General features: G+C 44.3%; 1 long non-coding RNA gene across 1 annotated transcript; it reads right to left on the minus strand.

Annotated features, from left to right (window-relative positions):
* Window positions 1-33,222: 33,222 nt before the first annotated feature.
* On the minus strand, window positions 33,223-40,370 carry LOC132250160 (uncharacterized). The gene is made up of 2 exons (XR_009461774.1): window positions 40,290-40,370; window positions 33,223-35,249 (listed from the first exon to the last, which is right to left on the minus strand). It is a non-coding gene; the product is annotated as an uncharacterized LOC132250160 (long non-coding RNA).
* Window positions 40,371-72,089: the final 31,719 nt, after the last annotated feature.

Below are 72,089 nucleotides of genomic sequence, written 5' to 3' on the forward strand. Positions count from 1 at the left end.
TCTTTAGGAACACCAGCTACTCCACCACCATAGTATCCAAGCAGGTGTGGTGGAGTGCCACAACATCCCCAGCAATGCTGAATACCCTCTCGCTTGGAACATTGGTCGGTGGACAGGACAGGTGTCACCAGGCAACCGTGGCTAAATCCTGCCACATCTGCCTGTAGTTTGCCCAGTAGGCCAAGGGGTCACAGTTCAGTGGCTCCACATCCTCAGCAAGATAGGTAGCCACTGAAGCCTCGGCACTACCTACCCGAGGCTGGGGTCTGGTGCATTTGGACCCCAGCATTGAAGCCATGCCCATGGCCCACATTGGCAGTGGCTGGCATGGAGGAGACTAGCTGGTGCTGGTGCCTGTGCTGGCACCAGTGCTGGCACCAGTGCTGGTGCTGGGAGTGCTGGCATGGGAAAGTGGGTCCCCCTCTTCCACATCCCCTCGCCTCTGCACTTCAGCCTCCCTGACTTTGTTCAACAGCACCTGCATCCAGTGATCAAGGGTTTTGGGGTTGCCAGTGCACATGCTCCCCTTCACCCTTGGGTCGCACATGCCCGCCCTCATGTGGACCATATTGAACTGCAAGTTCTTCAGTCATCTCCTGATGCCCTCCTTCAGCCACGTCACCAGTGCCTGCACTTCTGGTGATAGTGGCCTGCCCCAGCCAGGAACATTGATCCTCTGGAACTTCTCCATTTGGTTCTCCAGTTACCTCAATAGGGTGATCACCTGGCTGAGGAGGGCATTGCCAGTGCTAATGGTCTTGGTGGCCTCGAGGAAGGGCTTGATGACCAGCAAGATCTGGGAGATGGTACCCCACTCAGCTCTGTTCAGGGGGGTGCTGATCCCTATCTTCCCAAGCAAGGCTATCTCATGGATGGCCTTCTGTTGCTCCACCAGCCTCTCAAGAATCAGGTATGTGGAGTTCCACTGAGTCTCCACATCCTGTATGATTCTGTGCTGTGGGATGCTCAGCTCTGCCTGTTTCTCCTGACATAACCCAATGATTTTTGGTGCCTTGGCACATTGGAATTTTCCCGCCACATGGAGCTTTCTTTGCACGGTGGATTTCTCAGCTGCAGAGAGAAATCCCCGGTGCAAAAGAGTTCCCGCCACACATATGCAAATTCGTACCCCATTATTGGCTGATTCTAAATTATTCCTACGTGGCAGCTAGCAATTGGCTCACTAGCCATATAAAAGGTTAGAGCAGTTTCCGCCCAAGTTGGAGGACTCCACAAGCATCTCGTGGGGAACTCTGAGCGCGCTGTGGAGCCTAGCAAACTCCGCGTGTGTCTTGGAGGAGGACAGAGAGGCCTGATCAGCTCTTAGCCACTCCCCGTCATAGTGTGCATTTGATGTATCCCCCATGTGAAGCACTCGTGGAGTCGTATATCGACGACTCATCTCGGTTCGGTGTGGTTCGGAAGAGATCTCATTTGTGTTTGTTTGTGTGCAACTGCAACTCAAGCAAGTTTCCTCCCTGCACTGTGACCATCGGCAGTGTAAGTAAAGCTTTCTTTATAAAACCAATACGCTTCTGTGCCTAACTCTACTCCGTCGTGGAAAAACCCCACCTGACGGTCCGGGCTACTGGCCATAGCCTCAGACTGACCCTCGGTCCCGACATCTCCCACAGCATCTTGTGCCCCTTGATGCTGTGGTAGAAGTAACCCACTACCTTCCTGCATTTCAAAATCAGCTGGCTTGTAGCAGTACTGGTGGCGTCGCTGTCACCAGCAGCCCTTTCCCCGTCCAAGGCATCCCTCACTATTAGGTGCAGCCTGTGTGCCACACAGTGGATACTAACAAAATTGGTATCATGGACAGCCTTCACCATATTGGCCCTATTGTCAGTAACCATGAACCCAGGTCCAGATGCTCTCCACCCCAGGATGTTGAGGGAGCTAGCAGGGGTTATTGCAGGGCCCTTGGCACGATTTTACAAGGTCTCGTGGTGCTCAGGCCAGGTGCCAGATGATTGGAAGATAGCCAATGTGGTCCCCATCTTTAAAAAAGGGAGGAGGGAGGACCCAGGCAACTATAGGCCTATCAGTCTTACCTTAATCCTGGGGAAGCTCTTTGAGAAGATCATCAAGGAGCACATCTGTGATGGGCCAGCATTGGGGATGATGTTCAAGGGCAACCAGCACAGTTTCATTAGGGGCAGGTCATGTCAGACCAACCTGATTGCCTTTTATGATCAGGTCACAAAAGCACTGGATGCAGGTGTCACCATGGATGTAGTCTTTCTGGACTTCAGCAAGGCCTTTGACACTATCGACCACCCCGTCCTCATTAAAAAACTAGGCGACTGTGGCATTAATGCTTACACAGCCAGATGGATTGCAAATTGGCTGAAGGTTCATATTCAGAGGGTGGTGGTGGATGGGTCATATTCGACCTGGGGGGAAGTGGGCAGCAGAGTCCCCCAGGGCTCGGTCCTTGGGCCCACACTGTTCAATTTCTTTATCAGTGATTTGGATGACTGGGTGAAAAGCAATCAGTTCAAATTTGCTGATGATACCAACATTTGGGTTGAGGAGGGAAAGACTGCAGAAAGACCTGTATAGGTTGCAGGGGTGGGCTAACAAAAACAGGATGCGTTTCAATACGGACAAGTGCAGGGTGCTGCACTTGGGCAGTAGTAACCGGCAGCACACTTATAAAATGGGAAACTCCCTTCTTGAAAGCACGGAGACAGAAAGGAATCTTGGAGTCATTATTGACTCCAAGATGAACATGGGCCGACAATGCAAGGTCATGGTCGGCAGGACCAACCGGACCCTACCGTGCATCCACAGGTGCATCTCAAGTAGGTCCAAGGAGGTGATCCTCCCCCTCTATGTGACACTGGTCAGGCCACAGCTGGGGTACTGTGTCCAGTTCTGGGCGCCCCACTTCAAGAGGGATGTGGACAACATTGAGAGGGTCCAGAGGAGGGCCATCCGCATGATCTGGGGACAGCAGGGCAGACCCTACAATGAGAGGCTACGGGACCTGAATCTGTTCAGCCTTCACAAGAGAAGGCTGAGGGGGGACCTGGTGACCATCTATAAACTCACTAGGGGGGACCGGAAGGTTTTGGCACTTGTTTCCCCTAGTGCCTCCCAGGATAACAAGGAATAACAGGCACAAGTTGTTGGAGAGTAGGTTTAGATTGGACATCCATAGGAACTACTTCACTGTCAGGGCGGCTAGGATCTGGAACTAACTTCCAAGGGAAGTGATGCTGGCTTCTACCCTGGGGGTCTTTAAGAAGAGGCTTGATGCCTACCTGGCTGGGGTCATTTGAGCCCAGTTTTCTGGGGTCGGCCTTAAAGATCTACAAGGTCCCTTCCAACCTTACTTCTATGATTCTATCATTCTATGAACCCATGGGTGAGCTCGGCCTGACCAGCGGGCCACCCTGCACCATGCGGTTCACAACCCCCATGATCTCCCTTGTTGTGTGGGACTCATCCAGCACCTCGGCTTGCAATAGAGCCCACTGACAGCGTGACTGATTGCACCAGTGCCCCGTGAGGGAGAGGTAGGCATGATCACCACCCTGTCTGCTGCAGGTGTCAGAGGTGAAGTGCAAAGCTACCTGTGGCACTGCCTTGTGCAGCTCCTCCCTCAAGTACTCCCTGCATGCCTCATACAGGGAGGGCACCACCGCCCTGCTAAAGGTGGTGCATGTGGGCACTTTGTAAAATGGGGCCAGAAGTGCTATGAACCACCTGAACCCTGGCCGCTCACCTAGGGAGAAGGGCTGGCTATCCAGAGCAACCATGTCCCTAATGCTCTGGGTGATCTCGCGTGCCTTGGAAATGTGCCCCCCTTTCTCTCCACCTTTCCCCCACTGGTCCAGGATGTCCTGCCTCTGCTTTGGGGGTAAGGAGGCTTTGGAGTGAGTGGGGGGCTTCCCTTTCAGCACACTTGCACTGGTGCTAGGCTGAGCAGCAGGAAGAAGGGAAGTGAATGGTGCCTCCTCAGATGCAGCAGCGTGGCCATGGTGGACAAGTGTCTCATGTCCTTGTCATGGCTCATGTGCCTTTGGCAGTGCTGGCAGATGGCAAACCTGGGATCATCTGCTACCTCAAAATGATCCCACAGTACACTACTCCCCCACTTTTGGGTTAAGGGTGAGGATCCTGCCTTTTCCCCCTTCTCAGCAGGCTGAGGCTGAACAGCAGGAGGAGCTGCCTCAGCTGAGCCACTTGCCTCCACAACCTCAGCCTCCTCCTAGGTGCTGCTTTCCAGAGGAGACCTGTGTCTAGGGGAAACTTGAGGGGTATGGAGCACAAACTCTGATTCCCTCGCAGTCCCCAGAATTGCTTGAGCCATCACACTCAGCATCTCTGGTTCCAGCTCCAGCTGCTTCTCTGGCAGTGGGAGGCTCACGCTGAGAGCTGAAATCGGGGTGGAGGAGGCAGTGATTCCACTGCTGTTGCCCGCTTCTGGAATGAGCAGAGGTGGTGCAGGTACAGGGACATTAGGTGCAGACACTGCTCCCACCACCTGGCTCCCACTGGCAGCACTGATGTCATGGCTGCTTGGGAATAGAATGTGTCTGTGTTTGGGATGGTGGGTGGCTTGCAGCTCTAGCTCTCCCCCTCTCCGTCTCCTGCCAGAAGACCTGGCACCTGCCTTTCCAGCACGCTTCATATTGATCTTTCCTGCGCTACAAATGTTCTGTGTGTGTGTGTGTGTGTGTGTGTGTGAATCATTTTGTATATCTGTCTGTCTTGTTCTTCTGTGAATAAAATTATTTGTGTGTCTTCGTGGGTCTCAATATATTGTCTGTCTTCTGCTGTGAATATTATTTGTGTGTCTTCCTGTGTCTCAATATATTATCTGTGTCTTGTTCTTCTGTAAATATCTGTCTGTCTTCTTCCGCTGTGATTTTTTTCTATATTCTTGGTCTCTGTGTATGTGTGTGCATGCATGTGTGCATGCGTGTGTGCACGCATGCATGCATGCAAGCAATCTGTGCCTCCCTTCACAGTGATAGATAACACTGGCTGGGAAAACACACCGTCCTTTTTGCAAAGTTTCCAAAAAAAGTTTCCAAAAAAATAATTCAAAGAAATAAATTGAACTGTAATACTACTAATAATTGAATAGAATAGCTAAGCTAAACTAAGCTAAGCTAAGCTAAATCCTAACCACTGCTTTATAACAAGAAAAAGGAGTAGGCAGGTATCAATCTCAGAATTCTTCTCTCTCTCAGTCGCTGACAGGGAATGAGCTGCAAAAGGTAGAGAAGGGCTGGAAACAGAGGCTTTTATGCTTTTTTTAGTCCCACCCCACAGACGCTGCCATTGGAAAGGTAGCCAAGGAGAAATCCTTCTCACTGGCTGCCTACAGATGTCAGTTTGTCCCCTCCTTCCTCCCCATCTCTCCATCCCTCCCCCGCTCCCCCTCCCTCTTCTAATTGCCTCAAAATGGCCAAAGTGAGTCCGATGCATCTGAAGTGGATCCAAAGCACTTTGGATGCCCCCGACCCACTCCGGATACCATTGCTGGGACCCCACTTTGATCTGGAAGTGCTGCTTCAGACGCTGAAGCATCCGAAGTGGGTCTGGATCTGAAGTGGGATCCAAAGATTCACACAGCCCTACTTCCCAGTGCCTATATAGATCAGGCACTTCAGAAGGGCTTTTTGGCACATTTATCTAAAACTGATTGAATCACTGAGCTGAAAGTAAAGCACTGATTTGTTTTTTGTTTTTTTTTCACATTTGTAAGCAGCTATGCATTTCTTTTCTGTCTAGTTCCTACCTGACCATTCAGAAGAAGTCTTTGATCTCATAGGTGTCCCAAATAGCAAAACTTTGACATCAATAGCAAACATACTACTTTATACATGAGCACTATTAATTTCTCAACATGTTTCCTTTTCTGAAAGGTTGTTCCATATTTTGTTTTATTTTTTGTTTGCCTGTATTGACCTAGATCAGGGGTGACTAAGATACATCTCTAGAAGCTACAACAATTAATGCTACCACCAATCACCACAATGCCAATCTTTGGGACCTAGGAGAAGCCCTGCAGACGGATGGCATGTGCTAGTGGGCCAGAGAAGTTAGGAACCACTAACTAGATCATAACTTTTTGAATTATGGAATGATTAATAAACCAAATGAATTACATCTATGCATAATAATATGTTTAAAGCACTCTATGCTCTTCTTGAAAATATGAGCCTTTTTAATATTTAAAATGTGCACTATGAAATAAAGTTCTTTATTAATCTAGCTCTTTGAATAGATAAATGATAAACAATTAAAAGACAGGATGCTTCAATTGAGAGAAAGGAAAAGCTGTCTAAAATGACTACAAATGGAAAGTAGGAAAATATACATTAGAGATTATCAAGAGATTGGAAATGCATCTGTCAGGGATAATCCCAGAATAACTATGTCTGAAATACTCTGCAAAGAACAGCAGTTGAAAATCTTGGATTGCTGGGAGATAAAGAGAAGAGCTCTGCAGTCTAGAACAGCAGGTGAATATCGGAGAGGACCATACTCAGCAGCAGGAGAATGAAACAGAGCTCCATAAGTAGCTTAGTTATGAAAGAAATTAAGGCAGCTGGGATAAATTTATGGAGGGGACACAGAAAGAAGAGTTCTGGCTGTCCAGTTAGAAGCTGCGATGTGTAAGATTATGCTTGTGGTCCTCAGGTTGCAGAGAAAAATGGAGGATGTTTGTTTTTTCCATGCTTCTGGGCTTTGCTGGTTGCCATGTGGAGCTAGGAAGGAATTTTTTCTCTTCTTGTGTGACGGGTGTTAGGAGATTTTTTGGCCTGCTTCAGAAGCACTCAGGGTTGGCTGTAGCCACCTCTAAGGATTATAACTGGCGTGTGCCAACGGTTCTGCTGGGAATAAAATGCAAAGGTTCCTGGTTAAAGTGTCTTTCCCATCTATTCAGTGGGCATGTCTACACATGTGCTTTAATGTGCATTAGCCTATTCTAGTATGCATTAAAGTATTACCCCCAAAAAAGTGCTTTCGCTAATGCACGTTAAAATAGGCTAATGCACTTTTTTCTAGTATCTCTCAACAATGGTACTAAATTTAATGTGCATTACAAAAAACACATTAAGCAACATGTAGACATTCCCAGTGTCAGTTTGTCTATCACTTTTGAGATCAGGAAGGATTTTTACTCCATGGTCAGATGGCCTGTAGCCACAATGAAGTTCAACAGCCCTGGATTAGACAGAATTGTTGGAGATGGTTTGGATAAAGATAATTCCGCTTGAAGTAGATGTTTGGACTAAATTGCTTCTGGTTGAAACTTCCAGCCCTACTTTTTTATGATTCTTTGATAGATATTATTGTTACTGCTAGTAGTATGCCTAAGGGCATTGGTCATATACAAAAATTGCCTGGTTTAATCCAAACACAGAACAAAAAGATAATCTCAGTTTGGGACAGAACTGAAGGTGGAGCAGATGCTGAAAGAGGAAAGGCCAGAGACTGAAATGAAGAGAAAGGGGAAAAAAACATGAGATTAAATAGCTAAGGGAGGGCCTGTGCAGAACAAATAGCTTGATTTGGAATTAGGGGTGTAGGTTGTAGCTGTGTTGGTCTAAGGACATAGGCAGACAAATTTCTTTGGGTGAATCTGATATCTTTTATTAGACCAACTTAAATAGCTGGAAAACAATTATTAAGCAAGCTTTCAGGTTCAAAAACCCTTTGTCAGGTTAAGGAAGTTTCAGCAGTTGGTGTGTGCTCTTCCTGGATGGATTTGGAATTTGAATTTGAGACATAAATGGAAAAATAATGCAATGAAGATATTTAGGACCACAATCTGCACCCCTTATTCATGTTGGGTATTATTCATATATATTGGAAAATTATCTTAGTTTAGTTGCACTTGTTTGAACAAAAGGAGGAAGCTTGCATATGTGTTTCAGAATAAACTGTAAGATTAAGATGACATGGATCATGAGTTTTGTTGTGAGATTTAAAAGGAAGAAAATGCTGAAAGCCAAGGGACAGGTATAACCAAGAACATGGATACAACTTATAGTGACAAATGAAAAATAATGAAGGAACTAGGGGATGCTAAGGATAAGAACTTTGCAACAGAGAGGTTATGAGTGATTTCTGAACAACTTGTGGTGCCACAGGTAAAGTGATCTAGAAAATACTCTATGCAGAAGAATGCAGGAGCCCCACAGAACTAAAATTCTATGGAAATGGGGAGGATAACTGGAGATTTAAACTGTGCTCACTATGTGCAGGCAAGGGATGCAAGCGAAAAAGGAAGACAGTTGGAAAGTTGATTTCTTTATTACAACAACAGCTTTTCAAACACTTGATGTTTTAAGTAGTTTTTTTTCAGTAAACTCAGGAGGGGTAAACTAACTATGAAGCTGTATTACAGAAATGTGAACAGTGCTTCACTCCACATGAAAATGAAACCTTTTGAGAGAGAAGTGTTTTAAGTGAAAAAATAAAAAGAAGATAAACACATAGAAGAATATGTGAATGATCCAAGGCTGAAAAGCCAACATTTCTCTCGGAAATAAAAGACCATAATGTAATCAGAATTCAGGGCAACCAACCTATATAAAAACTAAGGGGAGATCCAAAACTAGGCCTTGACAAAGCCATTTAAATAGCATATAAAGGAAGATACAAATGGAGCTTATGAGGATGAATAGTGAGCTTGCAAAATACCACAAAAAAGAAACCTGAAGCAAAAAGGATCTAAGGCCACACACACACACATGCACACAGGCACACACACACACTATATAACACTTCATGAATTGTGGCAAACAGCACAAACCAAGGTAATCCCCAGCATTTGGAAAACAATGCAAGCACTATAATGGATTGCATCCCTTTGCATGAATTTATGATTGCCAACAGAAAGTTCACAGCATGGACAATGTGGTTGATGACAGCATCTGTAGGTCAACAAAATTCCTCCTAGAAGCAGCAGGCAACACTGTAATTGAAAGTCTGACTATCAGTCTGAAAACAAATGAATTACTTATTAGTTTTAAGTTGGAGACAGATGCATAAACCAAAGTATTGCCAAAAACAGAGATTAGAACTAAAGAAATGGCATAGGCAATAAGAAGTAAATGGGTAAAACAAAGTGTTTACAGACATGACATTATCTCTGCTAAGCTAGTATATGAACTGCATGTATGAGTAAATAACACATTGGAAAAATATAATTTGTGATCATACCAGGACAGTGATTCTAAGTTGTTCCGCTTGAAACAAGCAAAGCAAAACACCGTACTATACCTGTTAAAGAGGAAACTTAGAAATTACTTGGGGATTGAAAAATCTAAGACAAGGACCGATGACATTGAAAAAGCTTTTAAGTCATCTATGTAAAAAATAGAAGTCAAGTCAGGTGAACAAGACCATATCAGTGGCACTAGGAAAAAAATGACTCGCTTGAGTAAAGTAGTCATTGGTTGGAAAAACAGGAGCAGCAACAAAAACTACATGCTTCTATATCGATACTCTTACTTCCCCTTCTAGTCTACCTATACAATACTACAGTGATACTGTCATTAAGCAAGTGACATATCAGTTCACTTTCATCAGACAGTATAACTGCTATCATAAACTTTAATTAAGGGCTAGTTGTAGTAATGTATGGGTTTAGTCATATCACAGCGGGTCCCCATTATCCCCAATCCAATGATGTGTTTGAAAACTGTGTAAAAAAAATAAATCACCTACCAAAAAAAAGGGGTGTCAGATTCTGCTCCATATTTAGTACTGTTATATCACAGTATGGCACCAGTGAAGCATGGGATGTCACCTGCTGACATTTTGTTCCACAGAAAACTGAAAGGAAGAATGTGAGCACTATTAGGAATTGATATTAGAGTCACTAGGGACTTGCAGAAATAGAAGTAGAAAACAAAGCACAAATGAAAAACTAACAAAAAACCCAAAACAACTCAGAATGATATTGGCTCCCAGGAACTGCTACCACTTCATGAAAATGATAGTAGGCTTTTCTAAAATGGAATGCAATCCTCGCAATCATCAGAGTTACATGGAGTTGCTCTGTAGATGTACGAAAGTTTCCCCCTGGCAGGCCGCATAGTGAGAAGGAATAGGAAATAGCTTCAAAACCCAGAAAGGAATCAAATAAAGGCCAGAGTGCTTGAGAAGGCCTGAGGAGGGCAGCAGATAAGCGATAGCAGTAGATTGAGATTGGCTGAGTCACAATACATGACACAATTGGAACTAATGAATTTGCCAATGAATTCATCACTGTTTTCTCTGAGGACAGCATAGGACACCTCAGAGTCTAACTAACATTTTAATTTACTTAGGTCCTAGATTGGTTATAAGTGATTGAAATTTAATATTATGTTAATGTATATTAATTGTTGGTATTGCAGTTTTGCCTGGGGATGAAAAGTGTGGGAGCAGTACCTTTAAGAGGTCCTAGATTAAATCAGCTGGAACAAGTTATTTTGGGTTAGGTACAGACATTACACATAAATCAGCTTAAGTGATCATAAACTGGTTTAAACCTGTAACAGAACAAATGTTCAGTGCACATAAATCAGTTTCAAAATGTCTGAAACCATTTTGAAATAAACCTGGTTGAATGTAATATCAGACTTAACTGATTTGGGTCAAACCAGTTTATGCAATGTCTGTCCCAGACCCCTTCCTGATTTAACTTAAACCAGAGTCCTCCAGCACCCCAGATGCTTTGCAGCCCTGGGCAAGTCTCTCTGCTTCAGAGAGTTGGGCTGGCCCCTCTGCTCTGCAGAGCTTTAGCAGAGACTGCAAGACTGCATGCACAGCAGCATCTGTCTGTCTTCCCCAATACCCCCCACAACATGCCCTGCTCAAGCAGGGATTCCCCCCCACAGCACGGACTGTAGCCAGCAGTAGTATGCTAGCTAATGCTGAGAGATGTCTGTGTAGGCAGACAGGACAAAGGCAGAAAGGACAGTTTCCACTTATGGTTTTTTGGAGCTAATCAACAGGTCAGCTGGTAATGTCCCTCTAACCCTTCCATGGAAAAAGCTGTTTAAGAAGAGCTTGAAGTAATGAGAGAGGCTTTTGTTTTCTTGATGGGCTCATAAATGCTCTGTAACTCCCTGCTGTGTAACTAAATGCTGTGTAACTAACTCCCACCGGCTCCCTAGCTAGTCAAGAGCGGCGAGGCAGGGGTACTTCTCCCTAATCAGAGCATCCTGCCAGAGCCTGGCCACACCCCCCCCCCCAAGCTCAGCACTATGGAAGGGAGAGAAGGGCTGCTTTAGTACCCCCTTGCTTCTAGTCTGAGCCACTGGGACCAGCATGTGCCTGCATTTCTTCAGTCCAGAGGGCATGTCTGTATGGTTACAAACTGGTTTAGCCTAGGCAGGTTAGACTACCCTGCAAAGGTTGAATCAATTCAGGATCAGGCTTTTTGAATATCTGTCCCTAGTCTTGTTATACACTATGCTAATTAATTAAAATTCAGGCCACCTACAGGCACTATGTTTCTACCAGGAGAATCCCCATTCTCCTAGTCGAAACTAGAAGCATGCAAGCATTCATTCAATATCTTCTTGGGGAAATATGCCCTCTTCAGGAGACAAATCTTTCAGGTCAATACCTGGAAGATCTCCTTCATGAGAGAAACTCTCTTGCAAGAATGAATGCTTGTACAGTCCCTGGGTAGGGGAGGAGAGCAGCAGGACAATACTTCCTGCCTCTTCCTTAGACCAGGGCTTTGCCTCACTGCTCTTTCCACTTTCTTCCTAGAGACTGGTTGCAGAGAAGAGGAGGCTTTTCCCTATGGGTGTAAACAGGGGTTTGTGAGACTGGTTTAGGGTTAGGATGCTTATTTGAATCATTCCAGAAGACACAGTTTGATTTTAGGCTGCTTACTTGAATCAGCTCCAGTCAACTTGGAGGGGGTGGGGAGATACTGGTAGGATTGAGGGGGACTGGTGGGTCATTGGCTGGGGGGATGCTAAGTCCAATGGGGGTTGTCCAATTGGGGGAGGTAGTCATGGAGGGCTAAAAATAGCTTGGTCAGTGTTGTGGGGGTTGGAACAGCAGAGTCCTGAGGCTGTGGTGAGTGTTTGAGCTTTCCTAGCTCCGTGACTGTGCTGTGAACCCATGTAGGCATCCATTAGTCTGGGTTAACCCATTTTAGATCAGTTGCTTTAATTAAAATGCTGCCCCCTTCCCCCTTGAAGCACATGTAAAAATGCCCATAATGTTTATGGGGAGGGTTAAGTAGCTACTTAATATTCTGTAATGAAACAATTAGTAACCTTGATAGCATTCCCAACAACTCATCACACATGCTATTCTGAGAACTTGAATGCCTTGCTAAAAAAAAAATCTTCTAAATATGCCTTAATAATTCTCAATATAACTTAAAAAACTGTAATGGCATGAACCCCAATTCACGTGTATAACTTACATATACATTAGTGGAATTGTAACTCAAGTTTAGAATTTGACAAAAAAGACAAAGGTGTTAATGTATTTTCAACTCTATTTATTTTTGGAAAGCTTTGAAATATTACAGTGCTTTGTAAATATATTTTGTCTTTAATTATTATAATATGTAAATTTGCAAATTTTAATAAAAAAATGAATGGAACAACTGTCTTTACAAGAATGGCAGTTGATTGAAGGGATAAATATCTTATGCAAATCCCTTTTTTGGAAGCCTTTTGAAAAGAAGGGAGGGTAGGAAAAGGAACTATTTTTGATATGTTGTTGCCTAAAGATCCTTATATAATTCCAGTTGCAAATGCATAGAAATTGTTATATTGAGTGAAAAAAGAGTGTTTCCTCTCCTGTTGTATGAACCTGCTAACCTCTAAAGGCATGTGTGCTGACCTATGTCTACAAATGTCTCTGATTTTCTCTGGAAAGCCACATCTATTATTTTGACCTCCATTGATGTCAAACTGTAAAACAAATTATACATACGTTTTGATATGTATTTTGTTTAGAGAGAGACATTATTGAACTTTTTAAAAAGAGAATAAGAAAATGAACGTGACTTAAAGTCTTGCTCACAATTGAGAGAAGTGATGAATTCTAATGGGAAAATCTGCTTTGCCCTTCAGCTTGGCTGTTGGCTCTGCATTAACAGGCAGACAGCAGTATTGCCATTCTTAGTCATTCACTGAGGTATTATGAATATGCAAAATAACAGGAGCTTTTTATGTCTATGGTTTTCTTTTTTAGATGTTTGAAGGAATAATTGAAGCCAATCAACTGCTGATAGCGTGCATATAGATGACTCTGGCTAACAGAAAAAAAATGATTTAATAATTTTTCTCAGCCCAAATATCAGCCCGAAAGGTTGATTTCAGTCAGGTTTTTGAAAACAAGACCTCTTTTTTTGTTCAATTATATTGACTGATTTACAGAGTGGTATGTCATATTAATGTTGATTTTCAACTTATGATTATGGTAACATATTTCAGAGCCATCTATTCAAACAAGTATTCTGGTAATTATTTTTCACTCATTTTTAGGAAGGTTGCCTTCTGTTCACTGCTGAACTGCCCTTTGGCTAAAACACTGGCATCAATTTTAAAGCAGGCCCTAAAATATACATTCAGATCCTCTTTGCCTTACACATTCTGACAGTCCCACTAAAATCAAATAAGGTTAACTGGATTTGACCCACAATCAATCCTGAACACTCCCCTTTTTTTTAATTACAGCAATAACATTTTCTTAAATAATCAGTAAAGAGAGATCCTGTGGCTTTGAAACTGAGGAAGAGGTTTCCATGGCCTTTTTCTAGCCCCTTCTTATTGTTGTTAGAGCAACAATATTTATCAAGAAGAGGAAAGTAGATAATAAATAATTACTCATTGACAAGAGTTCTAGGCTATTTTAGATGTCAATATCAGGGTCAGGTAATTATAACTAATGGCATAGTTATTATAATTAATGGCATAATTTATAACATCTGAAACTGCTTAAATCTGGTATCCAATAATTCTGGCAAATTACATCTTGCTTTGGGATTTATTGTTTTAATTTAATCATTTTAATTTAGTCCTCAAACTATGTATCAAAAACTCTGATAGCTGCAAGCAAGCAGGACATGAAGTATATCAACTGGTATGACAGAAGTCTGACTCAACAATATCAATTCTCCTAATGCTGGTCTAATGCCACTTTATTTTCGAAAGAAAAGGCAAATCTGTGCAAAGCTGTGAGAAACTTTTGCATTTCAATAAAGTGTTTAATCAGTAAAATAGGTTGGAATCATCCATTGCCTTTAATTTTATCACAAACATTTGATACTACACTTCTTTTAAAAATATGAATAAACTAGCAAAATGCCTGCCACGAATGATGGGGGCGGGGGTGAGGGGGGGAGGGGATGGAGACCCGCATCTAGCCTGCACCCTACCCCTGCCATTCTGAGTTTAACTTCACTTCCCCCTGCTCCTGCTGCTGCTCTAGGTCTTGTCCAGCTCACCCTCAGCTGCTGCTCCAGGTCCTGCCCCACTCATCCCCCCGCCACTGCTGCTCTGGGTTCTGCCCTGCTCCCCACCCTGCTGCCACCGTTCTGGGTCAGTCCTTGCTCCCACTGCTGCTCTGGGTCCAGCCCCGTTCCCCACTCCCTGATACTCTGCATGTGGGAGTGTGTGGCACATGGCTGTGTGGAGGGGGTGGCGCATGACTATGTGGAGTGGGGAGCACTTGCTGGTTGCATGGTGCGGGCAGTGTCCCCAGGGTGAGGTGCAGGGCATGTTGGGGTTGTGGTGCATGGCCACATGAGGGGGGGGGTGGTTCACACTGTGGCATGGGGAGCAGCCATGGCAGGGGGAGCACCCACCTGCAGTGGCCACTTGGCATGGGGAGTCCTGGGATTTGGGGCAGGGTGCATGGGAGGTGTGGAGCACAACTGCAGAGCATGGTGTGGGGGGTGGCCATAGTGTGGTGCCACAGGGAAAGCCCACCGGCTACAGCCCATGTAGGTGTGACACAGGGTACATGGGGAGGTGTGGTGTGTGTTGGGGTGTGGCCTGTGGGGACATGCCATGCAGGCATGTAGAGGGGGGTGGTGCATGGCCACAGTGCGTGGCACAGGGAGCATCCATGGTGTGGGGAGTGACCAAAGGCTGTGCCCATGTGGCACAGGGAGCAGCCCTGGGGTGTGGTGCAGAATGTGTGGTGGACCATGGTGCATGGCTGCACCAGGGGGTGTGGCGTGCAACCACAGGGCATTGTGCAAGACGCATCCATGGCACAGAGGTATGGAGAATGCCCATTGACTGTGGCTTCATGGCACAGACAGCAGCCCCGGGGTGTGTCGTGGGGTGTGTGGGGAGCATGGTGAATGGCCATGGGGCATGGTGTGGGCAGTGACCATGGCATGGGGAGCACCCACAGGATGTGCCCACATGGTGTGGGGAGCAACCCCAGGGTGTGGTGTGGGGCATGCAGGGGGGGCGTGTGTCAAGCAGGCATGCAGGGGGATGGCGCATAGCAGCAGGGTGTGGCACAGGGAGTGGCCCAGTGGAGGGAGGTGGGGCAAAGCCTGGGGACTGCACTCTGCCCTCCTCCACCAGGCTGGGTTCCCAGAGGCTTGCAACCTGGTGAAGTGAGGTGGGCCACAGACCGGGAGCTGCTTTCCACCTGCCTCCATCAGGCTCAGTTCCCAGCATCTTGCCCTGAGCGACTCCACCCCAGGGAGTACAGCCTGGCAGCAGGAGGCGGGGAGAGCCAGGGCTGCACTCCCTGCCAAGCTGAGCCACATGGGGCTGCACAGAGCCACTTGGAGTACATCCTGGGTTCTCCCCTGCCTCCCACCACCTGGCTGCTGCTTCAAAACTCAAAATATTTCAAAACTTGTGAAATGTTTCAACTGGCCTTGTTTCAATTCGAGACTGCTTTGAAGTCCTCTGTTTCATTTTGATTTCGCTGTTTTGAGCTCAAAATGAGTCGAAAGAGCATCGAAACGAAACAGCCAGCAAAATTTCTTAAAGCCCTACTGGTCATTTCTTTATGCCTGTGAAACAGTACAAATGGTTTAATCAGCATTTCTTTTTTTGTAATAATTTTTTTAAAAGTCTGATGAGATTGTTTGTGAGATAATGTATTCAATAGCATAATTAAACTTATGCTCTCATTCCCCTGAGGTGTTTTCATCTCATGAAAAAACAAGGTTATTTTTGTCGTTGTTTAGTTTTACTTCAATATGTGTTCTGATATGTGGACAAATTGAAAGAAGGAAATGAATGTGTTTTTACTATAGTTTTGACATGTCCATGCACTAGTGAGAAATACTCACTGTAGCTTTACTGTCTGCCTAAAATTTGGGTTGAGTTATACAACCAGATTCTGCTTTCTTTACAATAGAACATCTTTGGTTTTAGTGGACTTGGTCCAATATAAGAAATGGACAAATCTGACTCAGGGCAAAAGCATATTGTTGGTTTATTTACATTAATTAACTATATGATTAAATTTAGAAACTGCAGGAGATTCTTTTAAGCTACCAAATTACTCGTGCAGCTACAGAAGCAATTTGAAAACAAAGAATGAGAGTAGTCAACTGCTCGAAGCATTACATGTTGATGAAATTTTTCAAGCAGAAAAGTGAAATTCATGTTCCAGGAAATTGTCTCTGTGTGTTAATAGTCCTATTTTGTCCAGGGAGAACTTTTTGATTCATAAAATAAAAATATAGAAAATATAGAACAATGAAATAGTATAAGAACACAGAACTACTGAAGCCAGGAATCTTTTTGACTTGTTTTGTTTATATTTGATTCTATTATACCATAGTGTCTGCATCCAAGTTGGACTGAATTCATCTGATCTTGGAAGCATAGGCAACCTTAGTCATGACTAGTACTTGGATAGGAAACCAGCTGGGAATTCTTCATGCTGAAGTCACAAGCCAAGAAGTCTTGGTCAAACATTTTGCAAATAAAAGACTATAAAAATGAAACTTCATTTGGCTCCATCACCATGCCAAGCTGCCAGATGGAATTTTTTTTTTTTAAAGGAGCTCTTTGTCTTCCCTTCATCCAGAGCTATTCATAGTTTATTTATATGTATATTTTAAGGAGTATATTTAATCTAGTCTATATCTAGACAGGTGGTTTTTTTTCTGCAGTTGTTTAAAAAAAATTAATTAAATGGAATATATGAAATGTTTAAACTAATTTGGTCTATGGGCCAAATTCAGCCCTCAGGGAAATCCCTAGGAACAACTGTCTACCTGGTACAACAGGAAACTGACACAACAGGACACAGGAAAAGAAATAATGTTTGTATTCTTCTATGTTCTTGTCAAGTTTATTCCTTTGATCTACTGACTGAAATTGCAGGTTCCAGTGGGCAGAGCCCATTCTTTGGAAGTTCAGTTCAATGGAAAATTTTTCACAACCTTAATTTTGCCAAAGGCCTAGAAACAGTCAGCACCATACAAAGAATGGGAAAAGACATATCAGGAGTGCAAGAAGATCAGCCTGGCCAAATTCTGTTATCTTGTTTCCTTATTTGTATTGCAGGAGCGTGAACCAAGATCATGTCCTCCCTGTGTAAGGAGGTCTACATGCAGATAAAAATATTTCCTTCCCTGAATAGCTCACAGTCTGAATTTATGAAGGGTATTGACAAAGTCAAACAACAGATTAGTTGTACAGCCAAAAACAGAATCCATGTTTCCTGAGTCCATTCTACAGGAAATTCAGTTTATGTCCTGGGAGCCTCTACTGGTAGCGTTGGCTCCCTACCAGTTGTCCACCCTACCAGAATCTCCAGACTAATGGATAGCAATACAACTGCCTATTGTGTTCCTGAAATAAATGTCTTCTCCATTTCTGCTACTCACAGAGGTGCAAGGGGGGAGATCTGCACCCCTTTTATTGGCAAAAGTGTTAGTGTGACTCTAAATCATGATTTTAGTCCAAATAAAATCCTAGTTATGTATCTGCCAGAAGTATTTTATTTGTTACTTCATTTTTATTTAATTACTACTTTTTCATAATACCTATTTATTACAAATGCAACTATACAAACAAATCCTATAGAATTCACTGAATATACTATACCTGTGCTTATGGCAGGGCTGGTTATCTTGCAATGTCTACTGGGTAGAAATTCACATGAATGCTATTGGTAGTGAACATGCAGCCTAAAGTCAAAGTAGATGGGAGTCCAACTATAATCAAGTGGTACTTTGCTCCAGGCAGTGCTAATTTATTTGTTGGCCTTCTGTTTAAGAGTTATTTGCAATTTGTTGGTCTTCTGTTTACAAATGAAGAGAATCACTTGTAATAATAATGGCTTATAATGTTATGACAATGTAATGTAATGCTTGTTGGTTTATTTACATAACATGTACTGGTTCTGTTGACATTGTCATTATTGGTTGAAGATGATGTGTTGATGAAAAAATCAGGTTTGATGAAGATGGTTGCCAGATTACTCATGTGGGCAAAATCATCCCAGGATTTCAGGGATGGTGGTTGTTAATTCTTCTTTTTCTCTTATCAAAGGCAAAGTAAGTGGCAGCTGATATCAACACATGTTCAGGCAATTATGTTTTGGTTAGCTCCCAGGCAGACCTTCAACATTTGCTGATACAATTGTCAATACCAGCCCTTTTGAGTGACAGAAATGATTGCATTGGCTTTCAGATATAATTGGACATTTACAGAGATGAATGCATCCATCTGTGACCATAGTTATTTTGTTTTAGCATATTCTTATGTTTTCAGTGTAATTTGCAGATTAAGAATATGTCAGGGGCCACAGTATAAGCATTACTGCCATGTTTTCTGGGCTGGGAGGGATTGTGCTGCATTCCTCCTAGACCAGGAGTGGACAATTATTTTGGCTGGAGGACTGTTTAATGAGTTTTGGTGAGCTATTGAGGGCAGAAAGGGTAGCCCTGCCCCTTGACAGGTGCCCCACCCTCTTCTCACCATTTTGGGATTAGAATTTACACCCCTCCCCCTGACCTTTGGCACTGGAAGTCCTTCCCTTTCCCTCTGAAGTACTCCTTTTGGGAGTGGGGGTGCCATCTTGGAACCAGACAAAAAAACAAGAAATCATATACTAAAAATGTAACATCTACTAAAACATATTTTTATTTTATTTTTAAAAATGTTTTGTTCTGATTTACTGTGTTTGCACAGTGTATATAGAGGCAATTGCAAAATAGCTCAAAATAAGTCTTACTTTTGTATATCATGTGCAGTGGTGTGCAGGAATGTGCAGGGTGTAGTTGTGGGTGTGGCTGTGTCTGGGAGGATATGTGAGTGTGTGTGGAGGGTGCGTGTAGCAGATGTGAGGGAATGTGTGGGTATGTAGGTGGGTGGGTATGTAGGTGTGGGGCTTGTGGGGGTATGTGTGGGGTCTGTGGGAGAGTGTATGTGTGCATGGGGATGTTTGTAGATGAGTGTAGGGTTTGTGATGGTGTATGTGTGTGTGTGTGGGAAGGGTTTAGTGGGTGGGCAGAGTGTGGTGGAGGATTCATAGCTTCATAGATTGTTAGGGGCTGGAAGGGACCTTGCAGATCATTGGGTCCAGCCCCCCCACACACACCTCCCCCCACCCCCCACTGTAGGCAGGAAGACAACTGGGGTTAGGTGACCCCAGTGAGGTGACTATCTAATCTCCTTTTGAAAACCTCCAGGGTAGGTGACTGTACCACCTCTGGATGGAGTCTGGACACCCTGAGTGTGAACGAGTTAGTCCTGGTCTTCCCCAGGAGTGCCCTAGTGAACAGTTGTTCACCGAGCTCCTGGTTCACTCCTCCAATATAGCAGTAAGCCACTATCAAGTCCCCTGTCAAACTTCTTTAGGCTAAAGAGCCCAGGTCCCTCAGCCTTTCCTCATATGGCTTGCCTTTCAAGTCCCTGATATTATGGGTGGCCCTTTTCTAGACCCTCTCAAGTTTTTCCATGTCCTTATTGAAGTGCAACACCCAGAACTAGATAAAGTAATCTAACTGCAGTCTCACCAGTGCTGAGTACAGCGGAAGTATCACTTCCTTAGTTTTACACAAGATGCATCGGTTGATGCTTGCCAGCATGTTGTTTGCCCTGCTGATCACTGCCTCACACTGATGGCTCATATTCATATAATGGTCAATCATTAACCCTAGGTCCCTTTCGGCTGTGGTGCAAGTCAAGCTGTCACCACTGAGCCTGTACATATGTTGAGGGTTGTTTGCCCCGAGATAGAGCACCTTATACTTGGAAGTGTTAAACTTAATCTGGTTCCAGTCTGCCCAACTCGAGCCTGTCCAGGTCTGCCTGTATCTGCAACCTATCTTCTGGCATGACCGTAATTCCCCATAACTTAGTGTCATCCGCAAACTTGGCCAGCGAGCTTTTCACTCCCCCATCCAAATCATTGATAAATATGTTGAAAAGCACCTGTCCAACCATGGACCCCTGAGGGACACCACTGTTCCCTTCATGCCAGGATGACACAGATCCGTTCATAAGCATTCTTTGGGTCCTACACTGTAGCCAGTTTCTCACCCACTGAACTGTTGAGCAGCTGAACCCACAATCTTCCAGTTTTCCCACAAGGATATCATGGGATACTACATCAAAAGCCTTGTGATTGTGTGTGAGGGGAGGGTTTGGATGTGTGTGGAGGGGAAGGCATAAGCTTTGTGTGTGGGTATGGTGGGGTGTGCATGTGGGCCTCCTTCACCCCACCTCCCCCCATTGTGCAGCAGCAGCAGCAGCAGGCAGTGGGCCCTCAGGACACTCATGACCTGTGCAGCAGAACGCCCCCCCCCCCCATGGTGTGTGGTTCCCACTGAGTTCCAGTAACCACATGTGGTAGCAGGGAGCAGGGCCAGGCTGCTCCAGTTCTATCATGCAGGGCTTCTCATAGCTTACATGTAATTCTCAGACTTGGCCAGGAAGCAGGAAGTGAGGCCGAACCATCCTGATGCCATCATGTGGGACTCCCTGCCACTCTTAGTCAAGTCCCAGGAGCTACATGTGGCAGCAGGGAGTAAGGAAGGCCACCAGCTCCATCATGTGGAACTTCCCCCCCCCCCGTGGCACATGAGTCCCAGGAGCTGCACATGAGCCATGGAAAGGCCCACAGGATGAAATCAAGCAAGACCAGGCCCCACAATCTCACCATCCCATCTCAGTGCCCCTCCATGCTGCCGCCACTCTGCCTTGCATAGGTCCCATGCTCCTGCCAGCCCTGGACCTGTGCTCCATGCTCCTACTCAGCTGCAGCTCCCTTACCTGCTGCTTGGACTGCTGCAGGAGTGACAGGAGAAGGAGCTGCTGGAGGTTGGGGGGAGCCAAGCAGTTCTCTGGGCAGCTGAAGCACTGGCAGCAGCAGGACCAAGTTATTTCTGATGATGAATGTGGAGGATCACATCTCTTAAAAGTCTTTACAATTACCAGTTGCAAATTAAAGCACTGAACTCAGAATTCCCTAGGATCATAAATAGCTACAAAAGCCATGATTCTTTATGCAACAGAAATCCTCAGCAATATTTCATCCATAGGTGGATTAATGCATGGGTCATTGGGGCCCAGGCCCAGGGGCTCTGCTTGTGGTTCACTCCCCATTGGCAAGGAAGCAAAAGCCGCATTTTCAAATTTGACACTGTTTTTGTCCCCACACTGGTCAGCAGCAAACAGAATGGCTGCCAGGGCCCATCAGCCAAAAAGTGGAATGGAGAAAAAAACAGCACCAAGTTTAAAATTGCAACTTTCACTTCCCTGCCAATGAGGAGAATGCTGCAAGTGAAGCCTCTCCACCACTCAGAGGTGTGTGGACCGGGGGGGGGGGCAAGGGAACCTCCAAGATTAAAGGTGCTGCTGTGATCATGGCCAGGATCACAGCTGGGCAGCCTGCAGGTCAGTATAATGGGAGGGGGGAGAGGTGTGGGAGGGGGAAGGTGCATGACAAAAGCAGAATGCGGTGCCCATGGTGAGAGAGGGAGTGGGGTAGGGCAGGAGCAGATGCTGCCCAGGCAGGGTGGTGATGGTGAATGAGACTCCAGGGCAGGATGGAACCACAGGTGGCTTGTTTGAGGAATGTAGGGAGGGGGATGGCTCCCTTTCACTGTGCACACCCTGGGGGAGGTATGCGGGGCATGTACCACCCCAGATTTGTGTGTAGGTTGAGGGCAAGCTGCCTGCTGTGGGTTTGGGGCCAGAGGTTATGTTGGCCACTTCCTGGTGGGGAGGCTGGGCTGAGCTGAGCTGGGGCTGGGATCAAGGTGGGTGGTAGTGGAACTGGGAGTAGTGGCTACAGGTGAGCTATAAGGAATTTTAGTGTGGCCATAGCCCCCCAGATCCCACCTAGTGTTGCCTCTGCTCAGGGAACTGTTCTCTACTGCCTTTCCCTCAGGAGCCCCCACTGTGGGACAGGCAAGGGGCACATGGCTGGTGCAGTGTTCCTGAGGAAAAGGCATCAATGCCTACATGGTCAGATGGATTGCGAATTGGCTGAAGAGTTATACTCAGAGGGTGGTGGTTTCATAGTTTCATAATAGCTAGGGTCAGGAGGGACCTGAACAGATCATCTAGCCTGACCCCCTGCCACAGGCAGGAATGAATGCTGGGTTCACAAGACCGCAGACAGGTGATTGTCCAACCTTCTCTTGAATATGCCCAAGGTAGGGGCAAGGACCACTTCCCTGGGAAGTTGGTTCCAGATTTTGGCCACCCTAACTGTAAAATATTGCCTTCTGATCTCCAACCTAAACCTATTCTCCATCAGCTTATGACCATTGTTCCTCATCACCCCAGGTGGTGCTGGAGAGACAAGAGCTCTGCCTATTTGCTGTTGATCCCCCTTGATGAACTTGCAGATTTAACAATGTCTAGCCCTTCCAGAAGATCCCTAACTACATAGGAACTGACTGAAGGCTTGATAGAGCTATCCCCAAGATTGTCCCTACCTCTGGTAGAAGGGATATCCCGATCCCTGTTCAGGAAAACAGAGGCAAAGAAACTGTTAAAAATATCAGCTTTCTTGTCTGGCGTGGCCACCAGATTACCATTTGTGTCTTGCAGGGGCCCTACATTGCCTGGTGCCCTCTTCTTGCTCCCAATGTACTTGAAAAAGGACTTTTTGTTGTCCTTAATCCTGGACGCTAGCCTGAGTTCCATTTCTGCCTTGGCCTTCCTAATAGCCCTCCTACACTCCCGGGCTGAGGAGGAGTACTCCTCCTTGGTGATAGTTCCTCCCTTCCACTGGTTGTACACCTCCCTTTTAGTCCTCAGGCATTGCTGAATGCCCTTGCTGAGCCAAGGGGGTCTCTGAGCACTCTTACCTCCCTTGCTTCTCTCAGGGACTGTTATCCTTTGGGCCTGGAGGATTGCCCCCTTACGGTATGACTATCCCTCGTGGGCTCCCATCTCCTCTACCTTCTGGGCCCTTATTGCCTCCCATACTGATCACCTAAGCTCACTGAAGTTGGCCCTTCTGAAGTCAAGGGCTTTAGCCTTGGTGTGAGCCCTAGACGCCCTGAGTTGGATAGTGAAATCCAGCAGGTGATGATCGCTATTGCCCAGGTGGTCAAGGACCTGCAGTCCCCTCACCAGGTCATCACCCATGGCCAGGACCAGGTCCAGCAAGGTGTTACCCCTAGTGGGGCTGTGCACTTCCTGGATAAGGTGAAGGTCCTGTAATACAGCAAGGAACCTACGCGAGTGGTCAGACCTGGCTGTCTGCTCCTCCCAGCTAATGTCCTGGTAGTTTAGGTCACCCATGACAATAACATCCCTTGACCTAACCGCCTCCATAAGCTGACTGGAGCCGTTGTGGATGGGTCATATTTGACCTGGGGGAAGTGGGCAGCAGGGTTCCCCAGGGCTCGGTCCTTGGCCCCATGCTGCTCAATTTCTTTACCAGTGATTTGGACGATGGGGTGAAAAGCAATCAGTTCAAATTTGCTGATAATACCAAAATTTGGGGTGAGGTGGGCACATTAGCAGGGAGGGAAAGACTGAAGAAAGACCTGGATAGGTTGCAGGGGTGGGCTAACAAAAACAGAATGCATTTCAATACTGGCAAGTGCAGGGTGCTGCACTTGGGCAGTAGTAACCGGCAGCACACTTATAAAATGGGAAACTCCCTTCTTGAGAGCATGGAGACAGAAAGGGATCTTGGAGTCATTATTGACTCCAAGATGAACATGGGCCGACAATGCAAGGTCATGGTCGGCAGGACCAACCGGACCCTATCATGCATCCACAGGTGCATCTCAAGTAGGTCCAAGGAGGTGATCCTCCCCCTCTATGTGACATTGGTCAGGCCACAGCTGGAGTACTGTGTCCAGTTCTGGGCACCCCACTTCAAGAGGGATGTGGACAACATTGAGAGGGTCCAGAGGAGGGCCACCCGCATGATCCGGGGACAGCAGGGCAGACCCTACAATGAGAGGCTACGGGACCTGAACCTGTTCAGACTTCATAAGAGAAGGCTGAGGGGGGTCCTGGTGACCATCTATAAACTCACTAGGGGGGACCAGAAGGGTTTGGGGGAGACCTTGTTTCCCCTAGTGCCCCTCAGGATAACAAGGAATAACGGCCACAAGTTGTTGGAGAGTAGGCTTAGATTAGACATCCATAGGAACTACTTGACAGTTAGGGCGGCTAGGATCTGGAACCGACTTCCAAGGGAAGTGGGGCTGGCTGCTACCGTGGGGGTCTTTAAGAAGTGGCTTGATGCCTACCTGGCTGGGGTCATTTGAGCCCAGTTTTCTTCCTGCCCAGGCACGGGGTCGGACCTGAAGATCTACAAGGTCCCTTCTGACCCTACTTCTATGATTCTATGATTCTATGATCAAAAAGCAGTTTCCCAAGCAGGGGTGCTGCTAGTGGGAACTTGGCAGGGCTATGGCCACACCCACATTCCCTGTAGACCCCCATAGCCACTCCTCCCAGTGCCACTGCAGCCTACCCTGCTCCTAGCCCCCATGCTAGGAAGAGGCTGTCATAGTCCCTGGCCCTGAGCCCACAATAGGCACCCTGCCTTCACCCCGCACACAAATCTAGGGGAACACTTGCCCCCCATGCCTCCCCTGGGAGTGCACTCAGTGGTGGGGAGCTGCCCCCCCGCCCCCGCATGCTCCCTGGACACAGCACCTGCAGCTTCACTTTGCAACACCCCAGGGTCACATACATCGCCCTGGCTGAGCAACACCTTCCCCTGCTGCTGCCCCTACCCCATTCCCTCCCTCACTGTGGGGGCCTTGATCCACTCCCTGCTCCATGCCCTTCCTCCCACAGACTTACTGGCAGGTGATGCTCTCTAAGCTACCCAGCTGCATTCCCAGCCATGTTCATGGTGGCTGTTGGTATGCACATGGCATTTATTGGTGACATTATTGGCAATATTGGGCAAAAAAATTCAATAGCCAATCATAGATTTCATAGATTTCATAGACATTAGGGCTGGAAGGGACCTCGGAAGATCATCAAGTCCAGCCACCTGCCCAAAGGGCAGGAAATCAGCTGGGGTCATAGGATCCCAGCAAGATAAGCATCCAGTTTGCTCTTGAAGGTATTCAATGTAGGCGCTTGAACCACCTCCGGTGGTAGGCTGTTCCAGACCTTGGGGGCTCAGACAGTAAAGAAATTATTCCTTATGTCCAGCCTGAAATGGTCTTGTAGTAGTTTATGACCATTCGACCTAGTCGTCATCCCTTGGGGCGCTCTGGTGAACAAACGTTCCCCCAGATACTGGTGGTCACCCCTGATAAACTTATAGGTGGCCATCAGATCACCCCTGAGCCTGCGCTTTTCCAGGCTAAAGAGCCCCAGGGCTCTCAGCCTGTCATCGTAGGGTCTGCTTCCCTGACCTCTGATCATGCGCGTGGCTCTTCTCTGGACTCTCTCAAGCTTCTTCACATCCTTTTTGAATTGTGGAGCCCAAAACTGGACGCAGTACTCCAGCTGCGGCCTCACTAAGGCCGAGTACAAGGGGAGAATGGCGTCCCGGGATTTGCTTGAGAAGCATCTATGGATGTAAGCCAGCGTTTTGGTTGCTTTACTAGCTGCAGCATTGCATTGCAGGCTCATGTTCATCTTGTGGTCAATGATGACCCCCAAGTCTCTTTCTTCCTTAGTGCTAGCCAACATAGCACTGCCAAGCCTATAAGGATGCTGCGGGTTTTTCTTCCCAAGGTGGAGAACCTTGCATTTATCGGCGTTGAACTCCATCAGATTCTTGTCCGCCCGCTTGCTGAGCCTGTCCAGGTCAGCCTGGATCACCCGCCTGTCTTCTGGTGTGGATGCTTTGCCCCAAAGTTTGGTGTCATCGGCGAACTTGGCCAGTCCGCTTCTGACTCCAGTGTCCACATCATTAATGAAGATGTTGAACAGTATGGGTCCAAGGACAGAGCCTTGGGGGACCCCACTGGTCACAGGACACCATGATGAGTGACTTCCATCAATAACTACCCTCTGGGTCCAACCATGGAGACAATTTTCCAGCCAGTGGATCATGGAGGACCCAAGGCGATAATTGGCCAGTTTCTCCAAGAGGTGATCATGGGAAACCAGATCGAAGGCTTTTTTGAAGTCAAGATATGTGACATCAATCTCTTTTCCCTTATCCAGGTGATAGGCCACCTGGTCATAGAAGGAAATGAGATTGGTCAAGCAAGACCTACCCGCAACAAACCCATGCTGACTATCCCTTAAGATGTTGGTGTCGGCCAGTCCATTAAGGATGGCCTCTTTAATAAATTTTTCTAAGATTTTCCCCGGGATAGAAGTCAGGATAACGGGCCTATAGTTAGCCGGATCCACTTTCCTCCCTTTCTTGAAGATAGGCACCACATTGGCCTTCTTCCAGTCTTTGGGCACTACACCAGAGCGCCAAGAGTTTTCAAAGATCTGCGCTAGAGGCTGGGCTATGATGCTTGCCAGCTCCTTGAGTATCCTGGGGTGAAAATTGTCAGGGCCGGCTGACTTGAAGGTATCCAGCTTCTCAAGATGTTTCTTCACGAAGTCAGCATTAATGGGGGGCAGGGGATCACCCTCACCCGGACTTCCCTGTCCTGTAGCGGGCATGGGCGTCCCATGGGACTGATGAAAGACCGACACAAAGTACCTATTTAATAGGTTGGCTTTTTCCTGGGCGTCAGTTGTCAGTTGCCCCATCTGGTTCAGCAGGGGTCCAATGTTGCCCTTGCTTTTCTTCTGGCTTCCCACATATCTGAAAAAGGACTTTTTATTGTCCTTGATGCTCAAAGCTAGTTGGAGTTCAGTTGCAGCCTTGGCTTTCCTGGTATGCTCCCTACAGGACCGAACCAGTGCAGAATAATCCTCCTTGGAGGTGACTCCCATTCTCCATCCTTTGTAGGCCTTTCTTTTTTAGCCTCAGGAGGTCTGCTAGGTCCCTGGAGAGCCGGGGGGCTGCTGTGCCCTTTTGCTGCCTTTCCTCCGAGATGGAATAGACTTAGTTTGTGCATTGAGGATTGCTCCCTTGAGGAGCAACCACTCTTCTTGAACTCCCCTCTCCCCGTGGTCATAGTCCCTTAGGGCCTCACTGACAAGCCTCCTGAGCTTGTCAAAGTCAGCTTTCCTGAAGTCAAGGACTTCCGTGTTGCTGACTGACTTGCCAGCTTTTTGGCGGATGGTGAAGGTGATCAGCTTGTGGTCGCTGTCACCCAACTTCCCATCGATCACTAGGTCGCCGACTAGGTCATCCCCAGTAGCCAGTACCAGGTCGAGCAGTGCTTTGCCTCTCATTGGCCCATAGACTTCTTGAGTCAGGTAGAGGTCATCCACGCATGAGAGGAAGCTTTGCGACCGCTCAGATTTTGCTGAGCGATCCTCCCTTGAGATGTCCGGGTAATTGAAGTCACCCATGACCACCATTGTCCTGGAGCATGCTGCCTCAGCCAGTTCTCAGGCAAACTCCTGGTCAAGCTCAGGTCTTTGGGTGGGAGGTCTGTAGTAGACTCCCACCATTGTATCCCCTGTGCCGTGTTCCCCATGGATTTTAACCCAGAGGGTCTCCAGTCATCCACCCTGGTCACCAATATTGGCTTGCAGGGACGTGTAGCTTTCCTTAACATAGAGAGCTACACCCCCGCCCCTTTTATCTACATGATCCCTCCTGTACAGGGTATAGCCATCTATACTCATGGTCCAGTTATGGGTGGAGTCCCACCAGGTCTCTGTTATCCCTATGACATCATAATTATTTGCATTGAGCAGGAGGATGAGCTCCTCCTGCTTATTCCCCAAGCTCCTGGCATTTGTGTACAGGCAGGCAAGTGTCCCCTGGGGGGGCTCCTTCCTTGCCCACAGATTTTACCAGGGCTGGGGCAGGGGTGGGCTCCCTTAAGTGCCTTGAACTGCTGGCTTTTCAAGGATTGCTCAGCGGGCCAGGAGTGGCGGTAGTCCCCCCGTCCCCCAGCGGGCTTAGTTTAAAGCCCGGTGGAGCAGGTCAGCCAGTCTGGTTGAGAAGAGCCTCCTCCCTAGGGGAGAAAGGTGGAGGCCATCTCTTCCCAGCAGCTTGCTGCCTCTCTCACCAAAGAGTGGGCTGTGGTCATGAAAGCCAAAGCCTTCCCGACGACACCATGGCTGCAGTCTTTGGTTGACCACGTGGATCCTCCTCTCCCTCCTCAGCCCATAGCCTGAGACTGGGAGGATCGACGAGAACACCGCCTGTGCCCCCAGACAATAATGTTATGTTTCCTTTTATCAGTGCTGATCCAATATGCCAGTGATATTTCTGTGGAGCTCTAGAGGGGACCTCCAATTTTGTGTTTGCCTAGGGCCCCAATAACTCTTAATCAACCTCTGGTCTCATCCCATGAGAAACTGCTTCCCCACTCGGAAGCTATGTGCTGGCAAGGGCCAGGGCCAGGGCCAGGGCCAGGGCCTTTCCACAGGCAAGGGTAGGAATGCAGCCTGCTTCTCTGGAGGCTATGGGTGGGTCTTGTCCCTATGCAGAGCACAACATGGGCAGCTGTTGGCCAGATGAGATACAATTAATTGATGAGTGCCCTCCCACAGGCCGGATGAATCATCTGGGAGTCTGGATCATGCCCACGGGTCGTATTTTGCCTGCCCCTGTCCTAGACCTACAGGGGGAGTGAAATGTTGCATTTTCTTATGGGCTGAGACACTGCTAAAGATTTCTGATGCATTATGAATCATGGCACTTGTAGCAATTTATGATCCTAGGAATTCTGAGCTCAGCACCTTAATTTGCAATTGGTCATTGTGAAGACTTTGTAGGAGATGTGTTTCATTATCAAGGATAACTTGGTCCTGAATTAGGACTTAAGGATCCTCTTCTTACCTTTCTTCATTCTACTTGGAAATAGCCTTCATTTCTTTGATAGGTAGAAACATAGTTTTGTTATCTTGAGACTCCCCCCTGCCCCCGCTGGCCCCGCCCCACTTTCTCCCTGCAGTTATTTAAAGGCATCTTCTAACATCTGCTGTTAGTACTGAAGCAGCATTCTTTAGATCTTTTCTTCCTATGGATAGATTTAAAAGAAAAGATGTTGATTAATGTTACTGATGCTGTTTAAATCTATACATTCCTTGCAGTGCTGTTCAGTCCTTTGAATAATGTATAACTACAGTGCTTTATGTACTGCATATGTCAATGAAACGATCTACCCCTGCAGAAATGTGTTTTCTAAATTTGTTTTTCTAATTTTGAAGAATATAAATGCATTATGGTTTCATATGTACTAGCATATAGTACATAAGTCCCCTATTGTTCATAACAATTTAGATCTTAGATTGACAAGGAAAATATTAAAAATGCAGCATAGAACACTTTCCCACCAAAAGTATAATGTGTTTCTGAATTACTGCACTATCAAAAGTAAATTCTTTAAACTAAAGGTATCTTTATTATGGTAATGAATTTCTCTGAAGTTCATTGTTTATAAATATATAAGTCATGGTGTTCTGAGAGATGTTTTTAAGGTATTATTTTGCATCTGAATTCCTTGATTTTCACTGTTTGGATAACAAAGCAGTATGCAGGCATAAGGATGCATACATACATAGGTAGACAAACTAATAATGATCATATTTATGCAACACATAGACTACCGGTGACAATACCACCTCCACAAAGTCTGTCAGGTCCACCTTGCCCTTAAGGTGACTCTCCTTGACTATTTAGCTGCACTTTATGTTGAACATTGGCAATGAGGACCCTTTGCCCACAGGTCACTATATTCCATGTCTTCCCTTTTGTCAGGGAATTCATTGCCTACAGGGGGAGCAGACAGAATTTTCCCTTCAGACCTCTAAAATCTTTTTGTCTTTTAAGTCAGGATTAATGACTTCATTGGGAGTTTTAAACTCAGCAAGGATTGAGAGGGTAGTCCAGGGGTGATCCCAGATGAATAAAGTTATTAACATTATATATGATACAAACAGATGAGGAGCTCTGCAAGCTTCTCTGCTTTTCCTATGGAGATTCCAAGCTCCTAAATGAGAAGTAAAAACAGCTTTTTTCAAGTGAAAAAAGACGCAAATCGTACAGACTTCATTCATGACCCAATTACTCCCCACAGACCTATATGTACTGCTTCTTCCCTCATAAGCTACAGAGATCTGGCTCAGGAGTTAGTATAGCAGAAACATTTATTTCAAGAGTAATAATCACTACTACTCCTTGTTTTAAGGAAACTGACATAGAAATAAGGATACACTACTCTATTATGTGTCTCACATTTCATTCTGCTGAACCCAGTCTTTATTTGGCCTATACAATATGGATTTTTTACATGATTTAAATTATTTAGGGGGTGCAAATTATTCTGGCCTGCCTGCCTTCCTTCTTCCCTCCCTCCCTTCCTTTTTTCTTTTGTTGTTGCTTCATGCCCAAAACTCAGGTAGTCAGAAAGAAAAGGCAAACAGTCTGTGGTTTATTTACAATACTTTCCTTCTCCGTTTGGGAAAGTAATGATGGTGCTTATTATTTTCCACATCATAAATAAAGTTGTGAAGGCATCATCTTCTGCTTCGCTCCTGCCAGTTTAACTTTTTGACTTGTCTATTTGATTTGTCTATTTATTGCCTGTTGCTGCATTTTTAGGCCTTCATAAAGGCATCAGCCCATGTATGAGTGCTCATCTCTTAACCAATTTGAATTCATTTTCAAAGAAATGTCATCAGCATTGTAGGAGTCTAACTATATGGCATCCACTGTATTCACTTCCTGTATTCATCTTTAAAGTTGACATAAAAGGGAAGTAATTTTGGTTTATTGCTTCATACTCAAGTGGTAGACCTGTGCTTCAGCAGTATACACTCAGCTCCCAGAGGAATTAATGGGAATCCTTTTTATACTTAAGACTTATGTATTGCTTGTCGTTTCCTTGTCCTCTGTGTGCTTGCAGATATGTTTCATTTTATATTTGTTTTATGATTTGAAAAGTATTAGGCTTATAGTTAAACTCACTGGATAGAGCAAGATTCTGATACACCTACATAAAATGAGTAGTTCCTTAAATCAGCATGGCCCTTTACAGAGAAAGGTATGGTTTAGCAGAAGTGAGGATACCAGAATCTGGTCTAGAGTGAATATAAGAACGTACTAATCACCTTAGTAAATTTATTTTAGATTATGGAGCAGCCACACTTCCAATGAGCCCGTCTGTAAACAAAGTAAACTGATGTTCTCTCTGTCCTTAGATTTATTTGCCAATCACTATCCAACACCCATCCTCCCTTTTTCTAGATAAGTGGTCTTTTAAAGTCATTTTTCTCTTTTTATTAGTTCTTTATTGCTATTTTTTCACAGCACTTTCAATTAGAAATCAATTCTTTTGTTTCTCATGTGACACTACTCTGTAGTTAGAAGCTGGATTTTCTTTTTACTTAACAAAAGAATTAATTTCTGAAAGTACTATTCAGACATTAGTGAAACTTGCAACTGTGATTATTTTTCAAATCAAGGTCTCTTGTGAAGAAATTAGTTCATGTACTTAGGTCCTCATTCTTGGCATTTGCTTGCTTCTCCTCTTATATTTTCTCCCAGATAGTCTTTCCCCAGAGGGGAAAGATTAGCAAAACCCACTGGGACAACTCATAGGCTCGCTATTATATGATGCTTAAATCAATGGGCTCACTACATAGTTGTGCTCTAAGAGCCCCTCTTCCTGTCCCTCCTTTATTATTCTCCATTTATTTGTCAAGTAACTTTAACCTCAATCCTGTAAGGTTTGGAAGACTGGTTTTGCAATTTACCTTAAGTATAGATGCTTCTAACAACTGAATGATCCCACTGAAAACATCCTTTCTATTACCTCACTCTTGGTATGGGGTTTTGTTTCTTTCCTTTTGTTTCTCTCAGGTGTTGGGTGCAGCTTTTGGGAAACAAATCTCTAATCTTTTCCCTGAGCTTTCAAAAATCATTTCAGGGAATCTATGTGCACTTCCCCAGCTGTGCCACTCTTGAAAAATATTTGTACAGAGCTCATCTTCTAATTGCCTACACTGGCTACTGTTCAGAGTAACACTGCAGTACCTTTCAGGAAGAGACTTCTCATCCTTCTATAAGAATAAGAATTATACAAAGGAAGTCCTGTGATTCTTCTTCTTCTTCCTGAAGCGTCATTCACTATGTACCCTGAGAAGGGGAGATGGAGAGGTAGCACAGATACAATAAAAACAGTACCAGACTACCTAGTTTTTTTCTGTTCCTTCTCAGGCCTTTGTGGGGAGAGACATCACAAAGTACATAGTGAACTTGAATAGCAACTTAAATTCTAGCATCACCAGTTGAAGTGAGTAGGAGGAATATCATGAACTTTTTTTAGCTCCAAGAGGCTAGGCATGAACGATGGATGAAGATTCATGTGTGCTATATTTTAAGAAGTTGCTCATTGTTTATGGCAGCACAGATCATGACAAAAAATATCTGAAAAAGAATCATTACCATGTGCTGATACTGCCATCTGTCTTGAGAAATATAATCTCATTGTTCCTCATACTCTTCCATCTGTCTTATCCATCTGTTGTTTCTCCTCTTTCACTTAGACTGTAAGCTCTTTGCATCAGGGACTGCCTTTTGGATTTGTATACCTGCTATCACAATGAGGCCCCAGTCTATGATTTTACCTCCTAGGTATCACTACAAGGTTAAATGATAACAAGAAACAAAACAGTAATGTGATATCACAGAGAAGGGAAGAGAAGCGAAGGGAAGGGAAGGGAAGGCAAGGTAAGGGACATTGTTCCTTGAGGAAAGGGAGTGTTACAAACCCCTTACAGTATAAGGTGCAATCACTACAGCCAGTGAGGGATTTACTTTATATTGAGTATCCTAGGGGTTAGGGTCACAGGCCAATGGGAAGGAACAAATACAAGTACATAGGCATCCAAAGTATAACAACATACACTTAAAGGGAAAATAAACAGGTAGTGATCAGTACCGCTGGGGTACATACATTCAGCACATAAGGTCGCCTGCCCACCTCAGTGTTCCCAAGAACCAGCCTTTAATTCAGAGTTGCTCTGTGCAGGTCTGTAGGTAAGGGATCACGTGCAGTCAGTCTGTGGCTCATCTATGCTGTGTAGAGCAGGTTTGTCCAACATATGTCCCACGGGTCACCATTCAGCCCGCCAAACCATTTTATCTGGCCCGCAGCGCCACCACCACTGCGGAGTGTGGAGCCGTGGTGGTGGCAGTGAGGCAGCAGCGAGGCAAGGTGAGGCAGGCAGGGGAGGGCTGGCCTGCAGGCCCCAGCTGGCAGTGAGGGGAGGGGAGCTGCTTACCCCCACGGGGCTGGGCTCATCAGTGAGCCAGGTCCTGCCACCACTGCCCCGAGGGCTGCACGGTGCAGGGCTGCCCCAGCTACAGCTGATTAGACAAGCTGGGGACAGCATGTGCAGCTTCTTCTCTGGCTCTGCCCCTTGCCCCCGGCACATGGCCAGGGGAGTTGCAGCATGGCCCACACCCTGCCTGCATGCGTGGTGGATGGAGGCATGGGTAAGATCCCGCGCAGAGCTGGGGCCCCTTGGGGCCAGGCCGGGGCTGCGGGGCACGCAGTTGCTGGAGCCAGGCTGGGCAGGAGGCAGGAGGAGCCGAGCCCAGAAGCACTCTATGTCCAGCCACAACTGGGGATCCTAATGCCCCAGCCCTTATTAAAAGTGGGAGCTGTTGGTCTGGTGCACTGTGAGGACTACACTAGATGTGCTTTGCTCAAAATCAGGCTGCCAGCAATTGAATCACTGGAATCTTATGAGGGTGAGAGGCTGCATGCAGGTCCCTTGACAATTTGGTGGGTGAGTGTTGCCTGTATGTGTGTTGGGTGTAGGTGCAGGGGTCTGTATGTGAGGGCAGTATTGGGGTGAAAGGGTCAACAAGGAGGATATGTGTGGGGGGGGCTCATAGTGATGTGGGGGGGCTGGAAGTGGGTGTAGGGATGAATAGGGGGTGCATGTAGGGAAGGGTATAGGGAGCATTTGTGTGGGGGTGGGAAGAGGGGGTATTAGGAACACCTGTAGGAATGAGTAGGGAGGTGTGAAGGGAGCACATATCTTCAGATGGGCTTCCCTAGCAGTCAAGTTTCATGCTTCCATCAATCTCTGTGTAGAAAAGGGCAATTTATTTTAAGACTGGATGACGCTGACAAGCCCTTCTGATGTTGCTATTTAAACTATGGTCAACATTTAAAACCAGGGTTTCATTATGTAACCTTTAGTCATAACTAGTTATTAATTCAATAAAAGTCAATCTTCTTGAAGATTATTCTCAAAAATGCCCATATTTTGTTGCTTTGATTAGTTTCCACTCTGGCTGATCTCTTTTCGACATTTGATCTGTCAACTTGCATTATGCTCTTTCATTCATTGAGAAGTGAGTAGAAGCGAAAGTGTTTATTTTAGTCAAGTGTTTGGTATTATTTCATTCTTGCTTTTATATTGTTTTTATTTTGGATTTTAAACCACATTTCCAGACCCATTTCATTGTCATTTCCTGCAACTTCATTGGTGTCAAAGGTCACGTGACATCACTTCCCGATGTGATACCACTTCCGGTGAGGTCTTTGAATATGGCTCGCTGGCCCACTGGGTGATAAAACGTTCATGATCTTGCCCCACATCCAAAAAGGTTGGACACCCCTGGTGTACAGGCTTCCCTCTCCTTCAGATCATCTCACAGCAGGCATCATCGCCCCCAGGCAACCTAGCAAGGTAGCCAGCCAGGACTCAGAGGTTGCCTCCTCTTCCTCCTGCCCCCAAGGTTTTCTGGGATTTGCAGTCCAGCAACAGGGCTCTGCAGGGTTTCTTGTCACTTCCTCTTCCTGCTTCCAGGTGCCTCTGGGATTTGTAATCCATGGTCAGTCAGCAGGCCTCTACAAATTTGCTCCCCTTCTGTCACATACTCATATCACATTTTCAGCATGCACAATGCATTACATTACACAATGCACACATTACAAGAGTTGAAGAGACAGAGGAGTACATATTCTGCATTAGTAAAGCTCTTTCTAGCTATCTTATAGTACCCAGTTTATGGAAGTTTTGAAGGTAGCTTTTCATGTATATTTTTTAGCATGGTTGTGTGAGGTAAATTGCCTGCTGTTATGAATATATACCCAAAGCATGTGGAGGAAAAAGAAACCCTAACTTAGTTCTTTTGTGAATCTGTGTTTATCAATTTCTAGAGCAGTTTTGGTTGATAACTACTATGCTTTTCTGTAGCCAATGTTTTATGGCCTGCAGTGCTAAAACATTATTTCTCTTGCCACAAGTTTAGAGAAGCAGTGTACTGAAAAGATGGTGCTACTTTTGAAAATGGCTGTTTAGTATGGTAAGGGAACAAACATCATTATGAGGTCAGCATGGTAGCTATTATACTTTCCCTACCTGCCAGTGTGCAGATAAAACTAGTGCTCTCTGGAAAGCAAATATTCATTAATGTAACTATAAGAACTTCCTTTGTTTGAATTCAGTGCCTCAAATAAGTCATGTAGACTTTAAAAATTAAGACCTTGCTTGACAGGAATACCTGCTGTGGATATTAGTTTATTACTTGTTTGTCAATTTTGACGATACATCCTAGGGGCACTATTCTCTCAAGTGTTTTTGTGTATCTATGGTGTTTTGAACCTTCCTGTCTGTTCAGTTAGGATCGTATTCTGGGTAACCTGTTCAATAATAGATAAGCAACACAGATTCAATTCTTCCTCTCTCCTACTTTACCTCACAAGAAGAGCCGTGCAAGCTTGCTGAGATCTGTTACATAAGTTTTCTCTTGAAAGAAAGATTTTTGCTTGGAGGTTTATACACATGTACAAGCCCACTGTTCTCCTTTAAGTGCCTATGGAGCACGTGAGATAAAAGGTGCTACCACCTTTTCCCTGGGTCATCATTTTGGCATCATCTAGGATTTACAGTATTTACTCAAATCTACTATGAGTTTCTTCCCCTTAATCTACATGGGGGATTCACATACAAAGCAGGGAGTGGAGGGGGCATTCAGCTGCTGTGGCTCTGACTCTGACCCTAAGCCTGGGTTGGGGCCAGAGTCAAACCCACAGGAGACACCTACCCCTCACTCTACTTGACTTCTGCACCTTCAGCTCCCCACCCCGCTCTCCTCTCCCCACTTCAGCTGGGGCTGGTTTCCCTCCTGGGCACAGATCACATGACTGGGGAAGGAACAGAGTCTGAACAGCATTTGACAGTAAGAGCGGGACAAGGAAGAGGCAGAAACTGTGGGGGGAAGGGGAAAGGGGCAGAGATTGTGGGTGGTGGGTGGGGGGAAGGCAGAAGCTGTGGGGAGCTAGGGGAAAGGGGTGCAGGTGGTGAAGGGCAGAATACTGTAGGGGGAAGAACGGGGGGGCAGAGGGCAAAGGGGTTGCCTGACCCCCCTCAGCCTCCCCCCCGCACCCCTTGCAACCACTGATTTCCTTGCTGTAGCAGTGGAGGGAGAAGAATGTAAGATAACCCTCCAAGAATTAGGTGCCGTATCTCAAAAAATATGTTTTTTTACATAGCAGAAAAAGATGTTTTTTGCAATTTCCTAGTTGGTCTAATAAAAGGTATCATTTCTGAACCAAGAGTTCTAGATTTTTGCATTAAATATATGTGGGTTTTTTTCAGATATAGCATCAAATTATTTGGGCATCATTTTCAATTCAGGTTTTTCTTAGATCTGAATGAGTATGGTAATTTGGGGTCATTCAAGGGACAAGATGGTTGGGCCTTGTGCTCTCTCTCTCCACCTACAGGGAGGAGAAGCAATGCAGATTGAAAGGGATACATGTGTAAATGGCTGTGCTACTCCTGTTTTGAACAGCGTGAAAACCAGGATAGTCAAATGACACATCTGTTTACCAAAGTGACAATTCACTTCCTCAATGACCCATCACAAAGGCAATGGTGTCCATAAAATGATGTGTACCCATGGCAGTTTTGTTTAGTACTTATCAGTGAGTGACACAGGAGAGAATGTTATACAGGAAACCCTCATTATTTGTGGGCTCGGCATTCTCATTTTCAAATATTCTCAAATGCTGACCTCGCATAGTAATACACTTAAAAGAGCTCCTCCAGAGCTCTGCACTTGCCACTGCTGGGCTCCCGCTGCTGCTGCCGGGCTCTCATCACCGCCACTGGGTTCCCGCTGTTGCCAGAGCAGCTATGCCCCGCCCACAACCACCAGGGGCATGGAGTTCATAAACGCAGATGGCGTTCGTGAATGCAGTGGCTTATTGGCAGATTTCACCATTCACGGGGGAACATATCCCCCGTGAATGGCAAGAGTTACCTGTACAGTCTCAGTGTAATGTATCTAATCTATAGTTAGATGCAGACACTGTGGGCATTTATACAGCACATCGGAGCAGCCTCCCTGCTCATATATAGAAATCTTGTGTCTCTTGCTGAAATAAGCAATAGGCAGGTTAACAAGCAACTTTGTTATACACCTCCTTCTAGAAGGCAGTGCTACATATCTAATCTATAATGAAATGAAAGAAAAACAAGCAGAAACAGAAGGGAGGAGAGTGAACATAAGCATCCAGAAGGGATTCAGTTTTCCATTTACAATGAAAAAAATTGGTAAAATATGGATTTTCTCATTTTAAGGAGAAAAACCTGGATTTTCTCTTTTTAAGGAGAAAAATGCAGGACACAGTAGATTTCCTTTTGAAAGCTGGCAGAGTTCCACCATGCAAGTATCTGGGGGGAGCAGGAGGAGGGTGATCAGGCCGGGGGCACCATGCGCATGTGAGAGCATACACATGCACAGGGCAGTCAGGCAGCTTAAAAGCAGCTTGCCACAGGTAAGTTTTTGTGGGGGTAATGAGGCTCCCATAGTGAGGGAGGGAGTTGGGCAGGACTGTGGCTGCTGTCCAGCCGGGGTGGTACATGGGGTTTGGGGCCTGGGGCCAGAATGCATGGCCACAGGGCCCAGATGGGGAATGGAATGGAGCCATGTGTGGTTTGTCCAGGAGGTGGTGATGGTGGGGAGGGGGGGAGGAGGAGGCTGGCTCCCCACCACTGTGTGCATTCCTGGATGGGAAAAGAGGGTATATGCCCCCCAGATTTGTGCATGTGGTAAGGGTGGGATGCCCACTGCAGGCTTGGGGCTCCCTGCCCTGCTGCTCTCCCCCCCGGAGTCTCCATGGCCCACCAGATGAAACTTAAAACAGCACCACCAAGAGCCCTATACAACCTTGGCAAGGTGCCTCCAATCCACCAAGCAGCAGCAGGGTGCACAACCCTATGCCACCACCCTTACTGCAGGAGATACCTTGCTATGGTGGTGCGGGGCTCCTGGTGACAGCTCCAAGCCTTCCCGCCCCACTGGCTTGACAAGCTGGGTCCCACCTGCTGGGCCTTGGTGGCTTCAGGCGGATAGCAGCAGGGCAGGGAACCCTGAGCCTGGAACAGGCATCACATCCCCACACCCCCATAGACTCTTCTCCAGTCATGCCACCCATGGGGGAGGTGGAGCCAGCCTGTGTGCTCCACTCTGCTGCAGCAATCACTGCCTCCCATGGGTGGCAGCCAGGGCTCAGGCACTGCTGGGGGCTGCTGGGGGATGTGGACCTGGGTCCCTGGCCCTGTAGCCCTGGAAGCTAGAGGCCCCCTCTAGAAGGGATGGGGGAAGTGGAGGGCTGTGAGTGGGGAGTGAGGGGCACCAGCTGGCTAGGGGGTTGTGCATGGGGAGTGAGGGACACCAGTGGGGCTGGAGGGCTGGGGGTGGGGAGTGTGAGAGGCAGTGGCATGGCAAAGCACTAGCATATCAGGGCTGCTCAGCACCAGAAAGCGGGGGTGGGGAGGGGTGGAGGTGTGCAGCTGCAACTGGACCTGTGTCCTGGTGAGCAAAGGGGACAGGGGGAGCTCTGATTTTCCATGATAAAAAACCCAAAACCAAACACCAATATTTATCAGTACTTAGAAATTATTATATTATAGTAATTAAGGCACAGGTAGGCTTCCAAATTACTTTAAAATTGTAAATATATCAATAAAACATTGTGTTCAACTGATACCTATATATATATACATATATATATATAGTCATGTTTTGTTTTAATCATGGAAGAACAAGCCTGTTGGGTTTTTCACTCAGATAATTTGAGGTTTGTTTTTTTTTTAATCAGAGCATGTGTAACTTTTAAACAGAGAAACCCAGCATCCCTGGTGATCAGAGGGCTCCCCAGTACCCATAACCCCCTGGTATTCCATTTATTCTGGAGTATGCACTACATTGGCTACATCATCTATTCTTGACTGTGCTTCTGTTGCATTGGGATGTTTCATTGTCTCCAACAGTTCCCTCTTGGGATTGTGTTTTGCCTTTTACCTGAATATCTGTATTAGGGTGGCCACTCCTATGCTAGGAGCTGTCTGATTAATTTATTTATGCTGCTATTCTGTCTTTTCTGAAACAAAACAATTTTCACCCCTGGTGCACCCCTGGTGCAGTTTTCACTTAGGCTCCTCTTCCAGTCCTGGTGTATGTGCCTATGTAACAGGGAACTCTCCTCAGTGCCAGTTACAATTAAAGAAGCACCACCCAACCCAAGATGAGGAGAAAAAAATTACCAGTACCTGACCCCTCATTTAAAAGGCTGGGATGGCATGTGCTGCCAGGAACATAGGTATTCCCAGCATTATTCTACTCTGGTTGCAGTGGGAAAGCACATGTGAGCTGTGCTGTCTCATTAATTTGGGGGTGGGAACCAGTAATTAAACACAGAACAGGTCCAGAGGCAAAACTGCCCAGAGAAGGGATTGCATGAATAAAGCTGTTCGTGCCTGCCACACAGAGTTGCGGATATATACCCAGGAGCTCTGGCTGTCTGCAGAAATGGATGAAACTAAAATTAAGTGGATTTGTACCTTAAGTGAAGAAGTGGTGTGGATGTCTTCGGCATGGGGGAAGGGCTGCAATGGGGTGAGTGACGACACCGTAGTGTGCTTCTCCTGGGGGGAGAAAAGAAAAGAGAAGATCGTTTGTCAGATGAAGAGACTTGAGGTTAAGTTTCCCCTCACCTGAGGGTCACGCTGAGTGAGAGAGACCCTGAGAAACTTAGTGTGATTAAGGGGGTGGATATGAATGCTGGTAAGGGTTGACAGATGCAGGCACCCTCAGAAGTTAAAGGCCAGCAACCATCACTGATTGACTGAAGTAAAGATAGCTGGTTGCTCTGCCAGGAATAAGCATAGGCTGTGGAGAGAACAGCCGGGAGAGACTAAGAAGAAAGAATCAGAGTGCCTCTAAAGATGACAGTGAAAAGTCAGGGAAGGAGAGAGCTGTACTGTTTCTACTGTTGAATCTTCTGGATCAAGGGGAGAAGGGACCCAAAGAGGTCATATCCCGGAACATCCCAGGTGTGGTAAGGAAAGGGTGTGGGAGTGGAGAAGCCCTGTAAAGGAGCCCCTGGTCACTATCTGGACCATAATTAGGAAGTATCACCCCCCAAAATCTGCTTAACTTTTTTGTATTTGTTTTTCTATCAGTGGCATGGTGGGCGAGCAAGGAAAGAGAGTAATTTCATAGACATTAGGGTTGGAAGGGACCTCAGAAGATCTTTGAGTCCAGCCCCCTGCCCAAGGGGCAGGAAGTCAGGAGGGGTCATAGGATCCCAGCAAGATAAACATCCAAATGTCTCTTGAAGGTGTTCAAAGTAGGAGCTTGAACCACCTCTGGCAGCAGTCTATTCCAGACCTTGGGGGTTCGAACAGTAAAGAAGTTCTTCCTTATGTCCAGCCTGAAATGGTCATGGAGGAGTTTGTGACCATCTTGTCATCCCTTGGGGTGCTCTGGTGAACAGATGTTCCCCCAGGTCCTGATGAGCACCCGTTATAAACTTATATGTGGCCACCAGATCGCACCTGAGCCTGTGCTTTTCCAGGATGAAGAGTCCCATGGCTCTCAGCCTCTCTTCATAAGGTCTGCTTTCCTGAGCTCTGATCACGTGTGTGGCTCTCCTCTGTACCCTCTTAAGCTTCTCCACATCCTTTTTGAATTGTGAAGCCCAAAACTGGACTCAGTACTCTAGCTGCGGCCTCACCACAGCTGAGTACAATGGGAGAATGATGTCCTGCGATATGCTTGAGAAGCATCTATGGGTGCAAGCCAGAGTTTTGCTCGCTTTACTAGCCGCAGCATCTCATTGCAGGCTCATGTTCATCTTATGGTCAATCATGACCCCCAAGTCCCTTTCATCCGTAGTGCTAGTGAGTACTAGCTGCATCGTCTCTTATTGGTTTGCGGGAGGGAACCAGTGATTAAACACAGAACAGGTCCAGAGGACCAACTGACCAGAGAGGGGATTGCATGAATACAGCTGTTCATGCCTACCGCACAGAGGTGTGGGTATATACCCAGGAGCTCTGGCTGTCTGGGGAAATGGATGAGACTAAAAATAAGTGGATTTGTACCTTGAGTGAAGAAGGTGAGCCTATAAGGATGCTGCAGGTTTTTCTTACCAAGGTGGAGAACCTTGCATTTTTTGGTGTTAAACACCATCAGGTTCTCATCCGCCCATTTCCTGAGCCTGTCAAGGTCAGCCTGGATCACCCTCCTGTCCTCAGGTGTGGATGCTTTACCCTACAGTTTGGTGTCAGCAGCAAACTTGGCCAGTCCACTTCTGATACAAATGTCCACATCATTAATGAAGATGTTGAATATTATAGGCCCAGGGACAGAGCCTTGAGTGTAAGGAATCTCCCTCACTTAGGTGTTCCCATCCCATAATGGGCAGGGGCATCCCTTGGGATTGGTGAAACACTGACACAAAGTATTTATTTAGCACGTTGACTTTTTCCTGGGCGTCGGTTGTTAGTTGTCCCATCTGGTTTAGCAGGGGTCCAAAGTTGCCCTTGCTTTTCCTCCAGCTCCCCACATATCTAAAAAAGGACGTTTTATTGTCCTTGATACTTTTAGCTGGTTGGAAGCCAACTAATATCAGAAGCCAGGTAGATACTGATCTGTTGGGGAGTACAAGAGAAGCTTCTACAGCCTGCATGTGTGTGTGCAGCCTTTTATACTGCATATGACAGTAACATTTGGCTTGGTGCATTCATTCTGGTCACACTCAGGGCAGCCTTTGGAAGGTAATGGCTACAGAATGATGCTATATTTTATTTCTGCTTTTAAAAGTATAACTGTGCCACAAACATTTCTATATACATATACATGGAATTGTAGTTCCTTGGTAAGAATTTCACTAGAAGTCACCTGAAGTAAAACTATAAAAGTCATGTGACAAAGAAAATAAATAGTTTCTCTAGTTCATAAAGAGATTGTAGACAAATCTGTAATAACTGCTTTGCAATAAAGAGATGGTGGTTATTACAATGCCATCTGTTTTTATTTTGTTAGTCCAAACTAATGAACACCACAGGAATCTGGAGAGTAAATAAGAAGAGCATAATGTCAATATTTCTAGGAAATATTACATAGTTAAATGGATTTCTGAGATTTGCCACAGAAACAACAAATAATTTATTTAGCTTCATGGACAATGATTTTGGGAACCACCTGATTAGCATAACTTTGGGATGAAAAAATTAGAAGCATGGAATTCTGGACATCACTCACTCAATTTTAATGTCTTTAACAACAGAAAGGGAAATCTTAGTCTACCTTTCTGAATTAATAAAACATTGAAGCATAGGGTTAGAAGGGATCTCAGAGATCACCTGGTCTAAATGCCTGCACAAAAAGTGGGGGAGGGGAATTTTAAAACAAGTTTAAGAAAAGAGCCACGAATATCACCGTGTAAATTTGAAGACTACTCTAAAAATGTATTATCTTGTCCCTATGTCAGAAAGTATCCAGTATCTACTGGGACAGTGCTATTTGCAAATCCAAATTTAAATTTTAAACATTGGAAAATCCCACTTAGACTCTACAACTCAGTTGTGATAGCTCTGAAGTAGTTGAAATAAAGTTCACGTTGCATAAAGCATTACAGACATTAGGACACTTGCTTACTTTATAATTTAATATTCTCTTTTCATCTCTCTGACAGTTTCTGTGGTCAGAGTTAATTAGTAAAGCTTGGAATGGGGCAATGCAAGCAGGTTTTTACTAGAATTATGCCTAAGTATTAGCAAATACAGTGGGGAGACCTCTTAAATTGCACAGCTTTAGTGTATAATAAATCTGTTTCTTTGTCAGGCTTTCAAATTAAAGGGTTTTGTTAAGTAGAGCATTGATTAACTATATGTTCAGCTGCTTCAGAGCAGATTTGTTTGCATATTAAAGGTGATCTGAAATATTTTTGTGATAATACAAGTGTTAAAAACTATATTATTAATAAAAGTGTAGCAACTTAGTTGCAAACAAAATACTTCAAAATATTTTCTTTCTATTACACTTATGTGAACCTAAATTCAATGGCTTTCATTTCTTCTGCACAAATTTATGCTTCACAAACACCTAGAAAAGGGTGAAGAGTGTAGTAATTTTTTCTCTATTGGCTTTTTTATGTCACCTGATTCTTCAGACCCCAGAATTCAGGCCTTCTTAAACAAAATAGAAGTAGTAGTAATATAAAAATGCAATGTGGTTTGGTACCTGTTGTGTATCTGATCCCTGCCACCAGCATTGTTTCTATTTTTTTAGCTGATGGCTGTCTAATGTATAATGCAAAAGCAACCCTGGCAACAGTCCCCTCCACCTGGGGAGCGCCCTCATCTCTAGTTTCTTTTTTGCTTGCTGTCTTTCACACTTCATGAATCTTGAATTCCTTTCTGCAGAGAGGCCACCAGGAGAGAAAGGGGTCCCAACCAGTCTATATTTACCTGATTTTAACACATTTTCTTGGGAGATAAAAGATATGTGTTTGAGTCATTTAAGACTAGGGAAGGCCTAGCAACTGGGTCAACCATTTCCTAGGCAAGGCTATTGTGCAGAAGCAGCAAAGTGCATGAGTGAATGACACTGTTTACTAAATGATATACTGGTTTTGCAAACCAGGCATATCTGGATCCTGAGATGACAAAGGTGTCTAATGTGCAATCTGGAGTCAGATTCTAAGCCTGATGCTGAGTAGTGAGACTACAAACACCCAGTGCAACATCTGTTTATAATCTTCTTTTGGCTCACTTCCTAATAGCTGTACCCTATTCAAAATTTTGTCAATCTGAATCCAAGTTTAAAAACAGCTATCTGTCTCTCCTGACTGAATGGGGACCCTAGGTGGTTAAACATATCAACGTGTATAATCTTTTGGGGCAAGGGAACTTATTTTTAGGTGTTGCAATCATTAAGTGGAGCTCCTCTTAGAACAATTTGAATCTGGTCTTTAATTCACAAGAGATGGGAAGTTGAGAGATCTTAGCCTTTGGGTGGACGGCTCTTTAAAGGCAGTTGGGCCTAGCATGTTAATCAGTTTCCCTCCTGCTCTTCTGGCTGGTTATTAAAAGACCAAAAGGTATCACTGTGTTTGGAAAGTGGTGCTGTGAGACTGAGAACTAGTTGGTAGCTTGAAGATTGCCTAGTCTCCAAAACAATTAAGCAAGAACCAAAAAAACAATTGTGACCTGCACAAAGGCTCTTCTGCTATACAGCCTACATAAGAGCTGCAGAGTATAGGAAGGATCCTACAAGACTCCCTGGCTCAAGAAAAAGAACACAATTTATAAGTGACGCTAGGCAAGTGGCTGATGTGGCAAACACCTGTGCTCACAGGTAACAGTTACAAATATGGCAATCCCAAATTTACTTTAGATTTTCTTTAGCTACTGTATATCATAAGAAGGGAGGATATTTTTTTAATTAATTTTTCAACGCACTGATTCCTCTAATAGATTCTTAACAATAGAAAACAGAAAAGATGGAAGGTTCTGGAATGAGAAAGATTTCTGTAGGCAACCACAGGAGTAGTAATGGTGATAAAAACTAATATTTGATTGCCAGAAAATGTAATTAAATTTGAGTTTCCTGTTTGTGGTTAGTATAATGGATCCTGTTATTTTAGGACTATTGTATTTTGACAGCCTGTAAATGGAAAGAATTATTCTAATCTTAGTGGTGATTCAGTTAGCAAAGTAACAATTTTAAGATTAATTTTGAGCTGGGAGTATTAAAGATGTGATATTACTTAGAATAATACTCTGTTTACATTTGCTGGGTACAATAGTTATGGAGCCTGTAATATGACAATCCCACTCTTAAGTACATGTTAAAATATTTAATAATATTCAGGATTCTTATTATTCAATGGGTGCCTGTATACATGCTCCAATGCATTCGAATTACAATGCATCAGAGCAGACTCGATTAGTTGAGACTTTTGGAGTGTTCTAATTAGAACACTCCAGCATGCTGCAGTATCATGTGTATTCAGTGTCCTATGTTTCAAACTGGTGGTGGGGGTGCTTTAACTAAAACTTGTTGAATAAACATTAGTAAAAGCCCCTCTGTGGCCATTTTGAAATGCAGGAAACTGAATACACGTGACAATATGGCATTTTAATTAGAATGGCTGTCAAGGAGCCACTGTAATTGAAATGCCCCACCCCCTGTCCTGGAGTATATGTATAGATACCCAAGATGATCAACAGCACTGTTATGGCTCAGAAATAAATATGTCTTAGAAGCCTTGTAGAAATCTAAGTTTGGGGTTCTGAGAGGCTACGTGCCCTTTTCTTTTCAAAACGAGAACATTGGGTAAGATCTGAAATGAGCATAGCTTCCACAAAGAAAGAACTATATGCCCACAATTTTAGTATTTGAATCTTTGATTTTACCTGCCAGAAATTACAAATGTACATTTAATAGAAATCATACTCTGCATCCTTGTCCATGTACTTTATAAGCTATCTTATACCTGTTAAACTTCCCATGGGTAAGAGTACTGCTCTTCTGCTCTTTTAGGCAATATAGAGAAGGTAAGTCATTTCCCATGGTGGACATGATGAATACTATGATCCTCCTCTTCTCCTTCTTTTCAACTTCTACTGATGTCCTGTCATTGTCTAATGATTGTAAGAATTGTCCTGTTACATGCTTCTTATCACGGTAACTAGGGATTGTTGGGTCTCTATTTTAATGTACAGCTGTTAGCCATACTTGGCCTATATTTGCTTAGCTTACTTTAAGCCACCTAAACATAGACTAGGAGTGACGTACGCAGGTGAAAGCTGTTGCCAAGAGTCATGCAGGGAACTCAATGTAAGTAAGTCAAGTGAGGGAGTGGCAGGTCTATTGGAGAGACTAGCAGGTTCATTTCAGTCATTTGGTGAGTCGGGGGAGTTGGCAGGATTTGGAAGGGGATTGCTAAGTCCACAGTGAATGTTGCCTGGTTTGTGCAGGGCGTCAGGGGGCTAAAAACAGTCAACTCTTGGTCAGGTTAGCCCAGAAATGGTAACTTAGCAGTACTCTCCTCTAATACTTGGAAGTCTTTGCTATTTCACTCTTATATTGAGAGTTGAGTTTTATTAAACCGTGTATTGTATTAAGCTACACTCATAGTCCCTAGTACTAAATTCCATTGCATAAAAGCTTAAACTTCATGGACAACAAGAATAAGTTACAAAGAGTTTATACATCTAATATAATTCCAAAGATATGAAATCATCCGGCATTTAATACTAGAGAGAGTGAGAAATATCACAGATGTAGGGTTGCATAACAGTTTCATTATAGAACCCTGATATAAATTTGATAACTTTTCCAGACTTTATCCATTTAGATTGAAATTTTCTACATTAGGGGACTGTCCCAGGCTGGGGGAATGGAATATGTTATTTAAAATTTTCCTACAACTATTTACTAAAATAACTTAGCACTTGGTAGCTGGGGCCTTGGATTTGGCAGAGAGTTCTGTCTGAAATCAGAGAGGTGACTTTTGTTCTCTGAAAAATAACCCCAACACCTACATTTGCATGTCTATATTTGCACGAGTCTGTTGCTAGTGAAAATTGCTGCTTGCACCATCTCAGTAGCAGTTTGCTCACATTGCCACTAAAATTTCTGAATTCCCTCACATGTACTGTAACTATTCCCCCCAGCTTCCAGGAATGATTGTTGGCACTTGATTTAGGACCCAGATGCCTTGTTCTGGACAGACCCAAAACCCTCAGACCAACCACGACCTTTCCATTTATTAATAGGTAAATATATTGATAAACAGTGATAGCAGATAAGAATAATACAAGCGGTTCTGTATATCTACCAATCCTAGGCCTGTCATCAAAGTCAAGGAAGGTCTAGCCAGGATGCAAACTTCACTCTGAGGTTCTTTCTTGAATGTCAGATTTCAGCAGCTTGGAGGTCAAGGTCAAGGTCCATCCCCTCCCAACCCAGTGGGGTGGATAAGACAGGCTGGTAGTATGTCCTCTGTCTATGGTGCCTTGGGTTTCCCTCTCGGGGTTGAGGGAGGAAGGAGGCCCTCTTGGGGACCCGTCTCAGAGATGGGGACCCTTTTCTGATCTAAAGTCCCTTCTTTTGTATTCTTTTCCCCTCCTGATGACTCTCCATCTATGGCTATCACTGACTGGTCTTTCTGTGGTCATCATACGGACCACGTTCTGTCTTGTCAGCATATTCCTTTGTTTCATGATCCCATCACATGCATGCATCCTAATATGGGCTTTCTGGGCCTTATCCTAATATGGTCTGTTCCCCCAAAACCAGAACCACAGGCACCCACTCTCTCGGGCCTTGTGAGCTGATGCCACCTTATCTCATGTTATGGAACAGTGTGGTACATGCCCACAACTTACTAGGCTGTGTGTGTATCCATTGGCTTTGTTGTGTTAGACATCCTGTCTGCCCTAAAGGCTGTGAGAACTGTGTGACTGTGAGACCAGGCTCTTAGAAATCAATTAACCCTTGCTGCTGCCCTGGACTATTATTCTAATGCATATATATATATAGTAAAAACTGTGTTAACTGGCATTTTAGTAACCAGAATACTCTATTAACTGGAATTTCTGGCCAGCTGGAAGATGCGAGGGGAGGGAGGAAGGGTAGTTCATATGTGGCTGCTGCCACCATCACCTACCAACCTGTGCTGCCACCACTCTGCATCTTAATGAAAACTCCTGCGCCAGGTAACTGAAATTTTTACATAACCAGGACCCCCTTTACCCCACTCATGCTGGGTAACAAAGTTTTTACTGTATTACCTATAAGCCGATTCCCAAAAGCAAACCTCTAAATATAATTTTCTAGACAACAATGACAATGATGCAGAGCACAGGAACGGATGATTGATTGTCCCTCTATGGTCTTATTGTTGTGCCTCGTGGTGTCTAGGGAGCAAAAGAAGAAACGTTATATTTGGAATTCAGGGAAGTGAGTACTAAAGGAGAAGCAAGGCCAGCCTTACAAGAAGGAAAGAGGAACAAGATATAGGGAAGAGAAATAAGAACTTGGAAAAACTGGGAAGGATAAGAGAAGAGTATGTCAAGGGATGTGGAGAAAACAAGACGGGGTAGAAACAGATGGTTCAGTAATACACTTATCTCAGTGGGGCACTGTGAAGAGAAATTGATTACTGTTTGTTAAGTACACAGATATTATGGTAATGACATCCATAGAAAACCCATAGAGAAATTAATAATTCTGTTTTCAGTGCAGAGTTCAGATGGTGTATGGTAAATAAACCCTGAGGCCGCACAGTGAATGATGAGGGAGAGGAGAAATACTGAATAAGCTGCCCATGGTGGAAGCACTCACTTAATGTGCACTAAATGAGGCAGGTATCCTGTGGAAAAACTAGTATGTGCTCATGTAATTAAAGACTCTGTAATAATGTATACACACAAGGGGGCCAAATAAAGCTTGCATGCACAATCTTAATTCTGGCATTTCCTAAATTTGAGTGCTTTGACTTTGCAATCTTAATATTCATTCTGGTTGTAAAATTACCAAGTAGTTTGGATGGATTAAATGTGGAAGAAATGAAACCTGAGCCCCAGATGCTCTAGCCTCCCATAAAATTCTTGGTGAAACAAGCAGGTTCAGCTCAAAAGATGAGATTACTTCATCCCTTAAAAGTTAAAGACTGATATTGTACAACTAAATACACTGCCAAATGTTAGACTGAAATTCTAATTTCTGTCCTAAATCACTTTTCAGTGTCTTGTATCCCCATATAAGAATTCAAGACAACAATGTGATATTTAATTAGCTTTGCCTTATTAACAGAAACCTGTGTTTTCTATTGCAGACTAAAATTATTATTTGGTTACATCTCACCAGATAAGTATACTGTAGAGAGATTAACAAAACACTAACCTTTTATCTTAGTTTTTCATTCAAGTTTTCCTTTTCCTTTCTCCTAGCTCAGGTTGATGCTAAGAGGTCTTTCTCAGCCCTCACTCTCCCATATGATGTCACTTAAAGCAATGTTTCAGTGAATTGTTTCACCAGTATTTACCAAGATATAAAGCATATTTCCACATGCATTTTATATTCCCAAGCAAACTTCCTGTTTAAAGCTTTAGCTAAATACAAGACACAGATTAGGTATGACTGGGTGAAGGTGGGGGAGCAGTCATACAAAGTTCTTGAAGTAGGCAGCCCTATTCCAAAATGAGTGATGAATATTTATACCTCTTCTTAACTCTTACAATACTGATGACTGAAGATCTGAATGGATCTTAGTATAATTTGATTAGTAATTTATATCCTTTTGATTGAGGGAAGGAATTACATGGTTTTATAGATGAGGAACTTTGTTTTGTGTTATATTAAAAAAGAACTACAAAGTAGTAACATTCTAAATAGTAGGGTCAGAACACTGAATAATGGGATGATATGAAACACTCAAGATATGTATTATGTCTGAATAGAAACCCAGGAGGATCATTTTGTATACCAAACACATCTCTTGTCCATTATTTCTTATGTCTCAGACAGGTATCCAAGTTGTTTTTTTTGGATGAAATGAGTTAACATTACAAATGGATTCCTAAAACATACTTTCTTGGCTATTATATCTTTTACAATAGCAAGTTGTACAATATGCATTATTTATTGTAACTGTGAATATTATTTCACGTTTTCAAATTCCTCACTGAAAATTTATCTCTGAAAAGTTGAAACACTGATTTTAATTTCAAATCAAACATGTCAAAATGTCAAATAATTTATTTGAATGTACTTGAAGATCTGACAGAATCTCCATACCAAATATTTACTCAGTTGGTTTTCTGCTAGCTTCCAGGAAGTCTTGGTCTTTGATTCTGCTAGTCTTCTAGGTCTGTAATGGCCAGACTTGAAAGGGAGATTGGATATGAGAGATAGAGCAGGTAGTATGTATGATTGTGCAATTAACTAGTTATTTACTATTGTCTGAAGAAGACACTTTTGAAGCAAATTTAATGAGTATATATTACTTTGGCTCTGGATAGACCATTGTCCCATCTCATGAGTTTATCTGCATGTATAACAGAAAAGAGGGTTTCTGGCTATATGAACTTTTATACAGTATTTAGCTAAATAAGCTATTAAAATGTAAAGTCTAGCACTTAAGGAAGCTGTAAAATGGTTAAGTTAATGTTAATGAGTGATGTCTGGACTGTTAAAATAATTCACTGATATCTGAAGAAGTAATTTATTTAGAATGATAAGAAGAAGTATGATGGTTGCCCTTAAAAATTCAACATTGCTGAATGTAGACGCAATGCAAGTGACTATAGAAAAAGAACATTTGCAGAGAGAAGGACTGTATGATCCAGTAGTCATAGGCATTTTAAAAAATCTATGATTCGTACTGTTAAAATTTTGTATAGACTAGTGAATTTGGAATTAACTGCGAATAGATCAAGAGATAGAAAGACAATAGAGAGATCAGGAACTATACATCTTTATTTTCTACCACTTAAAAAATATCCATTTTTAAAAGGCCCTTTAATTGAAATGAAACTTTAGTTTGGTATTGTTTTTTATTTGTTTGCTTGTTTGTTTTACGACATGCTTGTTCACTGAAATGCAACATAAAAATATATTTTTCATTTGCTTGGAAGCAAACCTTTTCTTTATATACTGTAATAAATAATGATGTTGTTCTCCCCCCCCATCTCCCCAAAATGCAAAAAAAAACCAAAAAAAAAAACAATTTATTCATTCCAACTACCATTCCCATTTACCTTTCCTTTAAAATTGAAAAGGAAGTGATAGATAATGAAATTCAATGACAGCAAATTTACACTGATACAAAACCAAGATGGATCTTAGGTTTATGGAAGGGTTTATTGGGTTGCCAATGATATCAGTTCTTGTAACATGGTTTTTGATGCAACATTTAGTCAGCTTGTGAAATCTATAAGTGCAGAAAATCATTATAGCAAATAGTTTAGAAAATGACTAAGAAGGTAACTGTCTGAAGAATCCCATTTGCAAATACTGTGTGCTAACTTTGTTAAATGATTATGAATCAAAATTTATTGCTTTGTTTCTGGTCAGGAAGAAGCACTGTAGCAAGGAAGTGAAAGGTCACATGAAGCAGAGAATAGGAGGTAGATTATGAAGTTGGAGAGGTGAACAAAGAAGAAGGGACGTAGAGAGAAAAAGAGCAGAATAAATTGGGTGAAAAGAGGATATCAGAAGGAAGAAGAATAGAGAGGAATTAGAATAAGAGAGTGATATAAAAAGAGTCAAGTGCCTCACTGATTGATATTGGAGTCTAAAAAGAGAGAGAGAGCAATTACAAAAAAAATGCCTATTTCCATAGCTAGTTACCAATCAGTACCCAGGTTTTTTTAATGTCATTGTCCAATGTGTAGAAGGAAAAAAAGAACAGGTTTCATTTATGAAGGGTTAGTTCAGAATTTAGAAACACTATTCATGCTGTATTACAAAAGGAAACTGACTATATAAACTACTGATGCATATACATAATAGACGCAATAATGAATTTTAAGTATTATCTATTAAACTCTTTAAATACAGCATGTAACTGCTTTCCAAGATGTTTTCTTAATTGAATTGTGGTATTCTTGTATTGATTTCATTGTATAGTTGAAATACTATATATTCTATCAATCCCTTGGGGGACTCATGAGAATATTTGTTCATTTCACTGAACAAGAACAAAAAATAAAAAGAGTAAGAGACAGGCATCATTTCTGAGGTTCAATCATCTCCTCTTGTGCAAAGAAGTGTGGAGGAAATAAACTGCATCTTCAAGGGCACCTGAGTTATTGAGCCAAAGTTACACATAAATATCCCATTCAAAAGTGCCCAAGAAGATGAATTTAGAAGTAGAAGTAAATAACATCCAAAAGAGCATGTCATAATGATAAAAATCAAGTGGAGTAGCTGACAGAACTATCATAAACCTAATGTCAATGACTCCTATTAAGAATATCAGTATCTTTGGATGTCATTGTCAGTAACTAGTCTGGTGGTCATGGCAAAGTTAGGGCTAACACTGATAGCACTGATGATGTATAATCAGGCAGTATCCACACAAATGCTTCTGGAGGTCTCTTGGCATGGCAAGTAAAGAAATAGTGTGTTATGTATGTATGATTGTTCCTTTCTACTGTCTTGACTTATGTTTGATATGTAGATGATAGGAGGACATTATTCTATGTCACATGTCTGTTCCTGAGCCAATGAAATGCAAACTAGTTATAAGTGAATAGCATGAGGTATTGTGCCAGTAAAACTAGCATCACAGGATCATAGAAAGTAGGGCTGGAAGGGAACTCACAAGGTCATCTAGTCCAGCCTTGCTCAAGGCATGGCCATATTTGACTAAACTAGGGCAGCCAGGTATGTCTAATCTGCTTTTGAAAGTTTCTAAGCATGGAGATTCCACAAATTCACTCCAGATAGCCGGTTCCAATGCTTGACTACCCTCATAGTCAGAAAGTTCCTCCTAATGTCCAAACGAAATTTCCCCTGCTGCAGCTTGAAGCCATTGCTCTTAGCCCTGTCCCCTACAGCCACAGAGAAAAGTTCATAATCTCTCTGTAATCACCTTTCAGATATTTGAAGACTGTTATTAAATTCCCCCTCACTTTTCTCCAGGCTAAATAACCCTGGTTTGTTCCTCATAAGTCTGCCTCCCAGGCTGCTAATGACATTTGTTTCTCCGTGTTTGAACATCCTTCTTGAAGCACTTCAGGTACTCAGCAGTGCTGAATAGAGCAGAACAAATATTCCACTTGATCTTCAAGTAACACTCCTGTTAATACAATCCAGAATGTTGTTGACTGTTGGCACACTGTTGCCTCATATTTAGCTTATGGTCTACTAAAACCCCCAGTTCCTTCTCTGCAATGCTATGGCCTAGCCACTCATTCATCAAGATGTATTTGTGTGTGCAGTTATTCTGTCTGAAGTGCTGGACTTAACACTTTTCCTTACTGAATCTCATCTCATTGATTACAGGTCATTTCCCCAGTCTATCCAAGTCATTCTGGATCCTAGCCCTGACCTCTGTAGTGTCCATAATTTCACCCAACTTGGTGTCATCCACAAATTTGCTAAGGATGCACTTGATCCCATATTCCCATTGATGAAGAAATTAAACAACAAGAGACCCAGGACAGACCCCTGGGTTTAAGGAGTGACCTAGAAACTACTATGCAAAGCCTAAGCAAAAGTGAATGTTATGTGATGAATGCCCATCTGCAATGATAAGGAGGAGACAGTCTTAGATAAAGGAGGCTTGAAAACAAAAGCAGAATCAGAGTACTGGGTCAAAGAGCTCATTAAAATACTAAAAATCACGCCCCTAGGTGGGCAAAAGGTATGCTAATGAAACATACATGTATGTTAATGAGATACATAGCTAAAACACAGGTATAGAGACACGCTCAGTAAAGAACTCCGTGCGTCACTCCTTTATAGCCAATTAGCAAACAAGGATGCTTATGAAGGTCTAAAACTCCTGTATAAAAGGGGCTTAGAATTGAAATCTAGTGTGCTTGTTCTGTGAAATTATTCTGCTTGCACCTTTTATTGCTAGCAATACATCTTCTTTATACTTTCATCCCTGGTATCTTTATTGGCCTTTGCATACCAGGCACGAACCCAGACGTGAGCTGGGGCTCAACAGTTTTTGGCACCCCAGATGGGACTGCCTTAGATAAGCTTTGCCCGGACTAACTGACGACCAGCTGATTTGCTCTTCCTTATCAAATGTCAGGCGCGCCCCGGGATCTCTTTTCCCGGTGAGACTTTTGCTTCAGGAGGAGCTGGATCGCTGAGGCGGCAGTAGCCTAATGGTGCAACACCACAGAGTGAAAGTATCACCTTAGTGAAAGTAACAGGCACCTGGGTGAGAGGGTAGAAAGGGCATAAGGCCTACCGTCAGTACGCCTGCCTGGGATTATCTCTGTAAGTATTCTGTCTGGCTTGAGTCCAAGACCAGTGATTTTTCCCCTGTGAGGACGAGGACTAAGAACAGATCCCTGGATCCTGGGTAAGTCGGACGGTCAGAACCGGGAAGGCAGCCCTGAGATGGGTACTATTAACAGTAAGGTTAGGAAATGTACCCCGCTCTCTTGTGTATTGGGACATTGGGTAGAGTTTGGTGGGGATCCTATGACTAAGAAGAAAGCTAAATTCTTCTGTGAAACTGCGTGGCCACGCTATCAGCTAGATGATCAAGAACATTGGCCTCGGGAGGGAAGTGTTAATTATAATACCATCTTACAATTGATTTTGTTCTGCCGGCAGAATGGTAAATGGGAGGAATTGATGTATGCGCAAGCGTTTATGTCTCTTTGTAGAGATAGAAAGATTTTGGAGGAATGTGGATTGGGGGAGGGGGTTGGGATCTGTGAGATGGCTGTGGCTCGACCAACTGCAAATCCTGTCCTGGACTGTTCGGAGCCGGAGGCTCCCCCCCGCTCTGCTGCCTTTGCCTTATTCTCTTCCTCTTCCCCCTCCTCCTCCTGATTCATCTGATTCCTCATTGGCATCTGCTCTTCCTGCTTCTTCCCCCCCCCGAGGCGGAGGTTGAGAATACTCCCCGACCCAGGGATCTGGAACAGCACCAACCATGGCCGTCAGGTGCTTGGCAATCTCCAGAATCCCCGACTTCTCCTGATATAACCCCGGGAGGTGGGTGGAGAGTACAGTTAGGAGCAGACTCCGGGGTTAAGGGAAAACATCACAGGGAATCTGATCCTGGCCGTGGGAAGGGAAATGGGGTATTTCCCCTAAGAGAACAAGTGGTACCCGGGCCTCTCGAAGATGACGGTGAGCCAACCTACTGTCGAACCTTTGTACACATTCCTTTCACTATATCAGATTTGTATAATTGGCGGAACAATAACCCCAGCTTGAGAGAGAATCCTGAAAAGGTACGAAACCTGTTTAAAACGATTTTCAAAACCCATAACCCAACCTGGGCAGATGTTCAGTCTCTTTTAGATATCCTGTTGACACCAGAGGAAAGGAGAATGGTAGTGAACAAAGCTTGTGAGTACGTGGAAAAGGAAATTACTGCAGGGAACCTGCAAGGAAATAGAGATGATCATGTCCCAATCCAGGAGCCAGATTGGAAACCGGATCAAGATATGACCTCCATCCGTGCCTATCGAGAATATATCCTCCAAGGATTGAGAGATGCTGTGAAAAAACCTCAGAATCTCAGTAAGGTGTATGAGGTTCGACAAGAGACTAATGAGACCCCGAGTGCTTTTTTGGAAAGAATTTACACTACTTTCAGGCAATACACTCGTGAGGACCTGGAGGATGCATCGAACGCTCGCATGGTAAATATGATCTTTATAGGTCAGAGTGCACCAGACATTAGAAAGAAATTGCAGAAGACAGACAGAGCAACAGGTATGCCTATTTCCCAACTAGTAGACATTGCTTACCAAGTATTTAGTAACCGAGAAAGTGTTCAGGAGAAGCAACAGGACAAGAAAGAGGAGAGAAAGATGAAAATGCAGGCAGCCCTAGTGGCAGCTGCAATCACAGGAAAACCTAGAGATGAGGGATCCCGGAGACAGCCTCAGAGACGGGGTCCATTAGAGAAAGATCAGTGTGCCTATTGCAAACAAAAAGGACATTGGAAGCGGGAAAGCCCTTATCGGAAAGTTGGGGAAGGTGAAAAGAAAAAAGAGGAGAGCAGTGGATTGTTCGCTTTTGGAAGGGATTCAGATTGAAGGGGACCGGAGGCCCGGGAGGGAAAGATAACCCAGATCCCAGTGTCCCCTGACGAGCCTCTGGTTAAAATGCAACTAGGGGACAGAGATGAATTGGTAGATTTTCTCGTCAATACAGGTGCTGCCCATTCTGTCTTAACTCAAAAACTGAAACCTTTAAGTAAAAAGACTGTGCCGGTGGTAGGGGTTACAGGGAAGGCAGTAACACGACCCTTCCTACAGCCAATGACCTGTAATCTTGGACAGGCTGAAGTTACCCATCAATTCTTGTACATGCTAGACTGCCCCGTTCCCCTTTTAGGGAGAGACCTTCTCTGTAAACTGCAAGCTACGTTGTCGTTCCAGGATGGGCAAATGTTTTTAACAGTGCCTACTGAAAAGGGGTGGCATTTGCAGGCTTGCCTTCTCGGCCTTCTCCGAGAGGAAAGTACACCGGATATTCCTCAAACCCTGCTCGATGCTGTTGTTCCATGGGTATGGGCAGGTCAGCGACCCGGGAAGGCTAAAAATGCTGACCCTGTGAAGATTCAACTTTTGCCAGGGGCCTCCTCCATGTGTGAAACAATATCCAATGTGGATGGAAGCCAGGAAAGGACTGAAGCCGTTAGTTGAATGGTTCCTGGAGTATGGCCTTCTCCGTGAATGCACATCAGCTTTTAACACACCCATCTTGCCTGTGAAGAAGCCTAAGAGTAATGAATATCGTTTCGTCCAAGACTTGAGAGCTGTAAATAAAGTGGTTGTGAGTATATACCCGGTAGTGCCTAATCCATGTACTTTGCTATCTGCTTTGAACCCAGATCATAACTGGTTTACGGTTATTGATTTAAAAGATGCTTTCTTCTGTATACCGGTAGAGAGGGGATCTCAGGAAATATTTGCATTTGAATGGGAAGACCCAGATACTAGCATTAAGACTCAGTTTTGCTGGACTGTCATACCCCAAGGGTTTAAAAACAGCCCAACCCTATTTGGCACTGCATTAAGCAAGGATTTACGTAGGCTAAAACTGCCACTGTCCATTGCAATATGTGGATGACTTGCTTTTAACAGCCACCACTGAAGCAAGCTGCCTGGAAGGAACAATTTGCCTCCTTAATTTTCTGGGCCAAGAAGGTTACTGGGTATCCAGAAATAAAATGCAGCCCATGTCCCAGAAGGTAACATACTTGGGATTTGAATTACAGCCTGGTCAGAGAGCCCTGTTGCCTGAAAGAAAAGAAGCTATATGCCGGCTAGCACCCCCAATAACAAAGAAACAACTACGAGGATTCTTAGGTACAGTAGGTTTTTGCAGGATTTGGATTCCAAATTTTGGGGTTATTGCAAAACCTCTGTATGGAGCTACACAAGGTGATGAAAAGGTGCTCGAATGGACTGAAGAGTGTGAGCAAGCATTCTGCCAGTTAAAGCAGGCTCTCATTGAAGCACCCACCTTAGGACTACTGGACATGACTACATGGCCTTTTTCCCTTTTTGTGCATGACCGAGGTGGGGTAGCCGTGGGAGTCTTAACACAGAAATTGGGTAGCTGGCAACGACCAGTGGCGTATCTTTCATAAAAATTAGACTTTGTGTCATGCGGATGGCCTGCTTGTCTCCGGGCTGTTGCTGCCACCTGTCTGCTAATACAAGAAGCTGAAAAGTTAACCCTAGGCCATGAAATGACTGTATATGTACCTCACACAGTGCTTACAGTCCTGGAGCAGAAAGGAGGGAACTGGTTAACCCCAGGACGAATGGCTCGATATCAGGCCATCCTCCTAGATAAGCCTGAAATAAAATTGGCCATTTCTCGCACTGTAAATCCAGCAACACTGTTGCCATCTATGGGTGACACACCAGATCTTGTACATGATTGTTTGCAAACATTGGAAACTGTTATTCTTCAAGACCAAATTTGAGAGACAAACCTCTTGAAAAAGCTGACCTGGAGTTCTACACTGATGGCAGCTCGAGTATGGAGAATGGGATTTGAAAATCCGGATACGCTATCGTGACTACACAGAATGTGATAGAAGCAGGACCTTTAAACCCATCTGTTTCAGCTCAAAAGGCTGAACTCATTGCTATGACTCGGGCTTTGCAATTGGCGGCCAACAAAACTGTCAATATTTATACTGACTCTAAATATGTTTTCCTTGTTTTACATGCTCATGGAGCGCTATGGAAAGAACGGGGTCTACTTGATGCTAAAGGAGCAGGCATTAAGCATAGCAAGCGAATAGAAGCTCTCCTCAAGGCAGTCTGGGAACCAAAGGAGGTAGCGGTAATGCATTGTAAAGCACATCAGAGAGGGAACGACCCCTCCACAAAAGGTAATCGATTTGCTGACGCTACAGCAAAGGGAGCAGCTAAAAGACCTCAGACAGACTTGCTGCCCGAAGTAAGTAATCTGTTACCTCTTCTCCCAGACTTATACCAGCCTGTGACACCACAGTATGGGGAAAGAGACAAACAATTGATAAGAGAGTTTCAAGCAAAGAAGGGGGAGCACGGGTGGCTAGTAGCAAAGGATGGCCGCATTATCATCCCAGCTGCCTGGGTTCATGTGGTAGTGAAGAGCGCTCATCATGGCACCCACTATGGACCCAGGGCCCTGGCAAGGTGGATCAGTCACTATGTAACTGGAGTGGGATTAAGAGAGGCTGCCAAGAAGGTATCAGAGACATGTGAGGTCTGCCAGAGAAATAACCCAAAAGGAGGGAGAAAAGAAACTTCAGGACATCAGAGAATAGGCAATGGGCCAGGAGAAGAATGGCAGGTGGATTTTACTGAGTTACCCTGGCAAAAGGGGATGAGATATCTCCTTGTCTTTGTGGACACTTTCTCTAATTGGGTTGAGTGCTTCCCATGTCGGACTGCCAAAGCCCAAGAGGTGGTCAAGGCACTCCTACGAGAAATCATACCTCGCTTCGGACTTCCAAAAGGAATAGGGTCAGACAATGGCCCACATTTCATTGCACAAATTACTCAGAAGTTTTCTGAGTTCCTGGGAATCAGCTGGCATTTACACACCCCTTGGAGACCCCAGTCCAGTGGAAAGGTGGAACGTATGAATCAGACCTTAAAAAGACACCTTGCAAAGATTTGCCAAGAAGCTCGACTCAAATGGCCAGAGGCCCTACCCTTGGCCCTGTTACAAGTAAGGGTCGCACCACATTCTAAATTGGGATTAAGCCCATTTGAGATAATGTATGGTAAGCCTTACCCTCTGAGTCTGCCCATGGGTACTGAACAACAGTTACATGTTTTAGGGGAGGGAATGATTAGAGAATATGTATGGTCTTTGGTTTCTGTTTTGTCTTCCATCCATCAGCATTTACGGGACGTGCTGCAGACACAGGACCAGTCTCCTGCCCCAGAAAATCGATTATTACCTGGGAGTTATGCCCTTGTGAAAGATTGGAATGAGGAACCACTTTGAGCCAGATGGAAGGGCCCATATAGGGTACTTTTAACGACCCCGACGGCAGCAAAGCTCGAAGGAATCAAGACTTGGATACATTCCAGTCACCTAAAGCCGGTGGCTGGACCGGAACAAGAAGAAACCCCTGCAGACTCCGGGACCGGAGGCAGAGAACAGTGGAAGGTGGAGCCAATAAGAGACTTAAAATTCCTATTCAAAAGAAAGGAACTTTAAATAATTTGTCAATCTTTGATCAAGTTTTACAAGCCTTATTATGAAATTGTTCAAGGTTTTATTGTGGGGTGCCCTGATCTGTCCACTCCTACTCATAGGAGGGGAAAATCTTTTACAACAAAAATTTGACCCTCAGGAAAATGTCTGGATTTATCTGGCCTGGGAAATTTTAAATAGAACGGACTTCTGCTTAGCGGGAGGGATCAATGCTCACCTGGTTTTTACCTCATGCTTTATTGCAGTACCAACCCCTTTGAAAATTTTACAAAATTATACTGTGCTGAAAGATGGAGATAAGGAAAGTACATATCAGGATATATATAAGTGGGGGACTGTTGTAAAAGAGAAAAGCAGAAATATGTTTTCCGTATGAGTTCAGACAACAGCTAATGCTTCCAAATGTTTCCTAATGGTTAATTGTACTAAAAATTGTTTTAAATTGAACCAAGGTAAAAAAATCCTCTGTAGTAAGACCAGTCAAATATCCTATGCACGCACACATACCATCCTTCCTCAAGGATGGTTTCTGGCCTGCGGGAGAATGATATATTCATACCTTCCAGCGAATGCTACTGGGGGACCATGCACCATTGCCCGGGTAACTGCAGCTCTTCCAAGGAAATCTAACCTAATGCACACTGAACAAACCCCTCTTGGTGGGAGGTTTAAACAAGCATACACTACTCTCACTGCTGATTGTGACGAGAATGATTCCCCTGGACTATTATCTAAGGCAGAATACATAGCATTAGCTGCATCTATGGTGGGGGTTCCGGGTCTTGCTGTAAGTAATAGCAGAAATCTTAATGCAGTGGCCTGTGTTTTAGCAAAAGGACTAAATGCTACATCCTGAGTGCTCTCAGCCCTGAATGCTGAACAAAACTAATTAAGGGATGCTGTCTTAGAGAATAGAGCCGCTATTGATTATCTCTTGTTACGACACAATCTTGGGTGTGAAACTTCAAAAGGAATGTGCTGCTTCAACCTCACTGATAATTCTGTGCTAATTGAAGACAAAATTGGTGCCTTACAACGATTGGCACAGACGTTGAAAGAATCATCTGGCTTAGACTTTTCCTGGTTAACTTCCTGGCTTCCCAATTTTGGATGGTTGAAACAGTTATTTAGTATGGTTGTTTTGTTTTGTTTTATAGGGATTATGGTTTGTTTCTGTATCCAATATATACCTGTTTTCATCACATCTATCTTCAGGCCTAAGGTAAATCAAATGATTTTGCAAACAAAGAAAGCTGAGAATACTAGATTTGTGTTAAGTCAAATTGAATGGAGCAATCATAATAATAATAATTAAAAATGCTCCAGAGGAGGGAATGTATGGAGTGACCTAGAAACTACTATGCAAAGCCTAAGCAAAAGTGAATGTTACGTGATGAATGCCCATCTGCAATGATAAGGAGGAGACAGTCTTAGATAAAGGAGGCTTGAAAACAAAAGCAGAATCAGAGTACTGGGTCAAAGAGCTCATTAAAATACTAAAAATCATGCCCCTAGGTGGGCAAAAGGTATGCTAATGAAACATACATGTATGTTAATGAGATACATAGCTAAAACACAGGTATAGAGACATGCTCAGTAAAGAACTCCGTGCGTCACTCCTTTATAACCAATTAGCAAACAAGGATGCTTATGAAGGTCTAAAACTCCTGTATAAAAGGGGCTTAGAATTGAAATCTAGTGTGCTTGTTCTGTGAAATTATTCCGCTTGCACCTTTTATTGCTAGGAATAAATCTTCTTTATACTTTCACCCCTGGTATCTTTATTGGCCTTTGCATACCGGGCACGAACCCAGACTTGAGCTGGGGCTCAACATGGGGATGCCCTCTTGATACCTCCTTGCAAGTAGGTATTAAGCTATTGTGGACCACTCATTGGGCGCATCTACGCAAGATGTTTTACTGTGCAGTAGGCCCATTTTACTGCACAGTAAGCATTATCATCTACACATGCAGATATCTACTGTAAACTGAACTACTCTGCAGGTAGCAAATTAACTGCGGAGTAATCACTGTGCAGTAACTCATGCATAGACAGCCAAGCAGGAACAAATTTGCTGGTCAGCCAGGCAGTAGGGGGTGGGAGCTGCCTACTGCCAGTGTGGGGTAGCAGCTGAGTCCAGCTGAGACAATATCCCCCCACCCTGCCAGCAGGCAGCTCCCAACTCTGGCTCTGTGGTCAGAGCAGAGACTAGGAGATTGCTCCCTGCCCCTGGGAGCTGTGATTGTGGAACTGGGGCCAAGAGCTGCCTGATATTAGGGCAGGGAGACATTGCCCTGCCTGGGCTCTGAGTTCAGAATCTGCCTGAGCAGGAGCCAGCTCCCAGGGGCAAGGAGCAATCTCTCACTTCCTACTACTCCAATCCCAGAGTTGGGGCTGGGAACTCCCTGCATGACGAGAGTTCCCTGCCCAGCCTGGAGCTGGCAGGGACCTGCTCCAGACTGGGAAATTTCCCAGCCAGCCCCAGACTGCACAGGGAAGTCTGCATGTGCAGCTGAGAGCTGGTTGGGAACGGTCCCATTTTAGGGAAGGTTCCAGCCAGCTCTGGGATGCATATGCAGACTTCTCCCTTGAGCCTAGGGCTCTCTGGAAACAAACCAGGTCTCAGCCAGCATCAGGCTGGGCAGGAAACTGTCCCCATGCAGGGAGCTCCAGGCTCCAGATTGGGCATTCAAGGCTTGAGGCTTGGAAAGAGCTGTAGGGGAGGAGACTTTGCTCTGCTTTGCTCTGCCCCCCTCTGCCTCCACTTTCCTCTGCCCCCTGCAGCAGCTTTGGCAGGGAGAACAGGGCCAGAACACAGATATCTTCAGGCCCCATACACATCGGGGGGGGGGTCCAGATATGCATGGGGATGGAGAGATGCTGCTGCAAAGCTCTCCCACCCCATACACATGGGGGACAAACTCCCTATGGCTGGCTTGGACCCGTGCCCATCGGGGGCAGGTCCCAGCCAGTTCAGGGATGTGCCTCTCCTCCACAACCATCTCCCAGCTCTGTGCCCTGATCAGGCAATTGGACCATAGGGCTGGGAAACAGCTTTGGGGGAAGGTCAGGTCCTTGCCCCTGCCCTGATCCATGAGTGGGGCAGCTAGCAGTAAGCCCCCAGCTGGGCAGGGAATCCCAACTCAGGGCTGGAACCTGCCCTGATCCTCCATTGGGAAGCTCACTGCTAGCTGCCCCACTAGCGGGAGAGCTTCCAGCTGTCCCCTGCTGAGTGGGGATTCCCTGCCCAGCTGGGGGCTCACTGCTTGCTGCCCCACTCATGGATCAGGGCAGGGGCTAGGACCTGACCCTCCCCCAAAGCTGTTTCCCAGTCCCATGGTCCAATTGCCTGATCAGGGCACAGAGCTGGGAGATGGCTGTGGAGGAGAGGCACATCCCTGAACTGGCTGGGACCTGCCCCTGATGGGCACAGGTCCAAGCCAGCCATAGGGAGTTTGTCCCCCATGTGCATGGGGTGGGAGAGCTCTGCAGCAGCATCTCTCCAGCCCCATGCACATCTGGACCCCTCCCGATGTGTATTGGGCCTGGAGACATCTGTGTTCTGGCCCTGTTCTCCCTGCCAAAGCTGCTGCAGGGGGACAGAGCAAAGTGGAAGCAGATCTGCTCCCAAGAGGGTGTACAGGTAGATGTGCTCCCCAGTAGGCTCACTGCACAGTATTTTACTGTGCAATAAGTCTATTTTGAATTAACTGCACGTATAGACATGCACACTGAGTACAATGATTCAACCAGGTATGTATCCACCTTACAGTGCTTTTGTCTAGTCTGTATATCCATAGCTCATTAATAAGAATTTTGTGGGAGACAGCATCAAAAGCCTTGCTAAAGTCAAGGTATACCACATCCACTGCTCTCCCCTTATCCACAGAACATGTCACTTTATCACAGAACAGGGGTTGACAATGTTTTTGGCCAGAGTGCCAAAAATACCCCAACCTTGACCCATGCCTCAACTTGGTGTGCCAAGGACAGATAGTGTGGGAGCCACAAGGGCTCTTCACTGCTGACAGAAGGTGTATGTATGCCTCCAGGGGGGTGGCCAGGGTTGCATGCTGTTCTGGCCCCTTCTCCGCCACAGGCCTAGAGTAGCACATGTAGCTGCCATTGGCCACAAAGCCCGGGTGGCTCACAGGTGGTAGGCTGACTGTAAACAGCTGCTCTGGGGTCCAGAGCACCAGATGGACTTTGTGATTTTGGTGGCTGCACATATAACCCTGGGATGTTGGCAGGGGAGGGGCAATACAACCCTGGCCCTTCCCCTCTGTGTGCCCTGAGATATGCGTGCAGTCACCACTACCACAAACCCTAGCTAGGGCTTCAAACCTGAGGCAGCTGTTTCCAGCCTCTTGGCTGCCTGCCACAGCTGGCCCAGGCTCTGTGCAGTTGCTGCCTGCCATGGAGCCCAGGCTGTCTGTAGCCTCCCAGCCCCCTGCTGTTAGTAGCTCAGGCTCTGTGGCTCATGGCAGCTACCCAGAGCCCAGGCCAGCTGCGGTGTGCCATGCAAAATAGCTTTGTGTGCCATGCTCTGGCACATGTGCCGGGGGTTGCCAACCCCTGTCATAGAAATTTATGGTTTGTCAGGTTTGTCAGGAATTACTTGTTCTTGGTGAATTCATGTTGGCTGTTCTTGATCACCTTGTTCTCTTCTAGACATTTTTCAGTGGATTCCTTGAGGACCTGCTCTGTGATCTTTTTATGTATAGAGGTCAGGCTAGCTGGTCTGTAATTCCACAGATCTTTCTTCTTTTCTTTCTTAAAGTTGGACATTATATTTGCCCTTTTCCAGTCATCTGGGATCTCACTCAGCCTTCAGGAGTTCTCAAAGAGGATAGTGAAAGAGCTGTAAAATTAGCTCAGGCAATTCCTTCAGTACTTTCATGTGCATCCCATCCAGCCCTGATGACTTGAAAGGATTTATATTCTCTAAGTAATCCCTAAACTGTTTTGCCATTACTCTAGTCTGTTTGTCTTCTTGCCCCATCTATACTGTCACCTATACTTGTCGTCTGGTAGTTGCTTCTGTTAGTGAAATTATTAAATATTTCACCTTCTCTGCATCATCTGTAACTAGACTGCCTTCTGTACGATGCCTTCTACATACCTATGGTTTCTTCCTCTTTCTCTTGACATACCTGTAGAATCACTTTTTATTGTCTTTCATGTCCCTTGCCAGCTGCATATCAATTTGTGGCTTGGCCTTCCTAATTCCCCCTTTGCATGTCTGTGTGATACTCTCACCTAATACTATGAATAAGTTTTCACTTCCTTTATTAGTTTCAACTCCTTGAAGAGATTTCCGTCTAGGTAGGCTTGTCTTTTATTGCTCTACCCAGTTTTCTACCTCTTCGGGTTAGTTTTCTCCTATACTCTTAGGAGAGGTTCCAAAAAGTATAGCCCACTCTCCTGGACTCCTTTTTTCCTCAGTCTTGTCTTCCAAGGGATCCAGCCCACCAGATCCATGAGTTTGTTGAAGTCTACTTTTCTGAAGTCCAGTGTCCTTATTCTGCTGTTCTTTCTTCCTCCTCTTAGCATCTCATTTCATGGTCACTGTCTCCCAAGTTACCTTCCACCTTCCCATTCTCAACCAATTCCTCTCAGTGAGCAGTAAGTCAAGAAGAGCTTCCCCCTTTGTTGGTTTCTCTACCATCTGAATCAAGAAGTTATCCCCAGCACATGCCAGGCACTTGCTGGGCTGCTTGTGTGTTCGTGTGTTTCCATCCCACCAAATGTCCTGGTAATTAAAGTTCCCCATGGGAACCAAGTCCTGCAATTTGGAAGTTTCTGTCACTGGTTTAAAGAAGGCCTCATCCACCTCCTCCTCTTAGTTTGGAGACCTGTAGCAGATACCCACCATGACCTCACCTCAGTTACTTTCCCCTCCGACTTGTACCCAGAGACTTTCAACAGGCCTACCTTCCACTCCATAGTGTACACATATATATCACCATTATGAATAAGGAAATGCCTCCTCTTTTTTCCCTTGCCTTCCTTTCCTGATTATACTCCAGTCATGTGAATTACCCCACTGCATATCTATAATTTCAACTGCATCATAATTCTGTGAATGTACTAGGAGCTCCAATTCTTCCCGTTTGTCCTCCATACTTTTCACAGTATTATATCAGTATTTCAGATAGGTAACTGACTGTCCTCTTGTTTCCCTGAGAACATTGCTAAGGTTTCCATTATTGCTTCTTCTTACTAAGGTTTTATCTAGGTCTTCCTTACTTACCTCCTACATTTTGTCTGCATCCCCCAGAGAACCTAGTTTAAAGCCCTCCTCTCTAGATTAGCAAGCCTGTATGCAAAGATGCTTTTTCACTTTTTCATTGGGTGGAACCAATTTCTTCCCAGCAGCCCATATTCCCGGAACACTAAAGCCCTACTGGTGACACTAGTTTTAGTCAAAGATGCCAAAGCCCTACTGGTGACACCAACAATGTAGTCATATGTTGATCTCTAGGATGCAGCTGCTTCTCCCCAGCTCTTTAGCCTTCACTGGAAAGATCAATGAGAACACCACCTGGGCCCCTTCCCCTTCACCCTTGCACCCAGATCTATTAATCACTTTTGATCTGCTCAAGCCCTGTCAGTCCTGGTGGTATCATAAGTGCCCATATGGATGAGCACTCATTGAGCAGTATGGGATAATAATTAGATGGTTGTATAAGTCTGGAAAACCTTTCTGTGATATATCAGATGTGGGCTCCTAGCACCACAACCCATCGCTTGTAGGTAGTGGTGGTCTCGAGTCTCCTCCATCAGTGGTGCATGGCTTGGTCTCTCCTGCCATTGGGATGGGCTCCTCCCATACCTGTTCTCCATATAGACAGCCACAGGTGTCTTCCAATGCTATCTCTTGCTGTCCCTCTTCCATGAGGTCCCTTGCTCCATCAAGTCGATGAAGGTCTTCTAAGCCTATCCATCTTCTTCTGTAGTTTCCTTACCTGATTCTTGAGAGGAGGCACTTCTCACACCGCAAGTACCTCCCCTCCTGGACAGTCAGTGCAAAGCCAGACCAGAACCTTCTTCTGCTGCTATGTCCAGGAAAAAGATCCCCTCTTCTTCATAGTTTCATAGTTGGTAGGGTCGGAAGGGACTTGAGCACATCATCAATTCCGACCCCCTGCCATGGCAGGAAAAAGTACTGGGGTCAAAGGACCCCAGCAAAGTGTTCGTCTAACCTTCTTTTAAAGACCCCAAGGGTAGGAGCCAGCACCACTTCACTTGGAAGTTGGTTCCAGGTCCTAGCCGCCCTGACTGTGAAGTAGCACCTCCTGATGTCTAGTCTGTCTACTTCTTACTTCCCCTGCTTCCATTCAGCAAGCTTACAAAGAAAGTGGCTGGGTAAGCTCCCCAGAAAAGTCCCACTCAAACTCCCGTTTGTTGGCCTAGTTGCTTCTTCTGGTGTCACTGCCTCCTGTGTTGCTATCATCTAGCAAGCCTAGATTTTCTGCTTAGACAAACCCCACCTTCTTGCTTATACTGTAAATCTAACCCACATAGATCAATCCTGTTCAATCTGTCAATACTCCATCAGATTAATCCTGTTCAATCTATCACTTCCAGACATAAAACAACTGACAGCCCCTATTTCTTTGTAGGTAGTATAATTGTATTGGGTGCACCAACCTGAGAAGGATAGAATTTTAGCTATATTTATAGCTACACAATATGAGATATGAGAAAAAAAATGTACCTTAATCCCTAGTAACATATATACTCTTCACACATGTAAGGCTCTTTCTATTCCTCTCTCTCTCAAACTACATTTTATGACCTTCATGTTAATATTAGGCTAATTTGTCGCTCATTCCTCAAATATACTCCAGAGGCAGGCCCGGACTTATCAGTAAATTTGGGCTTGTATGCTAAGACTTATTCCCTGAATATGCCAAATCATCAAGCCAAGTTCTGTTTCCTGGTATCTTACATTCAGGTGCAACATCCCTGTTGGGACCTCTGCCATTCACCATTCCCATAATGATCAGGAATTAAGTGTTCATATCTCTGAACACAGAAAGACCTTGCATGTTTATACAAAAAAACCCCCAAAAAACCTTTAAAAAACAGAAAATCAGATGCCTAATATGCTCCAAAAAGTCCGCATTCTAATTGCAATGATTGCTCAGTTTCACTGACTGCTGTGCTTTTCCAAACCAACCCTCTGTTTATCATCAAGGCATTTCACTCTGGTTTTGAGATCACAAGTTACTTTGCTTACAACAGGCAGGTAAGGCTTGAAATTAATGAATTTTGAAAGATTTTGCACAACTCCTGCATCTTTTTCACAAAATAGGTTGAAATGGGTGCTGTTTATTTTGACAGTTGATTTGGTTTTATTTCAAAGCAATGTGGGAGGGATGAATTTGCCAACATAATTTGGATCCTTGTGGGACTCCACTTGATCTTTCAAAGGTCCTAATTTGCAGTGAACAATTCTGTGCATACTAAATCAAATCAAACCTAGTCTGTGAATAAAGCATGAGTAGCTTACCAAACTCTTTGTATGAAGTACATTTATTTGAAGTCATTGGGTAGACATGCCATCTGTAGATGCTCTAACTTATGTTCCATAAAATAGAAAATTCCATATTTAGGATTTGATTTAGTTAGTGTATGATATTTTACTAGCAATCTGAAGGAGCAATACCAGTGAAGGTTATAGAGGCCCTGAGGCTACCTTCAAAATGAGGCTGCATTGCAAAAAAAAACATGTATGTTCTCATCCCTCAACTTCACTTTTTTTTTTCTGTGGACCAAGGATCCACAAGGATCTGGCTATTTGATTCTTTTCCTCATGCCTTTATGCATGACTATGCAAGACTGTATCAAGGAAGTTTTATCTATTGTCAAGGAATGAATGAAAAAGATTATATATGTATGTGATTGAAAAGTAAAGCATGCCTTATGCCTGTTTCATATAAAGCTAATGTTAATTTTCTGGTTGCTTCTGTCTCTGAGGGCAATTCAATGGGCTTAACAATAGATTTGAAACTAGTCCTTCTATGGTTGCAGGTTCCTTGTAAGTTTATTTCAGTCCCTTTTCTTTGTTGTTGATAAGCTAAATAGGCCATAGTACTTTATTGTATAGGTATGCTTGAGAGACTTTAAAAATAAGAGTTCTTTCTTCTTTGTAAAGATACTGAAGTTCCCCTGCCATTCTTTAGAAAGGGTGTAATAATTTCCCTGAAGTTCTAAACAAAATTTTGTTTCTCTCTTCTTGTGTGCAACATGTTGGTTATCCATTGCTACCTTATACCCTGCGGTTCATTGCTTTTCAGTGGTTGTTGTATGTACAGTTTGCAAAGTGCTTTGGAATGAAAAGTGACATACACTAATAAAATCTCACTTTTTATAAACATTTCTTTGCACTACAGGCTTGTTCAACTTTGTGCTCTATGATTTGACTTGCCTGATTTAAGGAAAAATAAATACATATTTGTCCTCAACAGGAACATGTGGGCAAAAGAAGCAGAGGCTGCCAAAGTGATATCACCTAAGTGCCCAAGTCTTGTAATACATTGTTTAGGTAGTCTATGGAAATTGTTTTACCATCAAAAAGGGAGTGAGTGAAATCTAGGATAAAATGAGCTGAGTACCCAGGAAGAAATATTTCAGTGAATTCTTCAATAGCAAAGTAATGTTATAACTTGATAAAAAAAATGCTGTGACTATTATGTTGATAAACATCCAGGACTAAATATGCAAAGCAGATTATGCAGTTAAGGTCAAACTATATATTCTTTAAACCTGGGCTTAACTTGGGAGAACTCATAGTCTCCATGATTAGAGAGCAGATAGTAACAGGGATCCGTGACATGCAGCTCTGATCTCAATTCAGAAAAGGCAATCAGCTTGCACAAAGCAACAGAGATCATCCAGACCTGAATTAAATCTTCAGAAGGAAAACCAGATGCTGAGACTGTTGATGAAATAATAAACCTTCCCAGAAAAGAACAGAGACAAATTGAAAAGGAAGGCCTGAAAAATGCAACCAGGGAGAGCTTAAGAATAGCAGCATAAACTGTTGTACATGCTGTGGTAACAAACATGAGCAATGTCCTGCTTTTGGACAATGCAGCAGGTGCAAAAGACTTACCTATTTTGCAGAGGAGAGGACTGCAGGCAGAAAGGAACACAGTTTTCAAACACTGCACAGCAAAGTGAATTGCTACATCACAAGCAGCAATAAAGAGCTGTATGTAGGAACTGTACAAGATACAATATTATCCAAAGACTGGCATATCATTCTGGAAACAAATGGAACTCCTGTGACTTTTAAACTGGATGCTGGTGAACAAGGCAATGTTAACCTGAGAAAATTATAAAGGGCTTGAAAAAGAAAGCAAGTGTTCACAGCAAGCAGATAAGGCTCTAATCTTAGTGGGGAGTAGATTTCTACTCTTGGTACATGAGCTGGAGATAAAGGTAAAAAATGGTGATGAATAAAATCAGTTTGTGGTTGTGCCATAAAATCATGTACTTATACTAGGGCTAAAGACCTGTCAGGACTAGACCTTATTCAGAGAATATATACAAGGAAGGGGCACAGTTAAATTGAAGATAAATTCAGAATATATTTGAGGGGCTTGGGAAACTGAACAAAGAATATAAGATTGAGCTGTCTGAACCCTATACTATCTTATATTACTCATAAAAAAAAAAAAATCCAATAGCTTTAAAACAAAGCCTGTAAGCAGAATTAGAGAAACTGGGTGCTCAGATATTATTGAGAAAGCAGAGGAAATGATAGAGCTCATTCTTTAGTAATAGTGCAAATAAAATAAAAATGGAACTGTTTGCCTTTGCTTAGACCCAGAAGAACTTAATAAATATGTAAAAAGGGAACATTTTCCCATTTCCACGAGGGAAGAAAACTTTGGAGAGCTGGCATAAGAAACATATCTCTCCACATGACATGTATCAGCTGGGTTTTGGCAGGTTCTGAAAGAAAAAAAACAGACATTTGTGCATGGTCAACACTCCATACAGAAGATTCTCCTTTGCAGATTGCCTTTCAGGTTATCTTCAACCCCATAAGTATATACAGCAAATATTTGGTGACACTGAAGGTCCCAAAGTGTATGTAATTGATATTTTAATATGGGGATGTACATTGGAGGAACATGATCAGAGGTTTCAGAGAGCTCTGGAAAAGGCTTGGTCATCAGAGTTAAAATGTAATAGGAAAAAGTATAAATTTAGAGTCAGAGAAATTAGATATCTGTGTACAAAATTAACAAATCAAGGCGTACAGCTAGATCCCAGCAGGGCACAATAATTACTAATATGCTTCCTCCCATAAATAAGCAGGAAGTGCAAAAGTTTCTGAGTATGACAAACTTTGTTGGGAAGTTTGTACCTAATTTAGCACAAAAATGTAGCTGCCTAAGAGCTTTACTGCACAAAAATAAACAATGGATATGGAAAGCTAAAACAGTTTAGGAATTTAAAACAGATATTACAAAAGACTCCAGTTCTTAAATTCTAAGACAGCAAACATCAGACAATACTGTCTACAGGAGGGTCTTGAAACAGCACTTATGAAAAAAAAACAATACTAGAAGCACTGGAAACCCATAGCTTATGCTTCCAGGGACTTATTGAGTGTCAGCGGGTGCATCTACACATGTTATTAATGTGCCTTAGGGTTGCTGCACAGTAAAATAAAGAACAAAATACTTTCCCAAGGAATGTGAGGCCACCAGGAGCAAATTTGCTCCTGATGGAAGCAGTTCAATGCACAGCTCCTTCTGCCCTGCTCTGCCCTCTACAGCACCAAGGGGAAGCTCCAGGCTCCCCTGGGGGTTAGATATGCAGGGCAGAGCTTCCCAGGCCTGTGGCCCAATCTGCATGGGGCATGGGGCACAAAGCTGTTCCTGTCAGGGAACTGTCCAATACAGATCAGTCATGGCACAGGGCTGGTAGGCAG

Source organism: Alligator mississippiensis, chromosome 1 (genome assembly GCF_030867095.1).
Source record: "Alligator mississippiensis isolate rAllMis1 chromosome 1, rAllMis1, whole genome shotgun sequence".
Lineage (NCBI taxonomy): Eukaryota > Metazoa > Chordata > Crocodylia > Alligatoridae > Alligator > Alligator mississippiensis.